Source organism: Anopheles cruzii, chromosome 3 (assembly GCF_943734635.1).
Source record: "Anopheles cruzii chromosome 3, idAnoCruzAS_RS32_06, whole genome shotgun sequence".
NCBI lineage: Eukaryota > Metazoa > Arthropoda > Insecta > Diptera > Culicidae > Anopheles > Anopheles cruzii.
In genome coordinates, this window is record NC_069145.1 from 86,938,476 (window position 1) to 87,010,031 (window position 71,556).

The 71,556-nt window shown below is 51.1% G+C and overlaps 3 protein-coding genes across 3 annotated transcripts; all 3 read right to left on the reverse strand.

The window, feature by feature from the left end:
* Positions 1-2,609: 2,609 nt before the first annotated feature.
* On the reverse strand, positions 2,610-37,619 carry LOC128272586 (AF4/FMR2 family member lilli). Its single transcript, XM_053010420.1, has 5 exons — positions 37,307-37,619; positions 21,354-21,438; positions 4,041-4,657; positions 3,111-3,980; positions 2,610-3,041 (listed from the first exon to the last, which is right to left on the reverse strand). The coding sequence occupies exons 1-5, from the start codon at positions 37,373-37,375 to the stop codon at positions 2,967-2,969; spliced, it is 1,716 nt and encodes a 571-aa protein (XP_052866380.1). The 5' UTR covers positions 37,376-37,619; the 3' UTR covers positions 2,610-2,966.
* A 4,361-nt stretch (positions 37,620-41,980) lies between these two features.
* LOC128272363 (protein bark beetle) lies at positions 41,981-57,820 on the reverse strand. The gene is made up of 10 exons (XM_053010158.1): positions 57,302-57,820; positions 52,637-52,812; positions 46,320-52,564; positions 46,042-46,253; positions 45,618-45,973; positions 45,430-45,555; positions 44,276-44,299; positions 43,681-44,149; positions 43,393-43,614; positions 41,981-43,112 (listed from the first exon to the last, which is right to left on the reverse strand). Exons 1-10 carry the CDS (start codon positions 57,818-57,820, stop codon positions 41,994-41,996), a joined length of 9,468 nt encoding a protein of 3,155 aa, XP_052866118.1. The 3' UTR covers positions 41,981-41,993.
* A 6,973-nt stretch (positions 57,821-64,793) lies between these two features.
* LOC128272867 (RNA-binding protein Rsf1) lies at positions 64,794-65,926 on the reverse strand. Its single transcript, XM_053010750.1, has one exon. It carries the CDS (start codon positions 65,924-65,926, stop codon positions 65,225-65,227), a length of 702 nt encoding a protein of 233 aa, XP_052866710.1. The 3' UTR covers positions 64,794-65,224.
* Between the last annotated feature and the right edge of the window lie 5,630 nt (positions 65,927-71,556).

A 71,556-nucleotide genomic window follows, 5' to 3' on the forward strand; every position in this document is an offset into this window, starting at 1 on the left:
TCGCTCTCTCGCGTTCGATTTTATCTGCCTTCCACTGCGCACCGCGTCCGTTTCATCGTTAAACTTAGTTTGTGTTCAATTTAGTGTTTACTTTGTGTATGACCCCACACGTCGTCGTCGGGACCTTCCCTTCCGGTGGTCGACATACACACACGCACACGCACACTTTATGATTTTTATTCTTTTGAAAAACTACAAAAATTCATTTCAAAATGCATTTGTTACGCGCGTGTGGCGTGACACCAGCATGATTCCCCTTCTAATTAGCCGCCTCTCTGCTGGCCTCGAGTTCCATTTATTTACACATCATCCTCCCTGTCACCTTTGTGGCCCATTTTCAGTACTTTATGTGAAAGATCGCTCGCAACAAATGTCTTCTCTAATGGCGCACGTGATCGCACGTGATCGAGAGGAGCCCATCGCTTCGAGAGAGAGAAATGCTACCCAATACACTAGGAGCCCCAATAAAGTAAAAGAGAGGATATTTTTTAGTAGCTTTAGTTAGCTTCACTAACGAATCTCGAGCCGATCTACCGATCTCTACTCCTATACTCGACCCCTCTCGCGGTGTGAGTGTGTGTGCGCGATTGTGTTTCCATTTAACTTCAGTTTGATTAACTCGTTTTCCTCGTTTGCTCCTCCTCTGCTCCGTCTGCGCCATCAATATGATCATTCAAATGTGTCTCCCGCAGCCCCGCGTTCAGGGCGCTTTCAATAATTAATTGTTTTGTTCTCTACTTAACTTACTTATCAATCTTAACATTGTTAATGTGTCCGCGCGCGTGTTGTTCCGCGGTGCCGACGACGCCCAGTCGCCGCCGTCTCCTCGGCTGCAAATCTGTGTTCTCTCTCTATCATTCACACCACCGTGCGCGTTCTATGTTATTATTTGTATTGTTTTGCGTTTGCTGAATGCGTGTGTGTGTGTGTGTTACGTCGTGTGTACTAAAGGATACATTTACTTCCTTCCTACCACCACACAGACCTTAGAGGCTCACAACAGGAAAGTGTTCGTCCAATTCGTCCCAAAAGCGCGCCTCTGTTAATGTCTTACTTATGATACAAATTTGTAAAACCTCTCTCTCTTCCGCGGGGCGCTGATTGCCCCCGCGTGTCTTGAGACCCGCGACCCCCTTTGAGGTCCATCATCACACACACACACCATTCCGTAGGAGAAATGTACAAAACTAACAACCTAAGAAAGTGGAACTGAATCGGGGGGGATCAAAGCAACCTGTGACTGTACTACTCTCTGTGTGTCTGCCCATGAATCGGACCCTCCATTGGCACTGTGTCGCTGTCCGCAAACCGAAAACCACAAACAGGAGTGTCCTGCGCTTCAATTCGATCGTGGGTCTATTACGTGTCGTCGCCAAGTAGCTAATTATTTTATTGTTGTTTAATGTGTTTGTAGGTTCGATAAAATATACGGTCTACGGTTTGTTTGAAGCACGTCCGTGTTCCGAACTTCCGAAGATGCGACACCGTCGTCGTTGTTGTTCTTATAAATAATGTTCTAACAAACTTATGCGCTCGATCACTCCTCGATCATATCGCCCGCTTCTTCCGATCGGGCAGTTAATGTTGTTGTTGTTGCTGCTATACACGATTAATTGATGGGCAATATCTAAACGATTTTTGTAAACAGGAAACACAACACACCTAAGAGAGTACTGATAACACACCGTGTGACATACATAACGCGATCAATGATTGCCAGACAAAAAACGACGACTTCACACGGTAGATATTGAACCCGTGAACTTTTTCTGTTGTTTAACGGCAGTATAATGGCTTGTTGTTCTTTCCGTGTGTTGGTTCCGGGGGATTATTGGGGGCTTCTTCTTCTTCTAGCGACCAACAACCGGATCGGCGAACACAATTTGATTTGTATTTTGTCACTTAGACTTGTCCTAAAGGGGGTGCCGACCGCGTTGTGGCGCGTTGTTGCTGAGAGAGTGTGACGGTTCTTAAGTTTGATTCATTTTCTACCAGATCCTGCGTGTCCTGTGCGCGGTCCGGATTATGTTTCGCGTCTCCCCCCGCGGGTGTGCTTGGTGCTATTGTAGGTTTGCGAAATGGCAGAGATGTTTGGGATGACTACAAAATGGCGTTGCATTAAAATGGATAAAACGTTCCATTCTTGAACGTGTTCCGGTGCGCGCGCTCTTCTCTCTCTCTTTGGTAGTGCTTCTCATGGCCCTTCGATTCCATATGCCCGTCTATGGTGCTGCATGTGTGTGCGTTGTTGTATGTGTGTCCCTGAGTAGAACTAGCCCGGAAAAGATCGCGTTTCCCCATACCTTCATATCGCCCCGTTCGCGGTTCAGTTCTGCGCCCATTTCGAAAGCCCAAGCCCCACGGGAACGTTCCCGGAACGTTCCGGTACGGAAACTCTCTCCCGGTATCCGCGTGAAGTTCGAAGTGAATTCGGACGGGACCACGGTAATGCGGAAATAAACACAATCAAACTTAATACACATTGGCTAACGATTAAAATCACAAAATTGCTTTGAAAATGTTATTACGAGTATAGTATTAAAACGAATAACGAAACACACAGAAACACACAGTGAATTGAAAAAAAAACCTAGTTATGGCGCGTAGCCCGGCCTCTGGCCATCGTGCTGTGTGCGTACATCAACTTCTGGGCGATCGCGCATTTAGTAGTGCTGCCGCGCCGGCCCAAAGACTATCGATCGATCGAGCTTGTGCTCCGCTCCGAGAGATCGCACGCCGTAAACAAACGTAATCCCTCTCTCGCTCTCTCTCTCTCTTGTACTGTGTGTATGTCTTGTTGCTTCCGGAAAAATCACAAATCTCGATCGAGAAATCATCTCGATCGGCCCGAGTCGGCTGGAAATCAATCACACCACAGCCATTTCGAACGAACCGCCGCCAACCGTCGTCGTCGTCGTGCTGGTCGCGTCGTCCCATGGCGAGGGCAACACGTGGGTCACTCATCATCACCAGCAAAAGACGGACAGTTCGCCCGAGTGCTCGTTACTGTGTCGCCAAGTGGTCACCGAGCGTGCCTTCAGCTACAAGAAGAGGAAAATTAGAGTTACGGAGGACCGGGTCGTCCCGTGCCGTGTCGCGGCGTAACTTACTTGCTGCATTTTATCGAAATCTAAACAGGGCCTGTGGGGCCGCTGCAAACGCTGCTGCTGGTGGCGCGGTTGGCGGCGCCGGGGAGAAACCGCACAGTGAAACATTTTCGCCGGAGGACTAACGGACCGGCTGACGTCCATATTGGTTACTACTACCGAGGCGCCGCCACTGGACCGCTCTACTGCTGCTGCTCCTAGGGGGCAGGGATCTACCGCAGATCCCGGACTCGTCGTGGATGACAGCGGCGGTGGCGGCGACGACGACGACGAGGATGATGACGCTCTGGTTGTTGTACTAAGACCGGATCCTAGGCTGTTGCTGCCACCACCACCACCGTATTGATTGGTGCTGTTGGTGGTGCGATGATGGCTCACAGCAGTCAGAGGACTATCACAGCCAATGGGGCGACGGCCGAGGGTGAACCGGAGACCGCCTGTACCACCACCCACCAGCCCGGGTCCGTAGAATCCACTGCCGGAACCCGCACTGCCACCGAGCGAGGACAGTGAAGACGTGGCCGAGGAGAGCAGCGACGATCTCGAGCCGGACCATACGTCGGCGCTCCCGGCTCCCGGTGGCCCCACACAAGCGCCCTCGGTGAGTATCAGTGGAGTGGTCGAGCGTTGTAAAATATGGCCACGGTGTGGTTTTAAAGCTTCTAAGGGGGGCGACGTACGGAAGTTGACTGGCGCCGACAGAAGCGCCTCCTCCGGGTGGTGCTGCAGGTGCTCCTGATGCAGGTGCTCTCGCTTTGCCGACTGGTGGCGCATCGAATGATGATGATGATGATGATGATGAGACTGAAGAGAGTGCTGCGGATGATGTGTCGGCGCTGTTGCTTGCTGTTGCTGCTCTAAAAGGTAGCGAACCTGGAATGCAAACAACGATTAGAATTGCGATCGCCGACGCAACAGATCGCAGACACTCACCTCATCGTCCGAGTTCTGTGCCAGAGATCGTTTGCGTTTTTCCAACAGACTGCTGTTGAACCGCTTGTCGGATGAGTTAGAACTGAGTGTCTGAGTGTGAGAACAAGGATTGGAGGCCAAGCACAGCTCGTTTGCGTACTCGTCCAGCGATTCGGCTCCGTCTTCGGCGAACACGTCCTCCAAACTCACAGCGCCGGCAAGGGACACAAACTGACCGCGCACGCCGCCCGTGTCCATCGGACCACCGGCGGCACTACCGATGATTGTCGTTGCCGCCGTCGCCGCCGTCATCGTCGTCGTCGTTGGACCCAGCACTGGCGACACGTAGTCCTCCTTGTCGTCCTCTTCGTCCTCCTCCTCAGCGATCTCCTCGGTGGCATCGTCATCTTCTAGCTGATCGCCGGCACTTGCTCCACCCAAGCCACTGGCACCACCACCGTTGGCGATGCTACAACTTCCGACGTCACCTGCGGCACCGTTGATCACTTCCAGCTCTTCCTCGGAGCTGTTCTGATCGTACAGCAGCAGATGAACCGACGAGGGCCCTAGGAAGGCGGGCGATTCCGAGGAGCATGCCGTATCGGTCGGTGACGCCGTATCCTGGCGGGAGCTTAAACCTATAGACACAGAAAGCAAACCGGGGAACACGTATTAGAAAAAGGAGATCACACACACAACACGCAAAAGAGGAAATATTTTGGAACCGATCGTATTTACATGACAATACTTCGTCCCACATGCTGATGCTGGCAATAAACTGGTTTTGTACGATCGTTCCCCCCCGCACACACAAACACCGCAATGATCACGACCCGCGTGATGGCCCCCTCGGGAGAGCGGCAAGAAAACCCACTTTTGGGGTCTAATACTTTTCTTTGTTCACGCACACGCACGCACACGCACGCATCAGGGAGATCAGGGTGCAGCAGCAGCGCCTACTCTAATCGTCGTCGTCGCGTCGTGTGTCTGTCAGTCAGCCAGCGACTCACCACACACTGCCCGAGAGAGAAAGATGCGTTAACGGCTCGCCGCGTAGACCATTTGTCGCCTTCAGAACCTTCTGCTGCACTGCTTTTATAGATCGAACACACGGCTCACACACCAGTGCCCGCGATCGCGGCGAATGGACCACTACACGCAGCAGCCGCGGTGCATTATATACCCGGTTTAGTGTGTGCGCGTGTTGGTAAGAGATAAGTCGCCGCAAAACGCAAACTCGGCCGACAAACAGCTGACAAAAGTTTGCGAACCGGCGCGCATTCATTGAACACGGCCCCCCGTGTGTGTGTGTGTTGGAACCGACTTGACAAAGAGCGAGCTCCCCCTTCAGCGGGCCATCCACCCATCATCCCGCGGCATCGCTGTCGCTCGATTTTTAATCAGTTAGCGCATCTCCTGTAGAGCGCCGCGGACACGAACACATGCCCCCCTTTGGCCGATCGGTTGTTGGAGATTTCATAGGCTACGACGGTCAGCCAACTTCCTGCTCACCGCCCGCCGTTCTACTTATCGGTCGCCTCATCCGCCAGGCCGATCCTGTCTCGGCTGGCGTAAACAACATGTTTGAAATCCTGATAACGATACGAAGGGTGCGCGCAGATGATAAGAAGTCGCGCGATCATACACACACACGCACTGTCACGCTCCGACAGCGGTGAGAGGACCGCAAAAACGTGCCAACAGGATATAATTGAAAAAGTAAATCACGATGCCAATTTGCGCTCCGCATTAACGAATCAGCCCGAGAACGGGAGAGAGTACATCGACTTCGACTCAGCATGCCTTGCATTTGCTCGAAGAGACGAATGTTAAGCTATTGCAGCTCAAAGTCTCTATAATCGACAAGAAAAAAAAATGCATTTGCTCGAAAAAGGGAATGACAGTTTGAAGGAGCCTGCTCTGATCCTTTTGGTCGGGACATTCGGCTGAAAAAGTAATGAAGTACTTGGGTGTTCAATATGTTCGTAGCCTCGATCACGGAGAGGGCGCTGCTACGAGTCTAATTTTTTGTTATGTTGGTACACTCTTCATATGAACGTATGTAAAGTTTCATTTCGATTGACGTGTCACGGTACTTTTTACAATGGAAAAAATCAAGTATCGTGAAGTGATTGAATTTTTATTTTTGGAAGGTTCAAAAGCAAAGGAAATCTATGAACCAATGTTCAAAGTGTATAAGGACTCTTCACTTTCAATTAGTACATTCAAAGGGATGTTTCTGAGTTTAAACGCGGTCGTAGTAGCCAGCCTTCAAGACGATCCATGTCAAAAACGTCAAAAAACAGACACAACTCCTAAAACCGTAGAAAAAATACAGGATATCCGTATTGGAAAACCGTCGAATCACTTAAAGAGATTTAGTATAAGCCTATTGAGCAGTATAACCAATATTTTGACTGAAGTATTGGGTTTCAGAAAGCTGTTTGCAAAATGGGTGTCGCATTCGCTAAAAATGGAACAAAAACGCATTCGAATGCAACTTTCTCGGCAACATTGCGAGCTTTTTCGAAAGGATAAAGTGGATTTTGCGAATCATCGCTCTGGATGAGACTTGGGTCTATCACCATAATCCTGAATCAAAACAAGAGGCTAAGAAGTGGTGTGAACCTGGTTCTTCGGCTCCTAAACGGGTTCGTGTCCAGAAATTGCCAAGAAGACCATACTGAATAATAAAGTGTATTTCGAACCATAAAAATGTGTTTTTCTTATCGAGGCTACGAACTTATTGAACAGCCTAGTACATCGACTTCGAAGAATCGGGTATGCAGGGCTCAGCATGCTTTGCATTTGCTCCAAGAAGGTACTGACAGTTCGAAGGATCCTGGCTGGTCCTTGGTCGGGATATTCGGCGAAAAAAGTATCGACATGCGAAATGCAACATAGTAACCCTCGACGACGAGAGTGGCAACGTTCCAGCTTGCCTTTCCAATTAGTAGCCAGAAGAGGCAGCGGAGTCCTGCTGCACGCAAAAATCAGTCCCAGCGCATTTTACAAATAAACCCCGTTTTTGCTCCAGCTAGCCGATCGCGTGCAGAGGAAGACACGCTTCACGTGCGGCACTATGGCGGACCCTGAAGGAAGAGAACCGGAAAGCAACAAAACAACGGACGAATCCGACCAACTCTGGCGGCGGCCACAGTAATGGCGAACGACGATTGGCCCCACGAAGAGGGGCGTTGCGCACATTGTTGCAACAATCAGCCAACCGATATGCTGCCAACCGTTTGACGAAGGATCAGGGGCCCCAGAAGGCGAATCGCACATTGTCACTCTTTCGATGGGCGCACCATCTAGACGGCGGCGGTCGGCATCACTCGCGTGACATTAAACGGCTTTTCCGGGGCACGCGGCGCCGGCGGAACCAGCCAGCCAGCCTGTGATTGACGCTGGAAATTGGAACGATTCACAACCAACAGCAGCAATATCACCCCAAACCGGGACGATTCTGACGATTCCCGGGGTTCCCAACAGAGAAGATAGTAATAAATGCACTATAATGCAGAGCGTGCGTTCACCCGTGCGATGGTGGGTTGATGTGTGGCAACAATGTTGCAAATAAACCGATTTCATGTGTCATGTGTGTATGTGTGTCTTCCGTCTGTGTGTCACACGCTTCGTTGGTTCGTGCGATGCGTGACGTTTGCACACACACAGAGCGAGAGACATTTGGCAGTAACATTTGTAAGTAATGGACGTGGTTTTTGGCTTTGCGTTCTGGCAAGTGACATCTAACTGGCAGTTGGCTGTGGACGGGGAGGCCCGACCAGACAGTGGCATGCGTTATTTGCATTCTCATACGCAGTAATAACGCAGTTAACAGCTGTGACCAACGGCAATCAGGGCTCGAGAGCACCAACCCACTCAGGAGCAGCTCCAGCGCCATTTACTGTCGTTACTGGCGCACGTAATTTATCCACAAATCCGGCATCTGTTGGCCAATTAGAACCCCGACATAGCCAGCCAGCCAGCGAAGCGAACCGAACCGGGATCAAGAAGGCTGGGGGGAGCAAACCGCGTACTAATTGAAGTCGCACTGTGATTGTCGTTTATCTAAAACGGTCGAGATGAGGACCACGCTATTGGGGTGGGCTCGTCTTACTGCGCTGGTGGGTGAGCGTAAAAAAAATGAGGCCAGCCTATCTGCGGTCACGCGAGAGTGTGTCACTTTCCCCCTTCCGGATGATGCATTTGTGGCCGCGGCAGCCGCGGACACATATGCACCGTGGCTACAGCTTCACAACACACTTCTAAGCGCTCTAACCTTGAACGAGTGCAATGCTCCCGTAACCACTCTCCGCGAGGGAAAGCTAACTTTGTTGCAGCAGCTCCTCTCCTGCCTCTGCCTCCGATGGCCAATGCAACGAGGGCCGCGCGGCACCACACACAACGTGCGCTGCACTTTCTGCATGTGTTGGCTCTGGCTGGCTGTAAAATTGATTAGTTTACTTAGCCAAACGACGAGGAACACGATATACCACCGCCCGGGTGACCTGGCGTCCCGCGTGCACTGGTCAACGATGCATCGATTAAAAATAGTCTCCCCGCTGGTGATGGCCGAAGGGAGGACCGGGCAAGGGTTTGTTAGACAAATACAGACACAAGCGCCAACGTCGCGAGGGAGGCGACATTCCGCCGACTAACCCGGGTCTGTGCAAATCTCACGTGTACGGCCATACTTGGGGCGTGCAAAAAAGGTTCTTCGTTGACGCCTCGAAATCGAACTTCAAGTGAACCCGCCCTCCGACGACCCGCGCGCCATCGCTATCATCATTTCGCCGGCCTCCCGGTATTGCATCATCGTCAGCCAGTATGCAGCGGCGATTGATTTGATTACATTTAACGCTAGTTCATAGGATCCCCCCGCGGGTTGGCCCCGCGGCACAGTCTGTTTCATAATTCAGCCACAAGTTTCGCAGCTGGCGCACCAATCATTTCGGGATTGCGCCGGCGGTAGCGAAGAACCACTTCCTCCACGAGCCCGCAAGTTCTTCGCGATTCGATGAGATCATCACCGCCGGCCGGCGTCGTAATAAAGCAGCCGGCAACGCCCGCAGCCGCCGCTGCTTCGGTTTTCCGCTCATAAAGTGCACCTTAATGGCCACAAATGATCGACGCGGCGATGAAAGTCAATTGTGGGGTAATTTTCCAAACTGTTGGGTTAAGGAATCGTCGACGGAACAACTAAAAATAGTGCTGCCGGGATGGTCGCGTGGTGGCTTGCAGTTTTAGACTCCGGTTTTACGATCTGGGCAGATTGTGGACAATGTAATGGCGGGGTGGAACGCCATAAAGCTGGACGGTAAAAGCGTCTTTAAAAGCGCAACGTTACGGCAGAGAGCATGTTTACGGGCTAATGTGTAGAGGGGTTCTATTCTGGGGCCATCGATCAGTTCGTGAAGAAATCCGAACACACGGACAGGGGCCCCACCTGTTGTTGTTTCTCGGTGCTATTGTTCCAAAACTGGAACTTCTACAACCCTGCGCTCCTGTGGCGTAACAATCCGCGTGTAGAGCAACAAAGGGTACAACAATAAGAAGGCCGCACCGATACTGCTACTACTGTGCGGTTTTATCTGAATATTCAGATTCTATTTGTGAATAATGCTGCCTACAGAGCGCTCCGATGGTTTGGCTTGCAAATACGCCCCGAGAGCCACGAGAGAGCCGCGGTACACACATAACGACCGCACGCATCATGCATTTTCAAAAGGATCACCAGGCGGGTTCGCCGGGCTCTTCGATGCCTAATTTCGTCACCACGCATCGTCACCACCAACCAACCGACCGACCGACCGACCGAGAGAGAACCGAGACCAAAGAAACGTCTTTTGGTGTTGTTGTTGAATAATTTGCACACCAAAACCGGGTGTGCCGGTCCTAGACTCTTCAGCGGGGAGGAAGAAACGCGTAGAAGCATAAAAAAGCGTCAATGCCACCGACAACAAAATAGCAATCTTATTCAAATGTCAAAGTATTTATGTCGTGCTTCGTTGCGTTCAATACGTGACTAGATCTCGTTCCCTTTCTGCCTTCCTTCCTTCTCGGGCTTGATTTGGGAAGACAGCCCGAAAAAAAAACCCTGCCGCCCTGCGCCCTGCTCGAAGGATACGGACTGTGGCCCACACAAAATAACAAGGCAAGCGGCGCCGTGTGCTTCTTGTGATGTGATGTGCGCTTTTCGCCACCATACTTATTTGGTGCTTTCTGCCCAGCTGAGCATCGGTGAAGGCAGTGGGCCGGAAAAAAGTGATACAGGCAGGCAGGCAGTAAAAGTGTCTCCGGTCCGATTCCAGGGCGGCGGCGCCGGCGTGAATATCACGCTCGACGGAGTGCATTAAGGAGAGAGTTTCATTCCAAATTTATCCACCAATACAGAAAAAGGTCTACCACCCAGAGCCTTCTTCGATCAACGCGCCTCTCTAGACCTTCACGGAATGACAGCCGATGTCAAACTGTCTATGGGAATGTCAAACTGAAAATAGAATTTTGATGGCGAAAAACGTGCCCAGTTTTACTTTCTCCGTCGGACCTCCCGGACAATTCGTTTTAGCACCGGACACTTTTTCCTGCACAAATGAAATGAACACTAATCGCAATCGCTACAAAACTATCGGGCACCCGGCGCCAAGCGCAACAGACACGTCGAGGAGGGACGTCGTCGGCTGCATGCAAATATTGCGCCCGACCCGTCCACAGGGCCAGCAGCAGCCGCCGCCCGGTTCTGGGCCCTCGTGTTTATCGATGTATGTAAATTTTTGCGCGAGATACGACCATATACTACTCACTTGCGCACACGCCCTGTGTCCCTTCCTACCAGGAGCGATCTACGAGCGGTCCCGCCACTCCGGCGGTAGAGGTTTACGGACTCGTTCAAGGTTAGGTTTTCGCGAAACTATCCCTACCCTAGTGCGGCGCGCTCCTCCACCAACTAGTGGCGCTTGAACCGGGGCGGTGAGCGTTAAGTATACTTGACGTAAGTAAATAGCGCCACCCTTGGCTGCTACCCCTGTCCTGGTTCCCGGCCGTGCAATAAAGCGACGTCAATGTGTATGCGATCTGAGACTATTTTGATTCCAGGCAATTACTTCCACCATCTGCTGCTGTTGCTGCTGGGGGTGTGTTCCGGAGATCGCGAGACTTCTAGAAGCGTGAGTACGTCGATCGGAAGCTGTGCGAAAAAAAACATGGCGTCGCTCCTCGTACGGAACCCAACTAAACATCGACCAACAATCGGCATTACAACTCCGCGTGTCGCTCGAACCGCAAGAAGAAGATGAAGAATTGTTGACGTTTGCCAGTCCACAGTCCGCGGTGTCCGCAGACCACGCGGCCAGAGCGCGATGGAAATTTCCTTCCCATTTTGGAACCATTCTTATCGCTCGGCACGCTGTGCCTGTCACCGCCGCTCGCCATACCCCGGTCGTCACCTCCGAAGATCGGATCGGGCGCTTTGCTGAAAATTTTGCTCAAATTTCATCAGCTGTTCATCGGGTCGTGGGGCGCGCCGCGGCAAGTCTTATCGCCGCCGCCGGAGACGCTAAAAACAACAGACAATCCTCGGGCGGGACTGCCGGCCGGGTCTTGATTGACACGCATTGGCACAACAGGCAAACCCGCCCTATAGAGTGAACAAAACAAAGCTCCGATGCGGGGCCATTCAATGCGGGTAACGCGTACACACCGGGGACCCTCTCTAATCGGTGGCCACAATCTTATCGCTGGCGCAGCTCGCTCGAGTAATCTCGGGAGCACGAGAAGCACGAGAAGAAGACGTTAATCTATATTTAACCGATATACCGAAGGGGGCCCCTGTTTACGATGTCCACCGCGAGCGGAAGCGCGTCACCTAAGGCTTCCGTGAACCTGGCCTAGCGCGCAGACGTGCCCCTTCAAACCACCGAGAATTGATGGGCGAAACCAGACAATAAGGCACCAGAGAGCGAAGGTTTGCGAAGGACCCCACCGCTGTGGGCGAAAACAAAATGGCCTATCAAGAAATGGAGGCAGACCTAGCGAAGACAAAACAGAGGCCCCCGCACAGCGGCCGATCGCAGATAAGTCGTAACCTGTTTTTCAACTTCTTATCGCGGCCACAACCAAGCCGCCGCCGTGTGCCGTAATATACTGTGCTTTAAAAGTGATTTTCGATCCCCGGGACCGCTCCGAAAGGAGCGATCATGTGGAGGGTTTCGGACCCCGATGATCACGATCAGTAGCCCTGCATTTGGTGATCAAAAGTTCCGCTATCCGTTGACCGCTGGCTTCCATCGAGAGGGTGAGACGCCTTATCAACAACAACAGCTGATTTTGCCGGCCGCAAAGATTGGAGGCGCCTTAGCCCTGGGGCACTTAGCACCTTGGAGGTCCCGCCGTATCTACTTCCTCTGCGCTCATTATCGTACAAACGTTAAGCGGTAGGGTGACAGACTGTGTTGTGTTTGCTCAGAACCGGCTTGGCCAGACAGAGCTCGGAGCGCGGTGGGTTGAAAATTTATAGCCAAATTGGCACTCAAAACAAACGTAAATCAGGGACACAACATATACACAGTTCCATCTACAGTCACCGCCAATTTCCACACCGAGGTAATGACGAGAAACAAAATTGAATATCACATTGCTGCAGAAACTGCAACCTTGTACCTGGAGTGTAACGGGTTCTGCGCTCTGCGATCGAACTTTTCTGGCCACGGGCACCGAGAGGGGGGGCCACAGAATTAATGTGACCATTCACTTTCGACGATAATTCTTCCCCCGATTCTCCCCCGGCGGGAAGTTAAATGGTGCTTGTCCACCGGTATCCAATAATGACACACAATGGATGCGCGGACCCCGGACACATACGGACGGGGCCAGGGGGTTCGGTTTTTTAATGCGCCAAAGCTCCCCGACACATCCTTAAAGGATTTTTATTACGTTTCTGGGTGCCGCGCCGCTTCGGAATATCGATGATTTACCGACCGACCGGGCCGGGGCTTATCCGATTATGCTCATAAGTGATTAATCCACGATTTCGACATTCATTATGATAAGTGTTGCGTGTGTCCGCGCACACCAGCCAGCGATTGAAAGTATTTGGGGTGGCTGAAAATTTAAATAATGCCCCCCCACGCCATATCGATACTGACCGTGCCACCGTCGGGGTGCTGCTTATCGAGAAAAATGTTGCGTCCCCGGTCCGGTCCGGTGGTGCTCGATTTGCATCGGGTTAATTTGAATGAACACAATTTGCGAATGGCAAATATACCACCACGGGAGCGCCTGTTACTGTAGGGGAGGATTTAATGAGATTGTCCTTTCATAATCGAATGCACTCGGCGGCGGCGAAGGAATTCGTGTTCCGGTTTGTTTCTTTACCCCCTTCCTGCAGCAAACCGAAAAAGTTGAAACAAAAAGGTGATTTTATTAAACAGTAATCTCAAACCGGATCAGTTTATTTCAAAGTTCCACCACACAACGGACGACGGGTCATCAGCGCCAATCGATCACAAGGGCCCACAACAACCTGCTCTCCTATTGCAACGCGGACGCGGACAAAATATCTTGGCGCGCATAACATTGTGGCATGCGGCAGGACCACAACTTTGTCCGGCTGCTGGGGAAGGCTCTTGTTGCATCACACAACAACGAGAAAACGGTTCACCGTGGCCCGGGTTGTCGTGCGCCATCGAAACTGAAAATAAATTTACACCACCCTCAGTACCTTAGTACGGACACAAGGATGTGCGACAGGATGTCGATGATCGGAGCCCCACTGGATGTGGCGACATGGACACATAAATATTTCATCAGTCTGTACACTTTTATTACAATTAGACAGAGGCACAGACACGAGACGGGCAGCAAATGGTCTCAGACTGGAGCTGCTGGCACTCAGCCGATGACGACCCCGGGGGGGATGATGGAGACAGATTTTTGCATAATCCTTCTGAATCCTTCGGTCTGAGTCACCGAGTGACCGGCCAGTCAGTGACACCACCGGTGGGACGCGAAAGGGACGATGTCCCTTTCCATCGTGTGTAAGGAAAATTAAAATGCTGACACCCATCACCGTTACGGTTGAATACTTCGACAGGACCCGGTAATACTTCCTTACATAACCTTGTTTTTCCGTAAACCTGGCATGGCAAATGTGTTGAAAAATGTCAACAGAATCGACACGCAACTCGCGGTCTATTAATTTGATTCGATTCGCCCGCTCGTCAACGCTTGGGTTCCGCAGTTCCGGCAGCAGACCAAAGAAGACATCACGCCACAAGCTTAAAATGTCCCCCACGAGAGAGACCACGGAATTTTATGAGCCGCGAATTTCGCCGTACGGCCTCTCCAAGGAATCGTTAAATGCCAGCCAGCCTTCTTGTGAGTCTTTGTGGAAGGCAAATCTTCAACATCACAAAGCTAAGAGGGAAGGCGCGAAGGAAGGAAAGATGTTCAATCATAAAACTTTTAACTGCCTCCACACAAACCATACATTACTTATGTGTGTCGGCGGGTGTGCTAATGTAGATTCGTGCTCGTGGAGTCGGGCGAAATATGGCGCCCTACAAAGTTTCTTCCGCCAGCGGGCTCGCGATACTAACAATCCGGCTTAACGGTTCCACGTGGACTTGGAACTTTGAGCTTCATTCATTTTTACATGGCACAAAAGTTTTTTCTCCAGCTCTTCTTCCAGAAGGAGAGTAAAGGTACATTTAGAGAGTCCCAGCGAGACAGGGCACAGGACGAATCGAAGCCAGGGTTTTCCACCACGGGAGGGATACCAAGGGGCACCGGAGGCAAAACACACACATATTGGCCTGACGTTAGTCTGCCAGCGGAAATTTAATTAACTTTCGGTTAAGTCCTTGACCAGCCGGTGGGTGGTGGCCGGGTCGGGACAGCCATCTGCCGGCCAGTCGTCGCGGCCCGCAATCTGCGGCGATTCCCGGGTCAGAAGCAATCGATTGTGGAGCCACCGACCACTTGGGGTTTCTCTTTGGTCTAGATTGTTTCGAGCGAACTACATGTTGTACGTTCTATGGCTTTCTTTTTTCGGACAGCACACGGCGCGGAGTATGTGGAACGAAAAGTATCACTTCAACGAATGGAAGCGCTTGAGCGCAAAGTGGCGCAGTTTGCACCGTTTCCTAGGTGTCTCTCTCTCTTTCACTGTCTCTCTGTGTCTCTGGGTGTAAAATCGATGGTGGTTGCCTGTCATTTATTAATAGCTTTCAAGACCAACCGAAAGTCGTGTCCAGCATAGATAACGGAACGGAACCTTAGGTGCACACTACCTTAAATGGCCGTAATGAGAATGTATCGTGCTTTAATCGATATTAATTGAGACAGTTAAGCTTTCCATTCAGGACCTACAAAAGTCTTTCGCCGTCTTAAGGCGAAAAAGCGCTGTCAGGATGTTCCCATGGAGACGCCCAGTCATTCACGCCTTTGCCCCATCGTTAATCGAAGTTGGCTGCCGTATCCTGGCATTTATTAATAACGCCCCGAAGACACTCTGTATCGTGACCAAAGCTACATCCTCGTCGGGGAGTCTTCCCCGGAGTTCTCAGCAGCAGCACCCGTTCGTTCGTTCAACTTATCGGTTGCGCCATGGAAACCTTCGCCGCGCGAAAGTCATCAATTTTTCGACGTAATCACAGGCCGCGTTACCTGCGCGCCAGAGCAAAAGATTGTACAAGGTGACGAGAGCAAGACCGATTTATACGTGTGTGTGTGTGTGTGTTACTCGGAAGAACAGAAAGAGACACAGATAGATAGAGCGAGAAAGAGTGGAGAAGCGCGTCCCGGGATTGTGTACGAGGTTTCCTGAAGATCGAATCTATTTTTAGATACGCAAACCTCGGGCCCTTCTCCTTCGCAGGCCACCCAACCCCCGCACCGTCACGCGACACGAATTATGTAGCCAATTCCAGGAACCCGATCCAATCGGCCCCGGGGGCCAGCAGCATCCGGGGAACTTTGGAGCATCGAACGAAGGTTTGTCAAGCAGAGAGGGAGAGAGAGAAAAGCAAATCAGATGAATTGGTTTCTCACTCACTCGCTAAACGTGCTGCAGAAAAAAAATCGAAACGAAAACGATCGAAGCAATCTGTTCCTCTGTTTCTTTTGTCTCTTTTCCTCTCTCTGGTCTCTCGGTCTAACCCCTTTCGCTGCTGTGAAACCCCCCGAAAGGAATGTGTTTACGATAATACACGCGAAAATAGCAATAAAAACGAGTTCCCGGCCATTTGGCATACGAGGGAGGGTTGTTACGACGACGACCACCCGGGGGGCAGGGGGGCGAGTGAGACGACTTTGGCACGGCTCTTCGGGGGCACACACTCACACGCACGCGCATAATGCACATTCCCAGCCACACACCACGGCGCGTTGGGGATGATGATGCTCTGTGCTCTGTTGCCAATGTTTCGTTCGTGTACTGTGTGTGGCATCCGCCCGGTCCACCCGCCCGCCGGGCCATCCACCCTACCTACCGGTGCTCTGGTGGAGAAATGTGAATGAACGAATGGACGCATGCGCCGTTTCGATGATGCTTTCGCTACGAGCACGGAGGAATTTTACGATATCGCAAACCACCCCCTGCTCCCCGTGACACCCCGTTCCGTCCACCCCGTTGGCCACCACCCTTTCGCCACCCAGGGGCTAGTAGCACTCACGCGGCTAGTCACTCATATATAGTAGAGTGCTCCCTCCGGTCACTCACATCGTTGGGTGGCACTCGCCGCCTATAATTTGCGTATCTCGATGGCAACACCCCCCAGGAGAACGTGATCCTTCAGCACACTATCAATGAACGACGCCAAGGGAGCTCATCGTAACGTCGTGACATTTTTCACAGAGCACTCACGGAGCACTCACGGCGACAAAAAGAGGCTCACTTTTCCCGTGTGCGTCAGAGAAAATGATGCTCTTAGCTTCAAGCGAGATGCAAGATGTGCATTCTTAACGCTGTGCGCCCTCTCGCTCTCACTTTTCTTGCCACAACACGGCGCATTGCTAGTAGTTTTTACTATCGTGGCCATCGTACACTACGCGCGCGCTACCGAAAGGCACACTGCCAAGGAGCACAGAGTGCCGCCGCCGCCACCGTGTTCGCGATTCGATTCCATTCCCCTTGGGCTTGGCATTCCCTTATTTTTTTAACTGTCCGTAATCCAACACAAACGAAAGCCAATGAATCTTGAATGAGCCCTTGGTCTATGGGGTCTTCCTGTTCCAGTCACAATCCGTTCCTGCGGCCCCATCGAAAACCAATCCCCATCAATCAATCGGCGGGGCTCTCCTCGACCGACCGAACGTGGAGATAGCATGACAATCGCCTTCTCTCGCCAAGTAGTTTCTAATAATATCTTTGTCAAATCACCATTCAATCACCTAAATCACTTCTCACTCGTCCGCCGCTCGGGGTTCGCGCCGAAGGCTTCTTTCGGTGTTTATTTTAGTGCACGAGGCACCGACACGCACCCGGTTGGGGCCACCGAAGAAAAGCGCCACAAAAAATCCGCCCATCCGTGTGTGCGCCAAACAAGCGACACAATTTGTCCGATGCCCGAACGAGGAAGAAGCTGAAGCGGATACTTCGCATTCGTTATAACTAAAAAGGTGATTACAAACCGGTCGTCCGATTGGCCCGATTCTGGGTCGTAATCTATTACTTTCCGGCCTCACATCACAATAGTGTGAGTGTGCGAATGCAAAGCACATTTGAGCCTCTCCGGGGACAAGGATCATAAAATCCCGTAAAATGTCATAAAAATGATGCGATTTGCAGAAAACCCGTTTACGAAACCCATTAAATCTCGCAACTATATGGCCGCAAGGATTATGGAAACATAATAGCAAATCACCCACCCAGGAGGCCCAGGCCAGGGTGGTGCCGCTCCAGGGGAGCGTCCTGTGTCGGGAGGATCGGGTGAGGAACTTCATTACAACCCTTTCCGACGTCGTCGTCGTCAGCGCCGCACGCGCGCTGTCGGCCTCGGTCGGTCGATTCGTTCTTTCGTGTCCTTGGGATGTCCTTCCGTGCCCAAAAAGCTAAAGCGCTGTAAAACAAAGACTGTAATCTTCTTTTACGTTTCCAAGTGACATTTAACCCCGGGGAACGGAACACCGACCCGCAGCAAAAGCAGGCCGCCGGGCCGGGCCGGACGGACACACGATTGATACACGTCTTGATTCGGGGTCCGGCCGCCGCCTCCCTCCGCCGTCACACGCGGCGGGGCAATAAAAAGCGATCCATCGAAATAGAAGAATTGCTTTCGGGGCGCTATTATCGCTCGTATATTTCATCCGTCAGAGCAAACTGAACGTCCGAATGGACAAACATTTTTCACCCGAAACCCTTTTTCCCGCAACGGCCGTTAGGGGCACCAGCTTGTGGCCGAAGGTTTCTTATTAGGCCACGCACCTACTCCTGGCGAGGAGTGTGAAGAAAACTAAATCACAATTAAAGGCAATTCGCACAAGGAACCTGCCCGGAACACACGGCACGGCAAACTCGCTGGCCGATGCGGTGCCAACTCACGATGATGATGATGAAACCCACGGCACAAAAGTCAAAATGATAATTCCTTCCAAGGTGCACACAAATCTTAATTACGAGCATCGTACACCAGGCGGCACAGAATAGGACACCACGCGGCTCTGCCCCTTTCCTGACGTACGAGTTACGAGCATCTTCCGCCCAACTCCGTGACGCCAGAGCGGTGAAAAGAACGATTTTCTTGCTTCACCTTCAGCTGACCGGCGGAAAGGACAGTTCCAAAGACAGCGTGTGCCTGCTGCTGCCTGTGTCCTCTCTGTGACTTTTTAGTCACCCTCGGTAACCTCTCTGCAGGGGCAATGCAGCAACAACGAACGATGGCAAGTGGACCAACTTTTAGACAGTCTCTTCAAATGCATCGTGTGCTGGGGAGCGTCTCGGGTGGCCGAGCCCGGGGTGTAATAATCTCAACAGTCCATAGTCTCTATTGGGCGAAGAGAGTGTGTTTCGGACATTTCCTCTAATTGCAGCAAATCAGCGAGCTTCGGGCGGCCCCCTCCTGGCCGCTGGTCGGGACAGTTCCGCAGCGGTCGTTGCCGGACAACGCGGTGGTCCACGCAGCCCGCAGTGGGGGGATACAATTTTCCGCTGAATGTCAAATACATCCGGATAACGACCTCAGTCCGGCTCTCTCTACTCTTCACGCTCTCCGGTCTTCCGGAACATCGGGGCATCAGGAGCAGTGTAATTTTCACGCTTCCGTTGAGCTGATTTCGGCGAGCAAATTGTTTCGCCAGCCATTAGCTACAATTACGCCCCGAAATGAGTTTGTTTATTGGAGAGAAGCACTTCGGCATCCGCGCTCTGCTTCGTCTAGCTGGCCGATACCGAACCCGAGGGAGGGGCGCTGGGGACTTGGCGGATGCGCGCACTGTCAGAGTTATGCAGAATGCTGGCAGATTTTTTACATTTTATGCGAGAGAGTTTCCCTAGCCTCGAAGGAAGGACTAAGGAGACACTGTTTATGCCGATTCCCAGCACGAATGACCCCCGGGGTCCGAATAGATACCGGACCAGAAGGGACGAGATCCTAATCCAACTCGAATCCGACATCTATGAACCTTGGTACGAACGTTACCAGCGAGATGACAGTTGTCAACGAGCTTCCACCACCGGCTACTAGATCGTTGCAGCGAAGGACGACGCTCAGTCAGGTCGGTGTGAAAAAGCAACATTAACATTAAACCCTGGTTAAATCTGGCAAAAATGGCCAAATCTCTCGTCCGCAAACAGGACGAAAAAAAAGCGTAAACCAGTAAATAAAATCGGTTGCAGAGCAAATTAACAAATTGACCATAACAGTTGACTGCGCGCGCGCACCTCGGGCTCCGGGGGGAGATTCATTCGCCTTGGGATTATTATTTAAACGTCATTCAACCCCCGCGGCCCGACCCGACCCGACCCGACCGCAACCACTAACAACACACCCCCATTAAGCAGCGCGCATTTTCGCGCCCGCCTTTTTGCCGTCATTAAAAAATAACTGCAAATGATTGCGAATAATATCTATTTCTTCCAATTCAGCCCAATTCAGAGCGCCGCGGTGACGGCGCCGCCACCAGCGGCACCGCACCTCTCCGTGGTCATCGTCGTAATTGACACCAAACGCCGGCTTCGCCCCCCTTCGCTTGACCAGGTTATGGGGCCCGTTGTTTTTATACCGTACGCGATCGTGAACCTCTCAGCAGCAGTAGCAGCAGCTGATGGGGCGCCGGCCCATCAGGCGGCGGGGGGCCGTCGGCCACCGTCGCCGCAAGTTTTTTGACATAAGCTGCAACGCGAGAAGGCCGGCCTTTTTGCCGTTTCCGATGCCGTCAGCGCGTTTATCTTCTTCCCCTTTTCCTGACACGGCCCAACGTTGTCGTTTTTTACGCTTTGTAGTTTAAATTGTTTTCTGCTTTCATCGTTGTTGCTCTCGAAAGAGCTGCACAAGCTCTTGTCACACAGGCCAGGCCGTGGCCGCGGCCTGTATTTTTTGCTTTTGCTGCGCTCACGCCACCGTTTTCTATTTCCGTGAATCGGCGTGAAAGATGAGTGGCGGTTACGTTACGCGATCGGTCGGTGATGATGATGCACGCGCCTTTTGTTGTTATTATTTCGGTCGGAGGTTCACACACACAGCAGAAATGGAGTTGTTGTGCTAATTATTAAACATTGGCAGTCGATCAGACCCCAAACGGGGGGGGTTCTTCGTTATCTAATTGGTTTGTTTGTCAAACGGCGAGGAGCATGTGATCGTTAATTTAATTTGAAGCTGGATCAATAGGCGCGCGGATGAGGAGTGGTGTGATTTTGGCCAACCAAACTCACTTTTTGTGCCAAGCCATAACTCCCGGCCGGCGTCTTACACGGAGTTCCCCCGGCGGGAGCAGCGGCACGTGCCGCACCAAAAAAAAAGGCCCACTCTAAAGAGGCCACTACACGCCAAAAAGTAACAAACCAGACGCGGAAACCTAACGAAACGACACATAATAAAGTGCCTGCGCCCCTGTCTGCCCATGGTTGCTGGCCGCGCGGCTCTCTGGACTACGGCAAAACGTTGCAGTATCGTAAAACCTGAGAAGCAACTTTCTCGAATGGTTGTTTCTTGGGGTTCTGCCCTCGCCCCCCGAGTGGGCCCGCGCACTTGGGGAGGGCTGTGAAAAAGTTCTCCGAGTGAGTCAGACATCGGTGGCCGCACACCGTTTTAAGAGAAACGAACCCTGGGCTGTGTTTGAACAAACAGAAAAAGTATCGCGCGAGAAATTATGATAAAAAGGTGCAACGCTACTTACTTAGCTCCATCTCGTGTTCCTCCGGTATCAGGTCGTCCTGCTCCAGGTCACCGTCGGACTCGGTGCCCGAGTCGTGCCCGTCAATCTGCAAAGAAACCGGAATGAAGCGAGCGAGAGAAAGAGAGAGGGTTCAGAAAATGAGGAAGACGTTGCGCTTACTACTGCATAACGAACGAAATTTCTTCGCGCACGCCTCACTGCCTTGGATAATGGCCAACTCGGGGGCCACCACCGAGAGAGCCTGTGTCGCGTATTTGTCATCGCGTCGTTGCTTCACTACATTTCCTTTCGTTCAATTGGGACCTTGCCGAATGCAAGTAGCAGCACTCCGTCCCGTTCCCTTATTCTAATGTCCAACAGCAGCAGCCAAATGTGTAAATGCCAAATTAAATTGTGTTGGTGGAACTCGAATTCGTTAAGGCCGGTGGTTACGGGGCGGGGGGGGGACCCTAATCAAATAAATTCATAATTCATTCGCCAAAAAGGTCTTCCTCGCGAACCGCTTAGCACCTTCTTCACTTCACGAGGCACTCTCAAGACCAGCAAGGGTGTGGTAATCAATTTCCGGACCACACCGGACCGAGAGGACGAGAGCTGTTGGCCGGGGTGAAAGCGCAACATACCTGGACCGGGGGTGGCCGATTTGACACCCTCCGGTGCTGCTGCACCCAAGTGTTTGACTATCATCATCATCATACAGCATTATATTACCCGCCCCGCCGCCGCACGTATTTATATTTCATTTTAGGATTCGGGTTTTGTTTGTTGTAAGCTCCGAGACCGGTTGTGGCGCTCGCGCGTAGTGCGGCCGCCACCCGTTTTTGTGACTTCCTCAGAAGGCGGCCACGAACCGGACGCGGGATACAGAACCAGTTTGGAATCTTTTCTTTTACGCCACGCTCTTCTCGCTCACTCTCTCTCGCTTTCGATGTGGCCAGGTTCTCCCCGATTCTCCAGTGTGTCTCCGGCGGTGGCGACCGCATATCTTCTCCGGCGGCTCGTGGCTAACGCGTAAAACTTCGTTTGCGCAAGAACCGACCCCGACAACGTCGACGAGAACACGTTCGCTTTTGTTTCCGCTCTACCCATGGCCCCGTTGGTCCTTCTCCTGCGCCGTTTTCCTGCCATCTCTCGATGACTTCTATTTCACCTTCCTTTCGCTCGTGACTTGACCAACCCGCCCCGGCTTCGACGCTCCGGCCATCCCCCGCGATCGGCCGGCTTGAAGCTGAAGTGGTTCGGTGTGCCCATGCTGGTACACTTCGTTCCTGCAAGACTTCCACCATTCTAGAGGTGTTGTTGTCTGGGGGTTGTCTGTTTTATCGTGTAGCCGATGCAATTGAAACCCGATCGATTCATACTTCGCCGCCCGCGATAGAGGCGTCATCTGTTCAGTTCCGGCCGGACCACAAGATCAGTGCGTAAACGTAAACGATACCGGGTCAACGCGATTATTTCCTTAAAATTTGTGCGAAATGCGCGTACGCGTTGACCTCTTCTCTCGATTCTCTTCCGAAAGCGAGCCTGAGAAAGAGAGTCGCCGTGTAACAACTTTGACGTGTAACGTCGGAATACTAACAGATAGTTGCGGACAGTACCCTTCAAACAGCAGATCAGGTTTTGAACTCCAGCGTCCTGCAGGTTCCCACGTTACCATTTTTGGGATAGTTGTCGCGCCGCCAATCACCGCCAACAACGCGTTTATTGAAATGCAAGAATTCCAGGTGGTCTTGCCATGTGCGAATGCGGGGTTTCGCACTTGCATGTCGCTGAATTTTCGATCGTAGCAAGCAGTCCTGTGAATTGTCATTTTCGGGCCACTTCTCTACTCGTAACTGTTTTCAAGTTGTACATTTCTATCCGAGAGTGCTTTGATCTTGATTGGAATGTTCATATGCTCGATTCAGATTCATCGCCACTCGAAGGAGGCTCCGATCCCAAAAAACCGTTGCCCTGGGAGACCTGCCAGTAACCGAGAAACGACAGATGTCAACTGAAGCGGAAAAAACTTACACGAAAGCAATTAAACGTCACTCGGAACACTATCGAGAACCCAGTAAACCTATCGAAGGACTTTGCTGTGTCCATTCGTTGTATTCAAAACCTTCAACGGACGCCCAAAACGTTGCGTGTTCCGTCGGGGAGAGAGACAGAGAAAGTGTCCCAATAGACACCACCATTCCGTAAATGTTTACAGCCAGAGGGCGCCCCTGGAGGGTCAAGGCTAATGAGCTTGTTGGCCCACCGCTGCTGCTGCTACTCCTGCGTGTGTCCGTGGTGTTGGTACTTTCGACTCTCCAGGGGGCATTTACGGACAACTTCGACCTCCGTCCGCAGCGTTCCACTTGTGCCCGCGGGTGGAGCAAACACTACATCGTTGGCACAGGAGGTTCTTGTTTCGTTGTGGAACCCCGATTTTACTTGCCAAAGCACCGTGACCGACCGACGTGGCGCGGAGAGAACGTAGAACCCCACACGGCACGCTCAATGATCCATGTAAATGGGTTAACAATAGACCCCCACAGTGGGTGGGGAGCGCTTCGGGCCGGATCTCACGCATCGCACACACGTTCGCTACACTTCTGGAACGGAAAACAAGCGACTTGAAACAAGACTTCGGTGCGGTCGATCCTGGGGTCGATGGATCGTATATTATAGTGATTTGATCGGAATGCTCTGCGGCCCGTTCACGACCACCGATCCAAACGATCGCCACTCACGCATCCGAAGCTACCGAAGCCGAGCGCGAAATGATAATTATGTTGGGGCCGTACGTAAAACGCACAAGCATTATGCGGGAAGTGTGAAATAAGAGATAGGCGGAGAAGCGGCGCACCCGAGAGCGAATCTGCGTACGCCGGATTCCCAAACCGGCGTCCATCATTATTATTCTTGGCGGCGGCGGCGTCGACTGTTTGCCCCGGCGGGGGTTATTTGAGTCGTATAAATAATCTATGCACACACACACGAGGATGATGGTGCGACGAAAATCGATAATCGATAGTGATCAATCATTTCAAGTGCGAGCTACCGAGTGGCATCGACCACTGAACATTGATGTTCAAATACACATCATTAGGAATAATCACACCTTCGGCTTCGGGGAGTGATTTCGGGCACTTTTTATGTTTAGGTTACGTTTTCGCACTAAGGCCGGTTCCTTGGATCCTTTTTAAACTTTCCTTTAAGAAAATTTTCTGCGGCTGTCAAAAAGTTAGAGAAACTACTTTTGCGATACATACATTCTGTCAAAAAAGGATTTTGGATGGATAACGGGATTTTATGATTTTTAAGAAAATGCTCTATGCAATTTTCTATTTGCTCATTTATGGTGAAGATATTAAGACCAAAAGCAGCGCTTATCCGGTGGTTCAAAATTTTTTCAGAGGGCCGAGAAGATGTGATCTAACTGAGAGCCAAGTTTGGTCGAATATGAACAGTTTTGCTTACAGTTTTCTTCGAATGCAGGGTTGTGGTGAAAGTTGCCGTGGTTGCCAAAAGATAGAACAGTCAATAACGAAGATTTTCTGCAAGCTATGAACAATTTGCGCGCCACAAACGCGAAACCCAAAAGTCGCGAACATTTTTGAATATACCACGTGTATAAGAAGTTTACCATCGTTGCCTTTGAATCTTTGACTAAAAACTACAAACTGATGATGCCAAAGACACCTTTTTCCCAGATCTGGCCCCCTGTGACCTTATCCTGTTTCCAAAAATCAAATTAACGCTTCCTGGTCATTTAATTTGGGAGAAAACAGAAATCGCTGATGAGCTAAACGGCGTTCAAGCAAACCAGCTGTAAAAAAATCACTGAGCATTAAAAATGGCCGAAATTTTCAACATAAGTGAGTCGAAAATCGAATACAGCATTTTCTTTAAAAACACAAAATCCCGGTACGTATTTAACAGAATGTACATTGGTCGTTTCAAGTTAATTGTGACACGATCGCAAAACTGGCATCCATCAAACTCTTAGCTGCTTCCCTATTTGACCCCCCCCCCAGGTGCTTGTTGCACCACAAACGGATGCTCCAAAGTGAGTGAAGAGCGGAGCACCCTGATGAATGAAGCGCAGAAACCCGTACTGTTGCACCATGTGTTGCGTGTCGAGAAAGGGTTCCTCTTCTGCTTCTTCCGGCAATTGAATTGCATGCACAATTGCATTACTACACAATGCATCGCAGACCTCCATCCTCCTCCGTCTCCTGTGGCGGGTTTCTGTGTCTAATGATAAAGCATCGCACGCATCACACTTTTCGCATTCCGCACACAATAATGCCGGCCCGGCCAGTCGCGGCGAGAAAGGCTCACGGAGGCCGTTCAAGAAAGGGCACCAACAACAACCCAACAACTAATCAGTGCACCGCGGGTTGGGGTCCGCACATCAATGATGAAAGTAGGACCGACCGGCGGATACGACCAACGGACGGATGGGACCTCGTCGAGAGCTATGGTAACCCGATTGTCGAGAGCTGTCACACCGGGTATGTGCGGCCGCGGCCCCACACAGCAACCCCCTGCCCGGAACGGGTGTGTGTTTTATTCTGGAACGGAATGGAGAGCAACGCACCGTTTGTTGCTCGCGTAGCGGGGGGCAGAGCGCCGCGACCGGTCTAAAAGTGTGAAGTAAAAAATAAACATTGCAACGGCTTAAAATACACGCTGACCTCCCTTTCGCCACCCCATTTCGCCCTCGCCAAGGGTGTGACGTAAAAGAACGAGGTTTCGCTTTGCATTACTCTTCACCAACACAAACAGCAGTCGATGATGCTGAACCCTGTGCGGGTTTCCTCTCACAGTCTCTCTCTCTCTCCCTCTCCCTCTCTATCGTTCTATTGCTTGCTGTTTAACTTTTTCATTCATCTCTCGTCCCGTCACCGTGCGTGCATACCGAGGGGCCCCGGGGGGCCCTATCCTCTTCCCTGCGCCGCCGCAACCGTCGTTGTTTGCACATTTTTATTGTTACGATTTTTTAAACTGTAATTAATTCCCTACACAAACCCCGACCACAGTCGCGCATCGTTCCGTGGCGTTCTTCTTGGTTGGCATCGCTTCAAACCATGTGTTTGGCCATTCGCTCCGCGTGTTTCATATATTTGTGGTTTCTTTCCTTGCGAAACATTCCTTTCGGGGGGACGAGTGTTGTCGGCGGAGACTTTCTTCCACCTCCCAGGCACTCCTCACCGATGGTGCCAAAAATGGTCAACGACAAACTGGGTGTGTAACGGGTTGGTGGTGACGAGCATGCTTTTTTCATGCTGACGGCTCTCTCTCTCTGCTCCAGCCACATTTCTTCTGTGTCATTCTTTCCCCACACACACACTCATCAAGCGTTGCACTGCTGCGGTGCAGAATAATATTAATTTCGTTGCCTGATGAGTTGCGGATAACAGTTTTGCGGGCACAGCTCTGGTTTCGGCCGCAAAGGCTCTTTTTGCTTCGGTGGAAACGTAACCTCTTTGCGGTGGCACGGTTGACAGCTTGTAACTCTGCGGCGGCTGTCAAATAAGCAAACTACCGATCAAGTACTCTTAGAGAAGATTGTTCCCCTTGTTGTAAGCGTTGGGTTATTTCGTGTGAGGATATAGATTAAGGATTACAACAACGCTACTTATGTGACAGCTGTCATAATCTAATGTGTGATAATTATCTCTTAGCATTGGTGTTAACCGATTTCGATAACCGATTGAATTATTGAATTCTTTCCTGCTCTCAAGACTGTTTCCTAGCTTTGGGTGCTCATCATTTCGAACAATTTGTCTCAACCACTCACCTTAGCCGCACGAGAGTGAAGCATCAAATGTGTCTCTGTTCTTGCAGAAAATTAGACACATCGCATGGCGTCCCTGTACCCTGCTATGTATTCATCGTGCGGCAACACACGACACACGAGACCGAGGGACGCAACGAAACGAACGTGATCTGCAGGAACATGCGCATATCCAATGCCAGCCATCGGCGTGGAGCTTCGCGATTTTTTACTATTCAGCAGGGAGCCGCCGGGATTAGAATTTCTAAATATTTTGCATACAGGCATTGGGTTGGGGGGAGCGATTCATTTTGCTGAAAAACTGTTTTCCGTTGGACACTTTGTGTGTTACATTATTCAACAAAAGCCAGCGCCGTTAATGGGGTTCACGTGAGGAGCCCGAAACTATGTCAGAGGATCAGAGAGAAGAGCCTGGCCCTGCCGCTACCCTTTTTTGGCAGTTACAGGTTGGCTAAATGTTTCACCATTCAATTTAAGGCTCGGCGCGGCCCGCGGATGACGAAACATTGATGGTCCGACCGACGATCGGCCACGGGGAGATGAACTAGTTTGGTGGTTCTACACCGAGAGAGGGGCTAGCGCTCCTTTCGCTTGCTCCGGCGCATTTGCTAAGTGCATTCTCGAGTGGCCTCCATTGGCCGACCCTATCTCTTTCCCACCTTACTCGAACCATAGTCGCCCAGCTGTCTTGCCAAGCGTACGGGCCCCGACCGGCCACCGGTTCTCGAGACAAACCAGTTTCAGCAGCAGCAGCAAGCCCATCTTGGGGCAATGCGAAACATTCGCGACTTGCGTCGTCGTGCCTCAGTGTCCCACAAAGTCCGGGCCTTAGAATCTTCCGGGCCCCAGGCCCCGGGACCTCTCGCTCGCTCGCACGCTCGCGGCCCGTATATCTACCGCAAGAAATGCCAATTGATAAACGCACCAAGAAGCCGAAGATCGAACCGGTCAAGAAAGGGGGGCCAAGAATCGTCGGTCGGTCGAATGGTCGGTGGGAGAGAGTGAAACATAAATCATGAAGTCAATCTCCTCAGGCCCAGTGTTGTGGCCCCAGTGAGGAGGGCGGCGTTGAGCAACCGGGGTGTGGTAGGTAGGTTGGTTGATTTTCTGGTTTAACTCGTTCCGCCGAGCCGCCGAGAGAGAGGATACTCGTCGTCGTGGCCGGTTTCACCGTTTTAGAGGTTATGTTGGGCGCGCATGTACTCGATCACGATTATGTATCGCCCCGCGGGCCAATTGCCTCAACCAGCGGTTGTACGGAGCCAACCAGAACGGTGTGGCCGGCGTCGTTCCTGGAACCGCAACCCATAATCTGCCCTTGGCCCGGGTGGGTGGCTGCCGCTAGACGCGCTAAACGCTCGTTCTCTCGGGGGGGATCCCGGTTCGCGGGGGGCACGCACTGCACTCATTGCACAGCCCCCCGGGCCGAACTAGACCCCTAGTGCTGTGAGCGGGTAACCGGTTTGACCATCCTCCTCCCGGTTCTTCCTTTTTACGGTAACGATTACGCGGAGGGCTACGCAAGGAAGAAGTTACCCGTTTTTTTGCGGCATGCGGAGCGAAGAAACAGATACTTCGCGTAACATACCTTGGCCGCGCTTCGCCGTGATCGAGGACCGGCCGCTTGCAGTTAATCTCGACGCAATGTATGTTGGCGTCTCGGCAGTGAAAACGGTGGAAGGGAATATGATCAATCGGGGCAATACGGGTCACGCTTGACGAGGATGATCTCTCGGAGTGGAACCACTTCCCACCGAGCCGGGTGTGGTTTCGGTGATCTCTTTCGGTGTGTGCGATTTTCGTGGAAATTTACTCTTTCGCCGCGCACATTCCTTCATCAAATTGTTCCCTCTGTCCCTTGTTCCAGCATAAATTTATTACATTCTCGGCACACAACCACGCCACGGGAGCGTGTGTTGCATTTTATGTTTTTTTTCTTGGCCACCACACGTCGGGTGGCAGGGTTCTGGGAGTACTTTCGGCCGCCTGCGTGCGTCTGTGTGCGCTTTCAATTGTTCTTTGAAAAGCTGTCGCCACCACCGCCCGGGTTTCGGGGGGGGGGGGGAAATGTTGCTTTTCAAAAATCGATTCTTCTTCACCACGGCCACAACATAAATCGTCTTTCCTGTGAGGCACTTACCCCCGAGGCCGACACTTGGCCCGAGGAAGGGTGGCGGCCGCACATTCATGGGTTTAAATCTTTGGCGTTCGAAAATGATTTAATAGCAGTCACTTCGCCAGTGCCCCCGGTGCGGCGGTCCACGATGAGGTATGTTGTGGTTTCGGGTTTTTGGCGTGCGAAGCGAGGTATCCCTCATTATTATCCCTCAAACACAGTGTGGAAAGTCGATCGAGCTTCGAGGGTGCTTCGAGAAGACCACAGGCCACAACATCAAAGCGTTTCTTAGGCTGAATATCGAACTTAATTAACAGTAATGAGTTCCGGCCACCGAGGCCAGGTCCTGGTCTCGCCTCCGCTAAACGCGAAGGCGTCCACCACAGTGTGTGTGTGTGTTTGAACCCTTTCCGGGTTGACACTTTTTCGTGGTTCATTGCGTTTTCTTCTCACCCATCCGGTCGTCCTCTCATCAGCGCTCCTCTCCTGGGGCCGATTTATTTCCGATCGAAAAGCCTTCGAATATTCCCACCTGGGCGGTATCGTAAATCGATCGCACCGAGACCCAGACTGGGCGTGTTCCGCATAGTCAGTGATGAAATTTAAGCGATTATGTCTGCCCCATTTATGTGTGCGTTCGGAGGGTTGTAACGAAAAACATTCCCTCCCCGGGAGAGTGTCCTCCAAAACTCACAACCGTGACATTCACCACGCTCTGGCGGTCAACCCAGTGGACGCCACAGCGCACGGAGTACGGAGTTTGGCCAACAATTGCCGGGTCGCCCCGGAGGTCGGCTCCAAAAAGGATAATCCCATTTTCCCTAATATTCTCCAAAACGAGGATTATCTTAAATTTCGCATGACACCCGAGAGGCCGAGAAGAGCACCGTCCAACACACGGTCTCTCGTCCGGGAATATGCTGACCGATTATTAATTTCGAATCAGAAGAATGATCCGCGTTTAATGTGTCCTTCCACTGCTAACGATATTCGCAGTGGGGACACTCACACGCGGGGCGCTGTCAAGAGACGGCAGTAATTGACCGTATGACGCAGAAGATGGAACACGACGACCATCCAAAACTGTCAAGAGCATCGAGTGATAGGAGCGCTTCGAGTTTCAAGCAACACTTCAAAAGTCTCGAGTAATGATGGCGAAGAGATCTGACGCGATACCACACTGAACTGACGACGGTGCTGGGCTGTGCTGCTTCTAAAATTGGACGTGGTCTTCTGGACCAAAACCTCTCCGTGGCCACACAGAATCCTGGGCCCGGCTCAGCCCGGTTGCTTTGAATAAGAAATAATGAAGATGAAGCTGGTGGACTATCATTCCGAGCAAGAGAGGCAGAAAGGAAGAGAGACATACAGAGAGAAAGAGCGAGAGAAGGAATCCAAGCTTCCTGGCCAAGACCTGAGTAGTGGTGTGGTGGTGGCGATTCATAAAAAGTAAAAACTACGCTCGCACGGAACTGGAGCATTACGGTTGTGTGAAGTGGCTGTGAATGAAATGGGAGCCGCTGCTGCTGCTGCTGTTCGACATCGGCCGCCGCGGTCCGGATCCGGGGATCCGCCATCACGTCGTCGACGAACGCGCGCCGGTTTCGGGAGAGGTGTTGGGTTGTAAAACGACCACCACCGCAAACGTCCTTCTTCTCTTTGCTTCTCACTCTCTCGCTCTAGCGCTGGCCCTCTACGAGGGACTGCCGTTGGAAAAACATTTTCTACGCCACCATGGCGTAGTATGCGCAAAGCGCAGCGGCGACGAACGGTTCTTGCTCAGCAGCACGAAGACGAACCGACGACCACGACGATGGCCACGGGGTGGTACTACTCGCTACGCGAAGGATATGACTTTGAAGTCTCCTGGAGAGGTCGGTTCTTCAGCCGCCCAACAGGGCTCGTTCGTCTTCCGAAGGTCTTCGTACGCGCTCTTTACTATACGCTACGCTCTACGCTAGAAGGCGCTACTCTACGCCAAAGGCCGCCACACCACGATAGCAGATATGCGGGCTCTTGCTTGTGTGGCCCGTTGCTTTTCCTTTCGCTACCGTACGGGACACGGTCTTCCGGATGTTTTCTCTCAGACGCAGGCAGAGCCCGCGACTGCGGAACACAGGCGCGCTCTTTGCTCGACATCTTCAGCGAACGGAACGCGACCGACGTCTTAATGTTGGGAGCGTAAGACTCGGTGGTGCTCTGGCGAAGAAACACCGACTTCCTCCCGTGCCCGTTTCTGTCCCTCCCAATGGCCGCTTCGGAGCGGGCAACGTTGTTGCAGGAACGTGCCGAGCGTGCCCAAGAGCAGATTGCAGCCGGATAGACGACGACGACGGAGAACTGGTACCGCTTTTTCGGGCCCCTAATGAGAGAAACCGAGAGTCGTAAAAGTGTAATAGGACCGCCCCCCTGGCGCAGAGCGACAATCGCCTCCCCCCGCGATCAACCCAGGGTCCCCGGGATCTGTCTTGCCAGCTAAACTAGATGCGGTACTACAAGGTCACCGCCAACGCCGCCGGGAAGTGTCGGCCAGCGCCCCCCTCGTGTTACACTGCGACGACGACACTAGCTGGCTAGGGAGCGAGCGAGTAATAATCCGCTCTAATCCTTCATGAATGTTCCATCAAAAGAAACTCCATCAGCGATCCCTTTCCTTCGGCTGCTAATCTAAAAAGCGCCACTAGCGCCGTCTAGTGCCTGAAAGTGATGCCTTTTCTGCTTGTTGATAAATATTTGATTCACATTCCGGGTGGAAGTCATTTCTGGGTGCAGCTGGGAGGCTCTAAAACTGTTCACACTCCACATCTTTGCTATCTCGTCGAGGAGTCGCGTACTCTTCCGGAGGCCAAAACGAAGAAAAATGAACTGGAAAAGAATACGATGAATACCCTGGAGTAGAAGAAGGTGTTCCCTATCTGAAGAACTCGATTAATTGTAACATCTTCTATGAAATCTTCGAAATTTTCGGCCATGACCACAGGAATCCGTCTTAGTAAACGTCTCTTGAAGCTTCCGAACGCATTCGGAACGTAGCCTGTGTGAGATGGCATGATATTTTTCAAGGGCAATCCGTAACCACGGCGTGCGCACATCCGCCAACGCCTCCCACAACGGCCTGTTCAGTATTCGTGGCCAAGACCGAGCATCCTCGCGGTCGATCGCCTTCTCATCGCAGCAGGCAGAGAGAGTGGTCAAAACGGGAAAAACTTCCGACCCTGCAAAAGACCTATCAATGCTCGAAAACCTTATTTCTGCACCACGGAAAAGAGCTACTCTGGATGTACTTACGCTGCTAGGAAATAAGCCTGGCATCTCGCAGAGGCCACAGCAGCCGCAGTAACGCAGCAGGACGAAGGCCACAAAAATGTCGAACGAAAACACCGGTATTGGCACACGGACACACACTACACACACTCTCGTCGACACTTCCAAAGTCACCTTCGGCAAACAACAAAGACTCTAGCAGCAGGCCGTGCCTTTCTCGCTCCTTCGATCGCAGCCGTAGTGTCACAGCTGCTCTCTCGCTCAATTTTGCCTGTCCTCTCTCTTTCTCTCACACACACTGCTCTCGTTAACTGCTTTTCCTGCTACTATCGGCGGCGGTTGGTGTCCTTTTAGTCGCCTAGTTCACCCTAGAATAAAGGATCCTTTTCGTTCCACACACACCTTTGTCTGACAATGGTGGCCACCGAAGCGCAAATGATAGACTTCTTCTCCCATCAACGCCACGAAGGAGGTGAGCGCCCAGCTGACACGGGCGGGGGGTGGATAGAAAAAGATTGTTTCTTTATTGTTCCGGGTCCGGGGAACACTCTCTGAAGCACTTGCAAGCAAACTGGCAACCACGACACGGCGCAAGGATATGCAAGGATATCGGCAAAGATCTAACGAAGGAAATGTTCACTTTGCACTACTCTGCCTCTGCCGCTTCTCTCCCGAGCGCGCGCGCCCGTGTGTTCTCTCCGACGCGCTCTCTCTCTCGCTCTTTTTCACTATCTCTCTCGCTCTCGCGCGTCCTTTATCTAGGAATTTTATTTCTCACCGGATTTCACACTTTCCCTTTCGATCCGAGCTCAATGGCCGGTCTCTGGCCGGTCCTGCTGCTGCTCTGCCACTAATGATGAAGAATCGATTGAAACGACACCTTCCGTCGATGGTAGTGCGATTTGGGCAAACCAAAAGGGGCTCAGGATCTTGCAACGCAAAAGCGAGACTTGGTTCAACCTAATCTTAGCAACCGCGGGGATGGTAGCTCGTTTTCGCAGTCGCCGAAACGAAAGCAGCTTGCCTTGCAAAATGGCAGAGGCAACGCGATGCGAATGAGCAAGAACCACACACAACACTGCCTTCTGCTCGAGTTCTCGAGCGCCTCAAGAGCTCACCAGCGCGACGAACCGATGCCCCATCGATGATGGTGTGACGTTATTCAACCGGATTTCAGTGCCTTCCTCGTTTTAGGACGGAGTTTTGCCCTGCCGCTTTGCGAGAGAGAGGTCCCCGTCGTCGATGTAAACGTGGTTACGGTTTGCTGGGATGCTCGCTGCTTTACCGATTTTCTTGAGCGGTTCGGTAAAATTAAGTTTTAAGCTTCGTGGATTAGCAACAGCAGCAGTAGTAACCATCAAGCCAGCCAAGGCTCTGCGTGGGCTTCGGTGAGAGATCGGCCAGTTCTTTCCTTCTCCAACCACAGCGGAGCGGAGCGATAATGCACTTGGAATGCGCACTTGATTCTGTCACGACGAACGGTCGAAACCGTACTGGCAGGACGAGCCAGAAAGTTCGACCGTTCTTCTGGCCGTTCGCTGGGGAGCCCAACACCGACTCCATCAGTGCCAAAAAAGCACAGACGCGAACGAAGTAACTCTCGTCGTCCTGTTGTTACTCGATTCCGACCCGTTTTACGCTCGCTGCGGAACGCCCGTCCTTGCTCATTCAACTTTTCTCGGTCACTCACATCCGTCCCATCCCACACGCACGGATCTCGGCGCACTCACGAGTGCAATTGGGCCTGCGAAAGCTCGGCCCGTGCACTAACCAACACAACAAAGGATCCCGTTAGAGAAGGATTCGCACGCACGGTTCCTTCACGAATTGGCCAGTTTTGCTGTTCATTTCCACCTACGACGAAACGCTGTTAGGGCGAATGCGAACTGATTTTGTAACCGGCTACTAACTGGTATGAGAAAAGAAGTTTTCCCTTATTTATGCTTGTGTATGATGACTCGTGAAAAGTTTCGCCGTAGTCGATTTATGTAAAATGTTTTCTGATATAATACTGAAATCTTTCAAAGTTGTCACTAACTGTTGTCCGTCTATTACCGAAAACCTTCTAAGCCTACTACCGATTGCATTAGCTCGCGATACTTCGCAATCTATTACACAAAATAAACCAGAGAGAGACGTCGTAGCATGCCACGAACATACAGCAAGAGAGAGAGAGAGATTCAAGCCGAAAGATAGCGAATTGAAGGAAGAGAATTTCTGTGTCCGAGCAAATGACCGGTTGCAACATGTTCTTGCAAGCCCCGCACAGCGAGAAGAAGAATGACCATGCCAAAAGTAGCAGAGTGAAGAAAGAGTTTGGTGGTGATCAAGTTGGAACATGTTCTTCTAATCGTACAGCGAAAAGGAGAGGCACGACTCCGAGAACACGCCGTGCGAAGAGAGAGAGCAATACCGCCAGTCGCGTAGTCTGGCAATACTACAACCCTGTTCAAGAGTTTTGCGCCATTCTCAAGGCCAAACCGTAACTTATACTATCATCCTTTTCTCATCATTATCATTAAATTGCTAATATTATTCATATAATTATTATTGGAAAAGTAATCCGTTATGCGAACTTTATCCTAGTAACCTATGAGGTGAAGAATAAATTCATTCTTCTTGTCCCTTTGATTATACACAGATGTGTTTTCTGCGTGTTCTCCAATAATTATTATTCCACAGAATACTAAGGCTTCACCGCCCAGAGTCTCTAGAATGTAACAATTCACTTAAAAGTCGCTTTAATTAAAAAAAACACCATACAAGCAGGACTCGCTTATGCTCATTCCCGGGATGTTTGTGAAAATTTGAATCATTTTTTAAAGTTCATTGCTCATTACACTGAGCTCCGGTAGTCTATCTTCATATTTGCCTTTAACGATGACTTGGACAAAGCCAACGTAACGCGCGATAGTAGTTGTGCGTCGGGCGACGATCCTTTTTACTAGGTGTGTGCGTTGAGAAGCGAAATATTTTAACACATAAAAAATGTTTCTCAAATTTTTATGCAAATTTCTATTTTATTCGAAGTATGTGCCATCGTTAGCTATACATTTCTCCTATCTCTCTGCTTAATCATGGATTCCCAGACGAAAGAATGCTTCGACTTTTTAAGTAAACTAATTAGTCATCCAATTTCGACTGCCTCGTGGAAAAACGAAGGGCTGCTCAGCCAATACGTGTCCCATCGATGAAAATGAATGATATTCGGAAAGAACCAAGTCTAGTGAATAACGCGGGGAGGGATAGCAGCTCCCATCCAAGTGATTTGATAGTATCCTCAAACAGTTTGGCTTTTTGGGGCGCCTGGTGCTTGTTGCCACGGGCCACTAGGCGTCTCCATTGAAGCCCACTAGAATTGCATTTTGGTCGTTTTTCGATCAATGCATGGTTCAAATTGATCATTTGTTGTCAGTAGCGATCGGAATTAACGTTTCCATCAGGTTTTAGGAGCTTGTGAAACACCACACCTTTCTGTCCCATCAGAAAGTCCGTTTTTGGAGTCCTTCGACGCTTTTTTTTGTTAAGTCAAAATCACCATTTTGAAGTTTTTTAAACCACTCAAAGCACAGCGATCTTCCAAAACCAAGTCCCGACAAGCATTTGGTGCGATTCCAAAGCAAATTTCTTCAACAGGGGCAGAAAAATAATAATCCCCGCAAAACGTCATTTTCAGGCACAAAAGTTGACATAGTTTAACCCTTTCAATGATGGGTTGCAAACCGAAATATTTTTTTTTCGACCTGAAATCATTTACCGGATATCAACACAAGGTAATGATGCATGAACAGCAAAACTGGGAAGTCCCAATCGGCAGGTACAACCATCATTCTAAAATTTCAGTTCTCAACGCACACACCTAGTATGCTTTGCTCGTGTCATGCGCGTATCGTGTCGTTTAATGAATGTGCAAAACTCCACGACTTTCACTCTGCCACACACACACGCACGAAGAAATACGGCGAGTCGAAGGACACACTACGTGCGGACAAAGTAGTAACAAGTCACTCAGCGTTGTCGAAGGAAATATACTAAAAGCAGGTTCGAAGGAAGGAACAATAAAAGATAAACGACCCATCGTGCAACGCAGACCGAAACGAAATCGAAACGAACTAATGTAGGGATGATACGGCCAGCTTTATTTAATGGATCAAGAACGCACTGACTGATTGAATAGAATTTTCATTCCAATTTCATAAACAGACATCCATTTCCCGTGTGTTCATGGGAAAGTACGTCAATGGAGATTCCTTCTTGTCTACGTCAAATTCTCGCTCGCATAACTCACACACATAGGTCAGGAGACCATGACCACATACGCCGCCAATAAGACAACCGCGTAAAGGAGCGAGCCCTCCGCAAGAAGCAGAATTCATTGCCGGTGATGCTGGCCAGCCCCGGTTTCCCCGGTTGTGGCCAGCATCAACTGCTGTGTCGTTGTGTCGCACTGTATGTGCGATTTTGTGGGGAAGAAAAAGAAAAATGGCGTCCAAAGTTGAAGACTGTTCCCTTGCCCCTGTAGCAGCATCATAGCCCGGCTAAGATTTCTTTGTCATTAACTCTCAAAATGATGTGCCTCAATTCTATCAATGCCCAAGATTCTAGAGCCTGAATTCGCATGCCAATCGATTGGATTGCTGGGTTTTTACTGTCCCCGGGGTATTTTCTTCTATCAGTGCTCTGTTGCCACGCAGCTCGGTAAATGTCCTTATTTAGCGCGTGCTGGAAAGTTAGTGGAAACAAGTTGCCCATGACAACCGGCGTGGCGCGGTTGCTAGGATCAGGGGCACAGGAGCTTACCTTCTCACCGCCGTGGTTCTCATCGTTGATTGATTGTGTGCGAAGCTTGTGCGTTAGATACTTGAGCATAGTTTGGTTCGCACCACGTCTCCTTTGCGACGCCACCTTGCACCGCCGCGTCCTCCTGACTCCGATCCGATGCTGCTCCGATGATCCCGTGGATCGGTTCCGCCTTTCGCCTCCTCCACCGTTTCCGCTTTCTCCGCTGCTCACCGCCGTCACTGCCGCGCTGTCCCCGTCGGCCCCTTCCGTTTCCTCCGCGCCGTCGTCCTCGTCCTCGTTGCCCCGCACCACCGCGACCGTGATGCACCACCTTGACAGGCCGGCCCCGGCGGACAGTCGCCCTCGGATGCGATGGTTTCGATACTTCTGGCCACGATTCTCACGTCCGTTCTCCACCACGTCGTCGTCGTCGTCGTCGATTGTGTCACTCACTGTATGCTGCGCCGCGGGCTGTGAACCGTAACCGGAAACCCCGGAATCCGGAAAACAATCGATAGTACACTCCACGTGCCGGCTACAAACACTCGATCGCAGTTTCTTCTTGTGCCACTTATCTCGTACCACCAACGGAGGGCTTGGTTCTCTGCATTTCCGGCCGCCTCTTCTCGCTGCCCCGGATAAAAATGGATATTCAAAACATGTAGACCCCAAACGCCGATCGATTCGCAGAACTCCCCAAACGGTCCACCAAGCAGGCCGCGATAATCAACGAAACGCGAAACCCTTAACAACCTTTTAACAACTTTTTTTTGCCCAAAAAATTTGAGGAGTGTTTTGCTTTACGGACCGAAACAACACGATTGTAACCAAAATTGACAGCTCACTGGACTCAAAAATAGCTTCGCGCCACATCAGACAAGAACCGAGAGCTCGAACTTCGTCTGTCTCGCTCGCTCGCTCCACTTTGTGGAGTCTCTCTCACTTTGGACGGAGAATGAGTGAGAAGCGTGCCTTCTCGCTCTCCCGCAGCGCACTCTATCGCAGCAGGCCAGCGGTGCGAAACGAATGGAGCGAGTTGCAATAAAATGTTATCGATTTTTCAATTTTCATCCTCACCGACCGAAACTGCATTGCACTTTGTTGCAACGAGCGACTCTTGGCTGCACCCCAGCGGAAATGAAGCTGGTTCTACGAATGTTAGCATGCCCTTTCATGTAACAATCCGCCAAGAGAATTCCTCTAAAACAAGTCATTAATCTTAAAAGCAGGATTAATCGTCCAAAACCAAGCTCAATTTCTCTCCACAATCGTATCGTTCTTTGTGGCGGTTCTGGGTGGCTGCATTACTGCAATCGGGAAGCCCCAACGGGGAAACCAAAACAATTCGACCTAAAATTGGCGCACAAGAAAACTAACACACACTGAATTTCCACTCTCCAACACAGTCCTCTAGCAGCCCAACTCCAGCAGTCCAGCGAAAGGCGGCCACCGCACCGTCAAAACAGACCGACCCCAACTGCTATTTGTTGGTGGCGTTGGCTACCGTGACCATATATTTTATCGCTCACAGCTCGCAGACTCCGCGATTCCGCTTTTCTTTCTCGCCTCCAGGTCCTACGCCACTTTTCTCACAAAACGCATCCTGTTTTCTCACTACACTCGCTCACATCTCACCCGACAATGGGGCCTTCCTTATTCTATAGGCACAATGGGGGGGGCCCAAAAACATTTTGCACGCACGCGTACGCAATAATGCACAGAATGTGAAATAAATGTTGGGGCAGATTCTGTCGGAATGCAGAATTGCCGTGGTTCCTGGAGTGCAACCAAGATAAGTGACTTAGATGGCGAAAAGTGCTCCATAAAATTTGCTCGCTAAAACAACAACAACAACTCGTTCAGACAGCTCCGAATGCGGTGCCCCAAAACGGATTAAACGATGCAAACAATAAAGCGCACCTACTAAACACAAACCAATAGGACAAATGGTGGCCCAAATGGTTTCTCCTTATCCGCTTATCAGGCGACAGCGTGAGCAATTAATGTTCTTCTCGGAGCCTGCTCCGATTGCTTTCGTTGCCGCCTGGCCTGTTTTGTTGGGCCCAAGTGCAGTGTTTTGTCTCCTACCGTGTCACAATCCAAGCACAGTGACGGATCCGACACAATCGTAGCACAGACAGCAACACACACAACGCACGCAACGCACACACTTCCTCTCTCTTCAACACGCAAACAAAATCTATTCAATTGCTTCGAAATTGGTAGCGAAAGGGTAGCGAATTAGTGAGAAACCGTGAACGAGCGAGAGAGAGAAGAGTGAGAGTGAGTTGAGAGTGAGTGAGAGTGAGTTGAGACGGTTCACGCGCGCGCGTGTTTGTTTTTTTTTGTTTTTTTTTTAACAAGCAAACAAATTCATTCATTTGCTTTATGGCGAAAGCCCGCCATAAAGTGAGCCATAAAGAACCATAAGCGAGAGAAACCATAAAGTGTTTGTTTGTCACTCTCACTCACTCTTCTCTCTCTCGCTCGTTCACGGTTTCTCACTACGCACAATTGTTCATCCGTTCATTCAGCCGCGATTCGCGAGCATACAGACAAAACATATTTCTATTCTTTTCTATTACTTGCTGAAATATCTGTTTTCCATTCACAGGTATTCTCCATAATGAAAGAACATTTTCAGATTTGGTAGAAAGGTTTAGGGATATCTTAATAACCATTAGCTGTCAGAAAGAAGTTAATCTTGTCGATTTCAATCAAAACACAAATAAATCAGAAACGTTGAAAAAAGTTCGTACATTCTTCCTAAAGCCAAATATGTCCACCTATCGCATAAAAATAGCCCACAGTGGACTATGGGGAAATGGGGGTCATAAACCACCTTTTATAAGCTACTTTAACGCGATCGTTAACACAGTTCTGCAACGGTAATGTACCTATATTTAAATGATAATGGTTACAATTAAAATTTAAGTACTGGCGATTTAGCACGGTCCGGTTTTGGCCGAGCCCGTCCTTCGTCCTTCGTCCGTCCTTCAATGACTTTCTGATGGTTCTTAATAGATCGTTCTCGCGATCGATCGTTCGCGAGAAAGAAGAATCGACAGAAGCCACGATCAACGAGAAACCAGTTACGGCGAGTGACGTCGGACGAGACTTGGTAGAAGAACAAGATATAAATCGAAATACGAACGCCCGCTGATTACGCGAAAATAGCGCTATTGAATGGCAGATTCGTGCCCGGGTGGGAAGAATTCCAGTGTCACTGTTCAGTATGTAGTTTTATTTGCTTCATTCACTACATTCTTGCCTGAGTCCCATGCGTAACCAGTTGCGTAAATAGATCCGTCAACAATTCGTAAATGAACGTGAAAAAATACACAATTACAGAGCTGCTGCTCCGTCTCAAGAAATGGAGCCCCCCATGAGCGCGCTCTAAAATTGTTTCTCGCTAAACTCGATCGATAGCAAAATTAAATGTTCAATGTTTGTTCTCTCCCCAACGGACATGACAGATCTTATCTCCGGTCTCCAAAACCGACGCCCAATATCGCAACCCGCAATAGAGTCACCTTTTTTTGCGGCATCCTGATACAGGTCGGCTAATCGGAAGAAACACGAGAACAATAAGAAAATATGGTACACAAAACACAACTCACACGCGCCGCACGATCGTTTTGCTTCAAGGAGCCCGACACGCAATCGGTGGCGAGCCCCATCGTCTCCGGCACGCTTGCTTGCAAAGCAAATAAAAAGAAAAGAAGCACCAAAATTGTTATCTTGCCGCCTTGGCGATGTTGTTGATGTTTATGGTCTATGGCCCCACACGCGTTTCGGCGATCCAGCTCTTTGCCGACCCGAACCAGTATTTGGCTGTTCCGCGACCGTGTCGTCGTTGCCGCTTCCATTTGCATCGGCAATCTGATTGGCACATGTTTGGCATCTTTTCGGCCATCCGGCGATTTTAACATTAAAAAATACCACAAACATATCAGCACCGTTGCACGTGAAAAGGTGGTTTTCGGAGGGAATGTTGCGCAGAAATTAAACACACACTACTTTTTTCCAAGAGAGTTTGGCTGTAACCATGTTTATTGTTATGATTTCTAGTTTTGTCTTGAACTTTAAGCATTAACAGGTTTTCGACTGATTTGCTTCTTCCTCAATTTCCTGCATTTCTCGATTGTCGCCTCGATTAACGTTTCAACTTTTGCTGTATATAACTATGATTGTGTTATCTAACGTACATATCACGTAAATTCTGCAGAAATATTCATATTCGTCATCGTGAGTCATCGCAGCTTCGCAATAATGAAGACAGTAAAACTCTGGTCGCGCAACATAATTTTTAAAATCTGGATTTCTCCCGCGGTTAAAAGTAAAGTAAGCACACCTAAGGCACCAGAAGGCGGTCACTGCGGTCAGGCTATGGATCTGCTTCTCGCGCAGCATCACGATCCTTAACGAATTTTCTTATCTATTTGAGAGTAAATCTGCGAAAACGCGCCTTACATCTTAAAATCATTCAAACTTTTGATACTGTAACTGAATTTCTTTCTCGCCTTCGTTGAGTGAAAAGCGCAAAAAGCTTTCCGTCCGTGCAAAAGCACCATGCCCCTGACGGAACCTTACAAATGTTTCGAAGCTTTCGCAACGCGCAGCATGCTTCGTCGAAGAAATACTTATTTCTAACTGTACAATTCGTTTACGAACAGAAACCGGCCACATTCTCGCCGCCCAGACCTCACATTGCCGTTTCGAGCGGTTGCGAGTAGCTCCGGCTGTCCGAGCTCAGCATCGCCGGCACCGCGGACGGATCGTCAAAGTTGGTCTCCAGCAGTGCCTCCGACTTTGAGCGCGCATAGTTTGACCTCGCGGACGGTAGCGTCGTTGGCGAGGGGGTATCCGGCGGCGAAATGGGAACCGGATGCTCTCCGGATGACTCGTACAGCGTTTTGGGCCGCTGGCTATCGCTGCGCGGTGGCGGCAGTATCGACTCGCGTTCTCGGCCCCCGGGTTGGGCGTACTTTTTGACCGCCTTCATGTACGAATCCGGACGCCGCATCTGTTCCGGCTCCGGTGGAGCTGGTCGCCGTACCTGTATTGACGGTTGCTGGTAAACGTGAGCGACGGGAGGCGCCGGTCTTGGTGGTATACGCTGACCAGCGGCCATCGCCCCACCGCCACCATACGCCAGCCCGCTGACCGTGGACATCGAGTCGGACTGGGAGCTGCGTGTCGGCTGAAAACTGCTGTGGCTAATCGGTGACGGGGGTTCGTATTCGGGCAAATGTTGCTTCAGTTCGTGCAGAAACGACAGTTTATCGGGCATCGGGCGTATCGGCAGCGTGCTCGAGTTTCCGTAGTAGTCGGAACCGGACTCCTCGAGATCGTCGCCACCTCCCGGGGCGTGTATGATGGGTGTGTCCTCGTTGATGACAGTGTTGATAGAGTTGTTGCGCGTTACGCCGGAATAGGTTGTGGAAGTGTCGCGAAAACCCTCGTTCCGGAAGGCCAGCTCGATGGCCGAACCCACTCCACCACCGTGGTGGCTACTATAGTCGGGCAATCCGTAAACCTTCGTTTTCAGGGGACTGTTGGCGGCACTACTGTGACCGGCCGCCGGCAGATACTCGGAGGTAGCCCCCGTGCCCCCGTTACTGTCACTGTAACCGAGTTGAGCCTTAAGCTGCTCGGCGTACTCGTTGCCGTACTGTTGCTTCTGCTTGTGATCGTACATGTCGTAGCCGGTTTCCGTGCTCAGTACACTCTTGTCCACGGATTCGATCGAACCGTTCGATGCCATTCGTTTGTAGTCGTTCGTGGTGGCCGTTCGCAGGGTATCCGTCGAACGGGACATTGCCTGTGGGAAAAAAGGGGCAAGAGTAAGTTCAGGAGCTTTAAGTCCGAAAATACAGGTTGAAGGACAAACAAAGCGTGCAGAGACGAGCAAAGACCTACGGTCGAACAAACTTCAAACGTAATCACTTACGAAGAACTCTCTCTCTTTACACATCTGTAGGCTGCGCCGTGGAGTGCAAGAAATTGATTGGAAAGTGAAAAAAGTGTGTGATCGATCCGAAAAGTGGCGATCGGTGCTATTAAGCTCGGTAACATGTTCCTCCATTCGGCCGAACACTTACATAGTTTCGTCTACGAAGCGATCCCTGGGGATCGATACTGTTCAGACTTCGCATGCTTTGGCGGATGCTGTTGCGTCGCTGAAGGCGCTGCTCCTGCCGGTAACGTGACTTACAGCACCAGCAAACGCACACGGTGCAAATAAGGACAATGACCAGGGCAAGGGCCACGATGATGCCGATCACCTCCAGGCTAGCCGTCCAGTGGAGGGGATCAATCTCGACCTACGAAAGAAACATTCCAATATGAAAGACATTCCATTACGAGGACGCGCGCGGCCCGGCACTCACTTTCGGATCGATTTCGCACAGGAACGCATGCCGATTGTGGCACTCCTCGACCTCCACGTTCTGGTAGATGAACGAGGTGCACCGATCGATGTAGTTGGCATCCTGCACCCAAACCCGCTCGACGTTACGCAGGTACCGCGACTGCTGATCGAGGAACCGCCACAACAGCGTCGCATCGCCGTGGATGAACGGGAGGGAGGCGTTATCCGAACGACAAAAGTCTCGCGCCTCACGGAAGCTCATCGGAGCTCCGACGTACATGTAGCACGTGTCGATCAGCAGTGTCCACCCGGGCGGGCACTTGCCATCCAGCACGGTCAGATTGTTCATGTGCAGCGGCAGGTACGACACCTCGAGCAGCTGCGGATCATCCAGGCGATCGCGTATCCGAGAACTAACGGCCAGTGTTTCGTTGTAACTCCAGTAGTTGTGTCGGGCATCGATTTTCGTCTTCCACACGTCCAGCGTGCTGCAAAGAGAAAGGGGAACATTAATCCGATGGGCCGAAACCGAAGAACCGCACCATGCCACACAAGCAAGCAAACCCAACACCAACCGCCGGTAGCAAAATGTCACAAGCAACATCTGCACCTACCTATTCCAGTACTGGAAATCAATTCTGCCACGGGCCAGAGTGATCAGCGACCACACAGCGATCCCCGTTTACGCAGGAGTAAGAGAGAAGGAGTAAGAACAAAATACAATAAAGACATGCAAAATTTTGAATAGAATCAACAGGTTATCGTAAAGTACTCGTCCGTCCCTTCGCCCCAACTTAAAGCCTTTCCCACTTAGAATCGGGAACAATTGAATGACCTTTGTGTGACGTGATAGAACTCGCTTTTTGAGGCACTCTACTGTTGCGTAAAAACAGCTATCATGGTCCTAGCCGACGGCACCAGCTCACCTGGCGGACTTATTAGAAACTATAGCTTGAACGACGCACGCACATCTAGTATCCTTAGAGAAGATGGAAAAGCGAGAAACGGGCAGTTTGCGACAGACAGTGGAGAAAGAAAGACTTATAATTTTTGAGCTCCTCCTCCTTCTACTATCACATTACGGTGTAATAAAAGAGGTTCTACAAAAAAGGTTTTGAGTTTGTCGCTTACCCGAGAGTGAATAAATTTAACACTCTACCTTATACAGTGTTGAGTTCATCGTTGTGTTTGTGATGAAAACCTTGGTTTTCCGGCCACAGGTGCAAATTCCTTGCCAGATCATTAGTTTCCGTGCAAATTTATTGGCGAATGCAAATTTGAACTCGCAGGGGACATCTCCCCGTGCCGTGGCAAGATAAAATTTTGGTCCAGGAAGCTGTCCGCAATCTAGTTTCACGTATGTTTCGTCGTCCATAAGCAAGCATCCGCAAGCGACTAGGTCTTGCTTAAGTGTCCTGTTTGGATGCTTCAATGCAAGGAAAGAACATCCCGTTGCAACATTGCAATATCCCGAAACGAAAGTCCAGAATTTGCCTTCATTGATCTCAAAACCTTCCGGTTCAGCTGCCGGTCGTATGTTTCAATTATTTTTCTTCTTTCGAGTTCCTTTGAGCCTAACTTCTATAAACTCCGCGTACCAAGATGAAACTTTCATCACTGAAAGTCGAATGTTCACTAAAGACCTAACTGTCAAAACATTTGAAATCCAGCCACGAGGGGCGCTGCTGGAAGACATACAACTTTTCCCGATTCTAAGTGGGATAGGCTTTACTACTCGATCGTCTAAGGGAAAAGGTACCCAACTTACATTGACCGGTTGACGGTTATTATTTCGTAATCGTTGTCCGGGTTGGCGAAAATGTTGTCGATGTAGTGCTGGCCGGCCGTCCCGGCGACAATCGTGGCCCGTCCCGCCCAATCACTGGCAACGTTACTGCGAATGTGAAACAAAGCATAATTTCCGAGTCTCAGTTCGAGTTCCCGTCTGAAACCTACTCATAGAACCCGTTGTGTGTGGTCGTCTGATAGATCGGTAAACGGACGCGATCGAACCCGGACACCTGCACGATCCTCAAGCCCTTGTTCCGGTGCACGTAGTTGTACGTAAAGTTCGACACGACCTGCCGCAACACGATCACATCCCGGAAGGTGGCATCATTTTGCGTGATGTAGTTGTTGTGTATGATCACCTCCTGGTACGGTGAAGATTGTCGCCCATCGACGTGGATCGCTGGTCGGTTACGATTGCGTACGAACAGATTGTGATGTATCCAACCGCGCAGTGACGTGGCCGACCCACGAGAATCGGCCCGAACCATTACGCCACCTTGGTTCGCCTCGACCAGGTTGTTCTACGAAAACACGAAACGGAATGCCATTAGTATCGTTACCGGTTATTTGCCACCGGCAAGTGACGAACCCTAAAGTGCAACGATTGCATGTTCTGCACATCGACCCGGATGGCGGACTCGCACGAAGAGAAGTTGCCGTACAGCTGGCGACAGTTGCGCATAATCCGGTTCCGCTCGAGCGTCAGTATCGGGGACACCTCGCCGACCGATGTGTACTGAAGGGCACCCCCGACACAGCCCACAATTTCTGTATTCGAAATGTTGTGCTGCGCATCGCGATCTGCAATCGGGCAAAAAGGAGCGATCAGTACCCGTCGAAGCCGAAGCACCCCCCGCTAGCACTTACTGAAACCGATGGCCGATATCGGTAGCGTGACGACCTCCGCAATGAATCCGTGCCGTGCCGGAGCTCCGCTGGCAATCAGCCGCACGCTGAGGGCCGGTTCGATCGCGCGGAACAATCGCTTCTGGTTGTCCGAATCCGCATCGACCGTGCCGATCGTGCGCGCCGAAACATTGTAGATGTCCCCGTCCATCAGCTGGATCATGTCCCGGCGGCCGTACTCCTTCGAGTGGTTGAACAGATTCGACTGCAGCAACCGAAAGCCGAGCGGTTTCACGCGGTACGCACTCTTAAAGATCTTCACGCAATTGACCGGATTGTTGTCGTACTTGTAGTACACCAGGACGCGCTCCTCGAGCGTGATCTCCTTGTTCGTGTCGCAGATGTCGATCATGGAGAACAGATTGTACGGTAGGTCGAGGTCCCGCAGCGGACTGTAGCTCGATTCGTCACTCTCGCGACCCTCGCCCGTCAGCGAGATCGCGTTGATGCCCTGGCCGAGGGCGCGCAGGATCCGCAGGTGGTTCAGGTGGATCGCGTTGGTCGGCGAGATCAGGTTCACCCCATGGTGGGCACTGTCGTGGATCGACACCGAGCTGATGCTCGGATTCTTGGCGATCGTCTGCACGGCTGGCGACTTTTCACCGTGCAGCATTCCGGCGCGATCGATCCGAACGCTGTCCATCACGCTTTCCACCGGCTGACTGGTCGCGTGTGTGACCGTATCGTGGAGCCGATCCTCGTACAGGCTGGCCTCGAAGTCGGGGTTCGCAAAGCGGACACCGCCCCAGTAACGGTGCCGGGTTTCCGGCTCTCCGTTGCAGCTGATGAACACAAAGTCCGAGTCCCACTGGCACTCGTGGCGCCGCCCGTACAGTTGGCCATTGAGCCGCTCCGGACACTCTTCCAGGCGCGCCTCGTCCCCGTGGCACTCCATCGGTTCGACCCAGGACCAGATGCGGGTGAGCGAGTTCGTGTGAAACTCGATCCTCCGGTCGTGCCCGAAGAACACATCGAGCGGATCGTAGCCCAGCTCCCGGCAAACGACCTGCGCGTTCCGCTCCGTGAACCGCCGATCGCAGATCGGGATCCACTGGAGCGTCGTGTGGTTGTAGTACTCCAGAAAGCCCTCCTTGGCCCGCTCGTTCTCCGATTCACCCTGCGAGCAATTCCTGTTCGTACAGAGCCGAATCGAGTCATAATTGACCATGTTCTCCAACGATCGCTCCACCCGCCGCAGCCCTTCCGAGGCGTTCTCGATCGGTTTCATGATCACCTCGGCATCGCTCGATCCGCGCGCCAACAACGTCCCCAGCACCAGAATGCCCACGTTCGGGGCAAACTCCATCACGACCCCCGGGTAGATACTGAACGTAACGCCCGGCATCACGGTAATGTCCGACCGGACCACGTACGGCGTCGGTCGCCGGTAGATCGATAGGTTCTCCAGTATTCGGCCCCCGAGCGCATCCAGATCGACCGGCGGAAGTGGCCCACTGCTTACCGAGATACTCCCGTCCGTCACGTCCTCCACCAGATACGGCCGGTACAGTGCTTCCGCGTGATTGTTCCAATCGTCGAAATCGAATATCCGCCGCCGGATGTGCAGCTCGTCCCGGCTGCCCCACCAGTTCTCGCGGGCGTCCAAATAGTTCCGCAACCGGGCCGACTTGACGCCCGCAATCAGATCGTAGTCCTGCTGGTTGTTCGAGATCACGTTCCGATAGATCTGCACCTTCTGCACGCCACCGAACCCGATCACACACGTCGGATCGTTGGCGTTGCTCCGCTCGCCGCGGATAAAGTTGCGCATCGTCGATCGCGTGTCCTTCGCCTGCTCGTTGCTTTCGATCTGGTTAAACGCCAGCAGGGCCGGTATCTCGCCCAGGATCTCACTCTGACTGTCCGACCGGAACTCGACCATGTACGCACCGTAGTTGCGCGTGATCCGATTATTATCGATCCGCATCTTCTTCTCCATCCCGCGGAACCCGATCAGACCCTGGGCGCACACGTTCTCGGTGAAGATGTTGGACGAAATGTTGACGGCCGCATAGTGGCCATCGATCAGAACGGCAAACTTGCGATTCCGAGCCCACGTATCGTTCCCCAGGAACACGGAGTGCGTAAAGTTTTCATTGTACTGCCAAACGTAAGGCAAGCTGAGTTCGAGCCCCCCGAGTGAGTTACTCTCGATCGTCGTGTCCTGCAGCACGTAATGGAACAAGTTATTCGAGGAGCGTAGATCCTTTGAAAACTGACGCACTCCACGGCCATTGTCACGGATCAAACTGTTGTTGATGTGGATCGTGATCTCTGAGATGTTGCTCACGTGCACGTCCCAGAACGGCGAGTGGATCAGCATCGCTTCTTCCCGGTTGTGGCTAAGCTCACAGTTGACCAGCTTGATCGATTCGTTGGCCTTCCGCAGATACAGTTCACCCTTCTCGCCCAGATACCGATTGTAGTACGTCCCGGTGATGCCGCGGAAGTTCCGTTGGATCTTCGTCGACGTTATCTGCAGCGTCGGCACCGGACCACGCACGATCCGATTGTACACGTTCTGCACGGGGGCCTGGATCGAACGGAGCACCAGTACGGCCCCGCCGAGAGCGTTCGCTCCACTGCGGTACTGCAGGATGGCCCCGTAGCTGCTGGTGGTGAGCGGGAACACGGACAGATCGCGCTTCACCTGCCAAATGTCCGACTCGGTACTGCGCATCAGCGAGTCGTACAGCCAGATGTTCTCCGTCGACCGATTCTCGATCGGATTCAGCAACTGCACGCCGATCACGTAGCCCGGCTGGCACCGGATCACGATCTGCTTGTCGACCGGCTCATCGCCCCGAACCGGCGTCGTGATGATGTGCTTAATCTGCCACTGATCGATGTCGATGTTGCTGACCGTCGCTTCCGGCACCAGGATCGGCCGATAGTCCGAATCGTCCACGTTAAAGTCCGGCACCATGCTGAACCAGCTCGTGATTTCACGCTGCTCCAGCGACGACACGACCTGATCGTGATGGACACCCGATGCTCGATTGTCCTTGATGACGCTGCCGTGCACCTTGAGTCCCAGCTGCTTGATGCTGATGCCATTGCCACGGTTACCGGAGAACTCCGAGTTCTTCACATTATTCACCGACGACCCGGCGTAAATGTCCGAGTAAATAATTCCCAGCCCATCCTGCAGGTTCTCGACCACACGCACACTGTCCAGATTGTGGCGCGCCAGGTCCATCTGCAGGGCCGGCTTGAAGGCGTTGGTCATGTAGTCAAACAGACCGGCCTTCTCGATCGTCACGTACTGCAGATCGGCCCGCTCGGCCAGCACCCCGAACCGTAGCCCTGCCCAGGCTCCCTCGTAGCACCGCACACCGACGTCGTTTTCGTGGCCACACGAGTTCTCAAAGTCCCCGCGGGAGGCGCGCTCCGCACGGCACCGCGTCACGTCGATATCGTGCTCCGTGCAGCGGACATGCGACAGCAGTACATCCTCGCTCGTCCCCGCACCCGGCACTTCCGATCGCTGCAATCGCCAATCGGTCGGATTCAGCGCCAACCCGAGTTGGTGGCAAACTAACGCCGCGTTCGTGATGGTCCACCCGTAATCACACACCGTCCCCCACACGCCCTCCACGTACACCTGCAACCGTCCCTCGTGATCATTCGCCCCGCCTACGAGCCGCACCGGCACCCGCGGGATCTGTGGCGGTTCCTGTGGAGCCTTCTCGACGATCGATTCCGTCTCGATGTCCATCGCAAACTCGGGATCTTCCGCGATCGCTTCCGTCGTATCGTTGTCCATCATGACCGGTTCCCGCTTGAGCGTAAACAGAATATCGTCCGGCGAGCGGCCCCGCGCCTCCAGCTTCCCGGTCACCATCATGCCGACGCTCGGTGCAAAGTTTAGCGTCACGCCCGAGTTCAGTATCAGTTTGCCCCCCGGGCGCACGTTAATGTCCCGCTCGACGGTGTACGTCCCCGCGGGCAGTATCTCCTGGCCGTCCACCTCGCCACCGATCCGTTCGCTGCCCTCCTTGTGAAAGAACGGCACAAACTTCTGGTACTGGGCGATCGTCTGTGTGCCCGGGTTCGAGTGGTGCAACAGGTACGGGAAGTACTCGATCTTCGCCAGATCGTACCGATCTTTGCGGTGGAACAGCCGATCGTAGATCCGCTCTTCGTCCTGGTTGCCAAGCCAGTTGTACGTCACGTTCAGTGCCTTGCTCTGGTCGGACAGTTGCGAGCCGACCTCGTACTGGGACTCGTGGTTCGAGATGATGTTCCGGAACACGTCCACGTTGTTGGACGAGATCACGACCGGGGCGGCAACACGCGATCGCGGATTTAGTCGCCCTTCACCACCGAGACCCTCACCACCTTCGGCTTCGAGCGGTCCGAACGCTTCCTTAACCCGGTTGCCCTTGACAAAATTCCGCGTAAACAGCATCCACTGCGTCCCGCGGTCGGTGTTCGGGGACAATCCGAGCGAAGCCACGTAGATTCCTTCGTTGCCGAGGAAGTGGTTGTGCTGCACGACGAGTCGCACCGGAAGGGCCCGGAATTCTTCCCAGGGTCGGTTGCGCGTAAGAAGGGCTCCGTAGCGACCGCGCGAAAAGTGATTGTACTCGATCCGTCCGTCCAGATTCAAGATCGGGCTGATGATGATCGCTAGCCGGTTCGAGTGCTCGAAGCTGTTGTGTCCGATCTGCAACCGTAGCCGGCGGTTGTCCGGCGTCTCGAACCAGCACGACTGGACGTCGATCGCATCGCTCGTGCTGTCGTTGAACCAGTTCCCGGTCACGTTGACCCACGCATCGCCACAGTAGTTCCCGTGCAGGACGCCCACTTCGAGGTTTTTCACAAACGTCGAATACTCCACCGTCGTGGTCTGGTTGAACTCGAGAAACTCTCGCCGGTCCACCGTCGTCTGGTTAAGCCACACCGCGAACCCGTAGCCACGGTTCGAAGCGATCGAGCTGCGCGATATGTTCCGATTGCCACCGAAATACGTGATATTAATTCCATCGCCCTGGTTAAAGGTGATCCGCGAGTCCGTCACATTTACGTCGCCCACTCCGCTCGTCACATGCAGCCCGGCCGCGTGCCGATTATTCGCGATCGTGGACGAGTGCACGTGCACCTGGGACCGCAAGTTGTCCACCGCAATGCCTCGTCCCCCGTTGTCGACGATCGTCCCCTGGGTGACGTTTAGATCGAACGCCTTCGTGATGCCCGACGACACGCGGAAGTGCGCCAGAACCGCGGACCTCGCGTCGGCACGCAGCTTTATGAACAGTTTCTCCCGCGTGCTGGTCACACTCTGCGGCCGCGTCGAATTGCGCACGCTCCACGACGCCAGTAACCGATCGTTCTCCGACATCCCGTCGTACACCGAGATGTGGGCCGTTTCGTTGCGTGTCAGTTCGAAGTACACAAAATGCATCGTCAGCACGTACCCGAAGCCGGTCTCGAACGATCGGGCACACTCCTTCGGCGAAAGCGCAAACGGGGACTGCTCGAAGGACAGCTGCAGCGGATAGATCTGCCACGCGGTCGTCGTTAGGGTGCAAAAATCGAACACCTTACTCCGATCGGTTCGCTCCGATGACCGCAGATCGTGGCCCACGTACCGGATACCATCGGCACCGTTCTCACTCACGGTCACACCCTCCAGGTGGGCCGATCCGTAGCTCGAGTTCATGAAGATCCCGAATCCTCCGCTACGTCTGACGGTCACATTTCGGAAGCTGAACGCTGCATCGTGCCGCGTCACGTTGATGCCCGTGTACGACGAGTGGTCGATGGTGACGTGCTCCAGGACGGGCGGCACCCCGAGGACACTCACGGCCGCATCGGCCGCTCCTCCTCGACCCGTCCCCGCCCGAACAATGTCAACGTGGCGCAGCTGAGACAACGAAATGGAATCATACAGCACGTGGTTGTACGAGAGCGTTTCTTTGCTTTCGGCGTTCTCGAACCGAAGGCCCCGCCAGTGGGGCGTCACGTGGTCGAAGAGCGGCAAACACTGCACCCCGATGTCGCTGTGATAATCACAGACCCCCGAGCCGACCTGCTTCGTGGCCCAGGCGCAATCAAACAGCGAACCCTCGGTCCCGCGACAGTGTGGCTCTTCGTACAGCAACCGTGGCTCGTAGTTCGGGATGCGATCCATCCAGTTCCAAAAGCGGCCTCCCTTGAAGCCCATCTGTCGGCATGTGGTCTCATAGTCAGCGATCGTCCAGCTGGAAGGCGAAAGAAGGAGAATGTTTAACTTCCGTGTGTCCCGTCGGGGCTGCATTGCCAAAGTTACTTACTTCTTGGAGTTTGAGCAAACCGATCGCCACTTGCCCCGGTTGAGCAGCTGGAGGCGACCGGCGAGCGGACTGGGACCGTCCACCAAGCGAACGCCGGCTTCGCGCGGATCGGACGGAACATCTTCGTAGCCGGTATTGGGAAGCGTCGTGAGGTGTATTTTGTTCTCCGCAGTGCCCTGGCAGGATGAAGGAAAGCAAAACATGAACGACAAGTAGAGTAGTTTATGGGTTTTTAAATTTAAATTGCGTTCACAAACTGCTGATAAGAGAGAAATGTGATTTATTTCCTACTCTCCTCTTTCACGCAAGGTTCCCCACCGTTTCAATGCGCGGACTCTGCGCGCGGTGAGTCAGTTGCCGACCGTTATGCGCCGCGCCGCGCCGAACCGTTGCATAATAAAAGCACCACGCGAAAAGCGCGCCCGTCTACGCCATTCGAAACGCAGGTGAAACCCGTCGTCGAGAAATCGTCCAAAACAAAAGCAATGAATCGTATATTTAAATAACAATTGAATTGGCCATAAAATAGGGAGGGTCCCGTTATGATACGACGCGTGACCTTTGCTTGGCTCAATTTTACGTAAACAGTGTTTATGTTTATAACACTTTATTTATTGTCTGCTTCGTTTCTAGTTTCATTTACTTAATGGAACATTATTTTTTTAATGAAACTCCCTTCCGTTTTGCTCGAGACGTGCTGCGCAACTGGATACCTGGGCCTTTGGCCCGTGTTCCTTCCGCTGGAGCGAGCTGGCAACATTCCAACTGGTTCAGTTACACCAACACTACACTACATTTGCGCTATTTTACCGGCTTTCGCGGGGCCAGTTAATGTAGGTCAGGTGCGGAGCACGCATATAAACGATTTCAAATCGCATGCACGGAGCGAACGGTGAGATTTCTGGAAGATTTCTTCATATTGAGTGAGTAATTGTTTTTTTTTTGTGGAGGCTGATGGGAGCCCTAAGTTGCTCTCTGCGATCGCCAACATCCCAAAAAAGGGGAACTCCGAAATTACCCTTCTTCTTTTTGGTGTACCTCAAGCTCATCGGAAGATCCATGTTTAGAAGCTCATAATCAAAACGTTTCTACTGGCGAATGAAATATGGAGGATCATAAGAAAAACGGCAAACGCCCAACAAGGGTTCGACCTAGGTTGCGTGCCGTGCGAGAGAGAAAATGGTCGTTTAGACCGCTAACAAATAGGAAACCATAAATTGTGACCCGCTTCAGCTCGCGAATGGCTAGGTTTCGGTCGGAGAATCATCTCGGGTGTACCGGTACGATTGAATCAATCAACCGAAAAATGATTTCCTTTCTCCAATTTCCATTAATGAAGCCATTATCGACCTTCGTTCGAATTGGCCTTTGCAATCGCGGGGAATGAATCTAACACCAGCGCCAGGTATTGTTGGTGGAAAATAAAAAATCTTTTGCCTTTTTTGTGACTCGACGGGTCACGCATCGGCAGCTTGCGTCGCGTCGGTGCACCGGAGTGCAACAGGTGCCGCATCCGGTGTGGCAGCGGCCCATTCGTAGTAATGCACCGTGAAAAACCGGTTCGTTTGATAGAGTACCCACTAGGCTAACTGCACTACCGGTGTACCGCAAAGGTAGATTGCAGGTGTCGCTCGAAAGTGTGTCACACATGGCGCCATTCAAATGTAGAACGAGCATAAATTTACTAAATGTGGCTCTCTGTTGTTTGAGTTCATTAAAACATTGTCAACATCTTTCTACTCGCATTGAAATGTCACAAAGATGACAGCGGTAGAGTGCGGATGGATCGTTGCCATGACGACCGCGGTGACGTTTCCCGGCCCACTCGAAGCATCGCGATCTCAGAACGTTGACGATGACTCAGCGCAGCGCAGATTGTGACATCAGCGTTTAGATTTACACCCCTTTGGTCTGACCGTGCGCCAAAGTCCGCTTCATCCTCCGCTGATTCATTCGCTGCATCGTGCGAGATGACTAATGCCATCCCCGGAGGGCGGTGCCAACGCCTAATGGGTTCATTCACTACTTTTACATCGATCGCAAAGGGTTGCCCATCGCACGCAACGGGGACGCGTCTATTGTGCATTTCGCTGATGTTTCGTGATTACGGGGTGGGACCGAAGGATTCGCGCCCCAGTGAGCCCCGTCATTGTCTGGCGATCACGATGAGTCCCCAAACACAGGGCAAAAACACCAGCTGACGGTGAACAACCCCCGGAAAAAGGCGACAAACAATGATTGTTGGGCACGCACTCTCCCAGTGGTCCCAGTGGATGATGTCGCAAACAGTCGCCCAGCTTCGAGATAATGTGGCCACTGGGCAGCATATTTTTTTCCCTCTCCATGCTGCCTCCCTCTTTGTGGAGCTCAATTAATTGCGGTTGACCATAGTGAACTACATTCCCTTGCTTTCTGGGAATCCACTCTGGAATCCAATTAGCTGATCGTGGCACAAGCCGAACCGAGAGCACTCTGTGTACAATCTGACCTCTGGACCAAGCCCTTCAGTACTGTGCCACGCTAAAGGTCGGGGTTAATTGATTAACAACGTCCGCCACAACGTCTTCGGGGTCGCGACGTATTGGTGAATGAATCTTCCGCACGTTACGGCCCACACGACGACGCCGATCGTCTCAACTGAGGCGAATGTAATTTACTCAAGCGTTAAAAGCGGCCGTGGCAGACATTTTTTCTTTCCGCGTGACCGACCGAACTAATAAAAAGGGCCTGCCCACCGAAAACCTGGTCAGTGTTTTATGTGACACACTTCACACGGACCCTTTGAAACGGGAACCAAATCTTTTCGGAATAAAAATGTTTGTGGTCTCCGACAGCTATCGCTCCCGTAAAAAGTGGTAACATGTACATTTTACGTAACGTAACATTCCTTTGGTTGGCTCTCTTACGAATCGCCTTCGTTAATTTCCAATTAGTTACCAAACCCGGCCCGGCGCGTGAAATCGAAAGTAAGCAAAAATGGTTTTCTCAGCCCCGCTAGCCGCCGCCGCCACAATCTGATGCAAAAGCTTCATCTTCTGGCTGATGTTCGCATAAAAATACTTTGAACACGGAAGATACGGCGGAGACTAGGCCGCCTCCCGGTGCTGGATCGCTGGGAAAATCGCTTCGGTTCCCGGGGTTTTCCCCTACAATGGGGATCATTTTCATGCTGAACGCAAATATGTGGTGTGGCGCAAATGAAACGTCTAAATGGGTGCTAAACTTGCGTAAAGATCACGATCCTCACTATAATTTAGTGTTTAAAATGGTAGATAATGGAACTTACACTTTTATTCGACCTTTTTCACATTAGGTGACCAAGAGGCGCTCTGTTAGACACAGACACTTCATCCCCCAAAAAGGAAGCTAATTGTTTAATTAGTTGAATCGTGAAGGGGCCACCTTTGGGCGTTAAATTAAAAATTACGAAACGACACTCCGCACACACACGCAGACGATCGCAGTATTGTTTTATCGTTTCAATTGACCCCTGAGGTTAACCATGGGACGAGTTAATCTAATAATCGCGACACTTTCTCGTATAGAACTCAGAGAGAGAGAGAGAGAGCGATGGTTCGCAACGAAAGCAAGGAATTCGAGATTCGTGAGGACAACAACCATAAGGCGCAACGATCGCGCACGATCGGTGAAGGCCCAGCAGGAGAAAACCCCTTCGTTGCGTTCATTCTCCTCTCGGAAAATTAATTTTTGGACTTGCGATGGACTCGTACAAAGTGCGAATAATTTAATGCTTTGGTGAGCCCGGCGCACCAACAAATCTAACCATCTTAGACGGGATCGGCCACGCCACCGAAAATCGGCGAGCTGGAACGTGGTCGAAACGCGGTGTAACGCGTCCGCGCGTTCAATGGCTTCTCGCGTGGCATTCGGGGGAAGTGAAAACAGAACCTAAAGGCACTTCGTTGGAGCAAAAACTAGAGAAAGAGGCTGTCATTGTGGTTGATACCGAGACGAGCGAAGCGTGACGAAGCGAAGATTAATGGCGCCCGCCTGGCGACCGATTTATGGGTAAGCGTTTATTTCTTCTTTTACTACCGCACACGGAAGTGGAACTTTCTCTGCGATCGGCCAAACATTCTGAAGAAAAGGGTCGACGCCGCATCGAATGGACCCAATCGGGATGGTTTCTCTTCCAAAAGTCGATCGATTCGATCTTACTAAGAAATATAAATATTTTGTATTACTGATAACGTTAAGCTGATAGTTCAAAAATACTGTTTACCCCAAACCGGAACAAAGACTTCTTCTTCGGCCCACGGGTTTCTCAGTTCTCGCAACCGCCGTCGGGGGCACACGCTCCCTCAACCCGGTTGAATGTTTGCGTACAACCTGTTTCATCGACTTGCGACATCCACAACCCTACACAACTGGAAAAGGCCATGGGAAGGGCTTCTCACGGCGGCATACCGCGGCCGGTTTCTCGTAGTGTCTGAGGCGACGCTTGATAAGCGTCGCGAGAACGATAACGCGTCTACCGCTGCAAACAAAACAGGTGGAATTATAATCAGACATTGCCCAACCCAAATAAACACGGCAGAGGCCGCGACGACCACCGAAATGCGTGAGGGATGGGTGTAGCCCCCGATATGAAGCTTTCCACGCGATTAGATAAGGGGAATCAGGAATCGACTGCCCCGGACTTACCATGGCCACCATCGAACCGCGCACCGTGATGCCAACCATCGGGGCAAAGTGGATCGATACACCGGCCTCGATGATTAACCGTGCCCGCCGTTCCACCTCCAGGTCCGTGCGGAGCGAGTAAGGACTCTCGGAGGCCCGCAGAACCTTCTCGCCCAGTACCACATCACCGACGATCTCCGTATACTTCTCGCCGGCCGTATCACGATCGCCGGCCGTATCACCCGGATATTGATAGTGTGAATCACTGGCACCACCGATCGCCCCATCGTCATCACCGACGCCACCCGAAACGATGTGATTCGTAATGATCTCCTTACTGCTCGGCGCCGGCACGTGCTCGATATCACGATCAGGGTGATGCTGCGCACCGAAATCATCCACTTCTTCCACCTGACACTGACCACCACCGAACAGTGAGCCACAAAGTAACAGTATCGCCGCCACCAAGCCGGCACCGGATTTCAGCCGATTTTTCCATTGTTTCACCGCTCGCTTCGCTGCACTGTTGCGAGCCACCATATTGAACACTGTTGTGAAGGCGCACTTAAATCTAAGCACTTTCTTCTATTCGTTATAAATGCACTTTTTCTTCGATTTGAACACATGCAGCATGACCGATCAACTCATCACGATCCCTGGACTCGGAGCTCCGAAACTGTGAAATCCACCAGGCAAAAACGGCTACTTGGATGTGACGAATCAAATGCCCGTCAAGCGCCACCGTACACTGAAATAGAAACGACACACACACCGCGCGGCAAGAAGTAACAACAACAATTAGAAATACTACGACAGAGAGAGAGAAAGGGTTGATAACGACGCGCAAAACAACACCCAAAGATAACTGGCGCACTGGAGAGAACTACGATAAAGAACAACGGGCTGACGGAGACGGGTTTCACACACAGCGCACACGGAACGGAACAAACACCTTCGCAGCCTACTGTGGAGCTGCTGCTACTAACACATTAGCTCATCCGGCGATCGCGTCACTTCGCGGCCGCGGGCGGCCATCATAGCGCTGGAGTGTTGGAGTTACGGGAAACCGGTTTTCCGGGGATTGAAGGAAATGTTTGAGGCCTCTTTTTGGTGTCTGGCCAACCCAACAGCGCCATGTCCAACCCATCGTCTCCACGGGGCCTGTGTCTGGGGTGTGATGCAATGCCGCAATTTACTCTCACCCTCAGTAATGGCGGCGGCGGCGGCAGGAAGGTATGCTTTGCTTTGCTGACCACTGGGTCCGAAAGCGTGGAATTGTACCGTGAAATGGATTAATGGACGCAGGGCTTCAACGGTTGGCGATCGCTTTCAGCTAGGCTTATTGGGTTTTGTGTTAAAACGTCAGTTCTGAATCGGACTATAAATCGGCTTTTACTGTTTTCAAAATAAAAATCCAAATCGACAATTCGGTCCCCGTTAATGTGCTCGAGCCATCGACCCCGCCGTAATGACACAAGTTGGCGCAACCGTAGCTTCATTATCGTTCCGCCCGGAATCATCGCCTGCCGTTAGATCCAGTTAGACGCGCGTCAGAAGGTTTGTCTCCTGGTGGAACGATCATTTCAGAGACTTTTTTTAATCTCCATTTTTCATGAGTGAGTGTTGCGGCACCGGGAAGGTTCGCTAATGAAGAAGCTGAGGGACAGTGATGATTGACGACAGATTGACGCCTCGCTGCTTAGAACGCCCTCGTTGGCGCAGTAACGAGTTCGCCAGAGTGCAACCAACAGAGACAGACTGTTCAGTGAGCAAATGTATCTCCGAACAGTATCTGGGTTGAGTGTTGGTTTCGTTTCTTGCAAGTGAGCAATGGAACTGGAACATGTAACAAGAGGAAACGGGAAGCTGCTCGAAGTTGACCCGATTCCGGTTTGAAACCGGAGCCCGAAGCTTTGCCACCGTGAGGAAACCCGTAAAAATCGGGAAAATTGATAATGCTAGCCAGCAACCCCCATTTCGGATGAAATGGGCACAGAAGTATTACTCCCAGTGTCGGCTATTCGTTCACCCAATGGCCGCATGAAACGGTCTTCGGTGAGTTGGTCACATCCACCACCGAGCTGGCTTTTGTGGTGGAAGTGAAAATTTTAAGTGTGAAACAGATGGCCACACATTGCCACAGCGATGGTCGAAGAAAATTGGACGACACCCCTTGCCCGATTGTTCGACTTCAGCTTGAAATTATGTAAACTTACTTTGGGGCCTCAATCCTCGGACAATTTAAAGCTCTTTGTCGGAAACGTTTCCGTGAATGTTTCGATGTTTCGGTGATGATAGGCCGCGGCAAGTGAAAGGTTTACAGAGGCATTTCATACCACCAAGTTTACGCCCTGGCCCCGTTGGTGACCTCACGATTGTAATTTTCACATCGAATCCGAGTCAAATTTTCACCTCAATTCAGCTTCCGCTCCGTGATCGGAGGCAGTGGAGATAAAATGCGCTTATTTCACTCCATTGAAAGCGCTTTCACTGTGCCTTTTGGTGAGCCTTCTGGTGAGTGATCCTCCACTGCACCGAAATGCCCTCTTGAACTGCGGACAAGTTCCTCATAGAGTTCGTGTTTGGATACTCGGTGCAGTGAGCAAATGGTAATTATGTTGCAAAAAGAAAGCGACAGTAGCGATCTGATAACAGGAAACAAAGGAAAAGTCAGACGAGAAAGCCTGCCGCTTGAACATAACTCACGAATATGTTAAAACAATGGGCGTTCGCTCGGTTGAAAATAGCACAAATTAGTAAAATAAACTTCTCATTGTTGAGAAATTATTGAAAATGGTTTACAGCAAAGTAAATGAAACGTGACTAATTTGTCTTAATTTTGTCAATCGGATACGTAACTAACGTACGGTTGTGAACCAAACAATGTGTTTAATTACTATTCCAAACAACCGCTTCACTTTCTTTGCGCCAAGGAAATTAGATAGAAGACGAAAATTGATGCTGAACAGTGAAGGTGACGGAAAAAGCCAACACTTTTTAACAATTTTAAGTTTTGCGTGACAGCTCGCGACGAAAGTTTCAAACTAAACTCCCCAACTTGGTGCCTCACGTCACGTTTTAGGTGTTTTCTATGACCGCTCATTCAAATCGGTCACCCCGATGGCACCGTATCATATTTCTTCTCACGCACAACTCTACCGCGTCCGGCAACCGACTTTATGTCTTCGTCACTTTGTTGTCTTTCGACCACACCTTACTGGACCTTACCGCTGGAAGGTGTAACGACCGTCGACCGTTGCTTCAGCACGCGCTAACTGCAATCACGCACTTTAATCGTTATCAGGCAATGGTTTCTACTGGGCCGAGAACGGCCTATGAGTAATTGCATCGTGAAGTCGCGTCTTCGATGGCGAGGATGATTCAACATCGTCCAACCAACGTGCACCGCGTAAATGGAATTTGAAGCTGACTACGATGACCTCGCCGGGGGCGGCGGTGGCAAATGAGGCACGACGCTCGCTGTCGAACGTCTCGGGTTACTTCTACCCTAGCGATCACCATGTACAAAACAATGCCGTATGCTGCAGGCGTTCGTTGTTGGCACAGAGGGGCTTCTGGTGGGTAATTGTGTGCATTCACCACACCCCTGTTCTTGGCCCTCACGATCTTAACGGACACTTTTTCATGTTAGTTTAGGTGCACCGTTCGTATGCACCCTGTTGAAAGAGAAGCAGTGTTCAGTGAGTTTCAAACACTATCTGCAGACACTTCCGTGCGTTTTTAAATGCCCAACTCACACTCGGACCTCGATCGTTACGTACGATCGCACACGCACGCTAGTTCCAGGATCCCTTTTCAACGGTTCAAAAAGCAAAAACTTTTTGAATATTTAAAAATCCACTTGCAACCGGAGAAAACCGCCGGTCAGCGGTCAGAATATCGGAAGAAAACGGAAAACCGAGCGTTCGAAGCGAGAAGAAAGAGCGAATGGGAAAGAAACAAACGATCGCCAGCGACGAACTCTTTTCTGTTTCTTAAGCGCTCGACGGCCACACTTCCTGTGACTGCGGCGGGCACCAGAAAGTGACACCGTTGGTCGAAGGCCATGAGCTGTAAACTTGTTTTCGTGCGTCTTGTAGCGGTGTGTGTCGGGAACTTCTTCTTCGGGAGATCTCGCGACGTTGGAGATCCAGATTGGAGGAATATCTTAGCGGCGAACGGGATGATGATGTAGGCCGAGAGATATCGGGCCAGGGATTTCAAGAAGGTGGTTTGGCGGGTTGACGCCGGCTCACCCTCGGTGTGCATGCAATTATCGGTGTGCAAAGGAGCCAAACTTGTTTCAAATTGCCTTCGTCATTATGAAGTCAGACATCGAGAGAGGGTCAGGATACGGGCCAAGCGTGTCTATGTGTTGAGCTGTTTGTGTGTCGGTACGCTGCGAGGCTCGGTTAATGATCAGAATGATGATCGAGTCGAATGTGTGTTCCGGCGGCTCGTACCCTAACGACCGAAGGATGGATGCAAATGAACAACAACAAAGTTGACATTCACTTTTAGCAGCAACAATGGTTTAATTACCGCAACACAAAGGTGGGAAAACTATCCGAAACAAACTGAAGGACAGTCTGTTTTCGGCCCCTCCACAAGCGCACCAGAAAGCAACATAAACAATACACACGGACCCTAATTCGGGAGGGCCCATTTACCGTGTTTGGCCAGCACCAATTTAGCAATGCGCTTTCACAAGCCAGCAGAGTGCGAAAGACCGGCTGGAAAGTAAACAACAATACCGCTGGAAAACAATAACCATTTCCGGCTGAAACGCAAACCAAAGTCACTTCCCGGTGACCAGGCGGCTAACGGAACGGTCGAGTCCGAAATCTAAGGGCTCCCGTTTTAATGGCTTCGAGATTGGGTTGTGGGTTGTTTGTGGATACTTAGGTCGCTTGTTTATTTTGCAGATGGATCCCACAGATACTGTCCCCGCTCCACAGTCAGCTGTCAGCCGGAGTCTGGCCGGAGTAAAGGCCGGTGTTCAAATCGATTTTTGCCATTGATTGCGCAGCGACCTAGATTTCTCACACGACAAAAAGACATCTCCGCGGCGAGTGAGTCACATGCTGTCGGCGTCGAGCTGGCGCCACCAAGGTCACGGCATCCCTTCTCCGGCCAGCCAGCCAGCCGGCGACGACAGCACCACAAAGAAGGGTGGCACGAGTAGCTCTCGGGCTGCAAGTTGCATAAATCACTGCAAGCACCGTCTGACCTCGAAGGCGGGAGACTACAACATTGTTCGTGGTTGTACAACAAAGCCCAAAAAGGGCTTAGTTTCAGTTGTCGGCATATGGCCATCCGTAGGCACAAAACACATTACGGCATTACGGCATCGTCCACGGCTCACTCGTGCAACTTGGGCCAGGTTCTGGCCAACATTTATGTTTCTTCTTCCAGTTGGGGGGGCAATCACGATCACTACGCGAGCGGCAACATTCCAGCGCAAACACAACCCCGGTGTGGGGCTACGAAAACCTGTTCTGGTACACTCGACGGTGCGCCAAGAAAGAGAGGAATCAACTGCAAAACAACGGCCAACACAGACAACAGTACGCACACAACCACACGCGCAAAAGGAAGGCGTCAAAGGCGAAGCAACGGACAACCGCGTAACACCAACCCGTCCGCTCCTGGGACCCCGCAGGTGGGGGGACTCGCCGCCGCCACTCTCCAGCCGATGGAAAGATGGAGTCGTATTTCTGGATGCACTTTCTAGGCGGCCCAAAAATTTGTGGTTTGCGTGTTGCGGGTGTGTTCCTCTTCTTGACAACTGTTGGAAAATTCACTACCGCACGTTATCCTTGTGCACGGTGGACACTCACGTTTGCGGAAGGAAACAACGACAACCCTAGCTGGTTGGGCGCGGCTCGATAAAGGGGGACAACAAAACGGTGGAGGGAACACACAACGAACCGCACAACGAAACGCAAAACAGGTACGCACCGCGAGACTGAAAAAACTGAACTAACCTCAAACCACGCCGTCGGATGCACAGGAACCCCAACCAAAGAGCCACGCTTTTCACCTCTCTCTCTCTCACTGTTGGTTACACGCATACACACAATCGTCTGTTACAGCGGGGGGGGCCAACACCCTCAGTAAAGGGGTCCAACATTGGCCGGCAGGAGCAAGAGAGCATCGGCGAGAGAACTGCTCTGAGCGAACCAATGGATCACGTCACCGTTGTTGCACAGTGCGTGGCCGATGGACGGTGCACGAATCGCTGGAAGAGTATGAATAATTCAAACCAATATTCACCAGCGGAAGTGACATCCGAAACCCGTAATGTCGCTCCACAGTCTGATGGTCTTCAGTATCTCATTAATGAAATTGTCTATACCTGAAGTGCAACGAACGGACGCAGAACGAAAGGGAGAACGAAAACACGGGGTCCCTTCGTCCCGATCCCCTGGTCAGTTACGCACCGGTGCCACGCGTCTTCTATGGAACGCGATGTCCTGATGTCCGTCGAACAGGTGGAAGAACAAGCAAAAGAGGATGGTTCAAATGAGGTCATTCGAGCGTGACGTCGAACTGAATTTCTGTAATGTGTTTCAAAGTATGTTCTGAGACGTTTGAAAGCTTCGCCTGAGCGACGCCAGCGCCACCTATGGTTGCTACTTCTTGCGTCCAATGTCGATCGTTTGCATGGAAGTTGCAAGGAAAGGCAAGCGAGATAGCTTTCGAAGCGCAACACCAACGTGAAAGAAAGGGACAGTGGAATTTTGTACACAAATTGGCGGTTTAATTGCACGCAAGGATTTTTTCCGGTGTTTTTCTTTCAAGCGAATGGAAAAGGCTATTTTGTGAATAAATTAAATTTTATTTCAGTTCGGATACTCAAACACAAGCCGGATCGAAAATAGCCTTCGTTCTGATTCTACGATTTTATTGTTCAAGATTTCTTGAATATGTTGGCCCACTGGTCGCATCGCTTCGTGCAAAAGATGTTCCCCTTTGCTCTTGGTTGAGGGACGCTGTTGGTCGAAGAACTGGTCTTAATGCAAATCAAATGCACCGTTTTCGTTTTGGAGACCGTCGGCCTTTTTTACATTGGTTTTTCGCTCAATGTAGCTCTTTTCACCAGCTCATCCTGCTCTGAATAATGTTTTTTTATATATTAAAACACATATAAAATAATGCAGAGAGATACCGGCCAAAAGTTGGCTTTTACTCGTTTCGTTGTAGGCAGAATGAGCTGTTGAGCGATGCGCCACACCGTTTTCATCGTCGTCACCACAGAGTGGTGCTGTTTTATTGGATACATTGCTCAATTTCGGTCATATGCGCTGCGTGTGGTACGCACTAGAGAACCTAGAGGCGGTATATGTTTTACAGTTACCTTTGCTTTGGATTCGATGAAGCCCCACCAAAACACAAGCTACAGTTTGTTCGAGTAGTTACCTTTGGCTTTTCCATTTTGCGCCCTACTTTGAATTATGCTTTCGGCATCCCGCGCCATGTGGACGTGGTGCCACCGTCCCCCAAACTGGCCACTACCTGTCGCATTTTCTTAAAATAAACTTAATACCGAGGGATACGGCGAGCGATGCGCCCAATCCCGAGGGGTTTAAACTAAAAATAAAACTATTCCATGCCAAACGGGAATAGTGGTGATGATGAACGGGGAAAATGAACGAAAATGCGTCTTGCGTTGAGGGAAAACTTAGAAAGGCCTCCATCCCTCCCGCTTTTCCTCGTATGACTACAAAATGTACAGTGTGTGGTTTTTGTTTTCGTGCCTTCTTAAATGCTACCAAAAATGTTCTTGCGTCCCATCGGTGACGCACTTTTGCTACTTCCGGGATGACGATTGAGCAGACACCGAATCACCGAGAGAATGTGTCAAACCGGGGAGGGAGAGACCAAGGATGTCCCCATTTCGTGTTTTGTGCGGGTTTGCTCTGTACTACTTCCCTTCTCTCTCTAGTACCGACCGCGTGCCCCAACCGGTGATCGCGAGCGGAAGCGGCCACCGCCACCACCGCCACCGCTGCCGCCTCCGCCACCACCACTGCGGCCACCACCGCCATAGCCACCGCCGAAGCTTCCGCTGCTGCTACCGTAGCCCCCATCGCGTCCACCGTCGCGACTGTAGCCACCGGTCGAGCGTCCGCCACCACCACCGCCGCCGCCGCCACCGCCACTGCTACCGTATCCGCCGTCGAATCGCCCGGAGCTGCGACTGCCACCGCGGAAGCTGCCACTTCCGCTGCCACCGCCACCGCCGCTGCCGCTCCGATAGCTGGACCCATCGCGGAACCCGCCGCGGGATCCATTGCGGAAGCTGCTGCTACCGCCCGTGCCGCTACTTCCACCACTTCCCCCACCGTTGCGGCTGGGCGGTCCGCGGCCAAAACCGCGCGTGGCGCCCCGCGGATTGCGGCGGCCTTTGGAAATTTCGACGCGCAGCTTCGAGCCGAGTATGTCCTGGCCGTTCAGATTGTCGCAGGCCGTTTCCGCTTCTTCCTTGATTTCGAACTCAATGAACGCAAAACCTGGCGGATTGAAAGCTACCCAGACAGAGTTCAATTTACCGTACTTGGTGAATTCGCCCTCGAGATCCTCCTTCTTCACTTTATCGGTGAGGTTGCCGACGTAGACGCGCGTGCCCTTCTGATCGCCCATATTAACCGTGTGCTTGCCGCCGCCGCCGAGAGATCGCCGATGTTTCTCTGCTCGGAACAAATATACTATACGGGTTGTGCTTTTTATCTCAACGCCGGTCGCCCTCGCTCGCTCTCTCACTCTCTGGTTCACCCACAGACACCCACACCCACCCGCCCACAGGACACCACCCGATGATCGGTTTTTTGTTGTGCTTACGAACCGCCGGTAGATCGCGCACGTAGATCGCAGCAATCGAACGATGAGGAGTCGAAGAAGTTGTTTCGTAGCTCTTTCTCTCTCTCTGTTTTCTTTCGCTTTCTCTACTTCTTTCTCTCTCTCTCTCGCTTCTCTTCGAGACGCAGGACAGATGAGTGGATCCGCGCCTGCTGTGTTTCGTCGATCGTAGGCAAGGGGATGAGAGAGCAGTACACACACGGTTGAACAGCAGTACTTGTAGTAGGCGCAGTAGTAGTAGTTCTTCGACGTGTTTGACTGTGAAATTGATCAGAATAGTGGTTCGTAGCGAGAAATAGATTACTTGTAAAACAATGCCAGTAGAGGTTGTTGCTGTTTTGGTTGAGAAGGTGTCTGATGTTTTTCGTTTTTAGTTTAGTTCTTGCGTCAGGCAAAATGCAAACAACGATGCGAACAAAGTGGCTGGTACTGCTATTTTGCGCAATCACGTCGGTCAGAGCCGTGATTGTTGTTGGACAATGTCTTTGGAACGCCATCATTTTGCCTTTTCAAATGCAAAGGGAAGGAAATGGGAAGTTTTAGTCCTCGGGAACTGCAACGGTTGTGCGCCCGGACAAAGTGGGAAGTGGCAACACGAGATGCAGGATGCGTCAATACACAGCATCGCAACGATGCTGCATGAAATTGCAATAACACTAGGATGCAAAGAACAGGATAAATAAAAGCGTTAAGTTCGGCACTAGTTGGGCAATTTATACACCGAGCGACAGGCCGCCCTATCACTCTGACCGTAGTTTGTTTCGTCGATAGATGAGAGTATTACGGCATGCAATGAAATCTATGCGAGACACGACAGAGCTAGAGAAGGCCTAGGCAAACCTCTAAATTAAAACAAAGGAATGTCAAGGAATAATCCCTACTGGACAAAGGATGTAAAATGTAGCTAAACTGACTCGAATGTTCATTAAAAATCACAAAATTTTAAAGAAATTGAATTGAAAACATCTCATCGGCTAATCGAACCACATTTGGCTTGCTGCAATGACGACTAGACGGCGAATAACGAAACGAAAACGCGTAGAAGAGAGAGATCTATAGAGATTTAGAAGGTGCTTTGGCTGCGGATCCGATGATGCTGCCGCCTACTGTTGTTGTTGAGCGTCAAAACAATATTTGCTGATCAGTTAGGTGGTTTGCTCGAGATCGTGAAATGAAGGATAACAGAGAGAGAGCGAGAGAGAGAGAGAAAGTTGCACAGCCTCCTCCTTTAGAGCGTGTAGAGCAGTTTGGAGCTTGGTTTGGCGGCCGGAGAGACGTTTGCACATTGATTTGTCGAGGACGATCGTTGTGTGGATATGTGTTTGAACTTTTGCATTCTACAAGGAGCATATACACACGGAGTGCCAACTGAACACCATGCAATAAAAACGACCATCGAAAGATAGAACGTAACTGAACACGATGGAGAAGTAGAAAACAAAGTGTAAAATAGGATACGGCAAGACGGCATACAACACCACGGAGCAGGAAGAGCGTACGGAATTAGCGGCCGGATATTGGGTAGAACAAGAGTAGTAGAGTCGACGATTCGCCAGTTCCGTAACTGGCGGGCGCAGCACAGAACACACGGTTCGAAGATGCACGCAACGGAAGCAAACGTTGAGAAGCAAAGCTGAACAGAAATGGCGCCCAAAATGAAGCTGGTGTGCGCAAACCCTTACGAAAGGATTCCGTTAAGATGTGTGCTCCACCAAGCAAGCCTTGATCGCAAAGTCATGGGGCACACCGTGTTGCAAAAAGATGTCGAAGAAGATGTGCTACAGAAAAGATTGAGCAATTCAAAAATAACTTTTCCCGCTTTTTTTTCGTTTTTTCAACCATTCACCGATGTACCATTATTGATCACCGGTGGTCGGTTTCGTGGTGTGTGAAACGCCACCAAAAGGAAAACCACAACCTCAAAGCATCATCGACCGATTTTGTTCTTCGGAAAATCCCAAATGCAGCGATACGGCGGCTGCGCACGCACACCTCCCAAGTCGAAAGGAAAAAAGAACTTTCAGAACGAAAATAGATGCTTCTGCTGCTGGCGAGCGGCGGCGGAAAGACAGAAAATAGCCGGCAACTACCATCATGCGTTCGATCGCAGTAGCCCACTGTGTTCGATGCGAACACCGAATTATGCTCTGGGCGTACTAGATTTGACCACAATGAAGCGGGATTTTGCGTTTCAAGGTCGCAGAGGAGCTTGGCGCGCGTGTTATGGAGGTTCGTCGGTTTTGTCGGCAACGTTTTACTGCATTATCACTGGGAAGAAAGCGTAGCGGGGTGGTTTTGTTGTGGTGGTGGTGGTGTTGGTGGTACAGGGCAGGGAAGAAAATCATACGGAGGGTTTCCCTTTCTGGCATTTGGAACGAAGAGAATAACTATTTGTTGGTTCTGGTTTGGCTCAGAAATGGTTACCGTCGTCGGAGGCGTGGGTTTGTATCGCAGGCGAACGGGGCTAGCTGTCGTCGATCGATCGGGGGAGGACGATTTGTGGGCGCGCTGGAGAGGGCTCTTGAAATCGCACAACTTTACGCCGCGGCACGGCACGGCACGACACGGCACGGTCGGGAGGGTGAGAGCTGGGCAGGGCTCACGCACGTAACCTCACACGGCTATGCGGTCGACGGTGCTGGGTGTGGCGGTGACGGTGTGGTAGCGTTGCGGGCTGACGGCGGTAAACGGGGGCACAGTGTCCGGGGCACGAAAGTGAAAAATCGATACTGCGCACCACGGACAAATATGGCGCTGGCTGTTCGGCGTGGGTTAACGAAGGTTTTTGACGTTTTCGTGCCGCTACGGGAAGTTGCACGGGGCTTTCGACGGCGCTTCACACAGATGTGCTTCTCACGAATTCAACAGACACGAGGATCTAGTTTTCACTTGATTTTGCTCAATGAAATTCGATTTGTTCGACGGAAATCTATCTCACACACGTCCGACTTGGAAAATTTTTAGCTCTTTCTCTGAAAATTTGTTCTTTGAAACCCCTAGAAGAACTAGAAGAATAAAAAACCTGACTTTGAACCAATAAACCTGACTTTGCGTTCTCTCATTTTTCTCGCTCGTGACCCAAACGTCACTCATAGACGCCCAAAGACTGACAGTCTGTGAGTTTGAGTGTTTTTAATTTTGGAATACGCGCATGCTGTCAAAAATGGCTGGCGATTCGCCCGTTGAAACTCTTGACCAGTTTTTGTCGCAATTTAAACATTTTGTTAAATTTGCAGAGCCCAGACTAGTATCTACTAAACCGTGGTAGAGGACCTACGAATTTTCTACCCAACTTTGCGGTGCGTAAAGTTGAAGCGATGATTACCGAAATCAAATACCTGGGGAAAAACATTTGAACCCTTAAAATAATCCCTAAACACAACAACTGAAGCAATTTCTTAGAATATCACACGTTCGAACTCAGGCGAATAGCATGCAGTAAATTGATTCATGTTTTTGTCGCACTGAAATACAGAACAGATTAATTGGTTCTGTTCCGTGGCGAAAAAAAAGATGCCTTCGGTTTCAATGCCAATGAAATCATTTGAATCCTTACAGTGTATTGTGTCAGTAATATTTGCCGTTGAGGCCATTCTGATGTACGCGGGAAGTGCACAAATGATTGCGATGTTCTAGAATATATTTTTCCTATGTCCTTCCTTTGCCGTTGCCTATTGCGTGCGGTGCAAACGACTCATGAAGAGCTAATGGGGGGCGTGTGATTCTAGCATTTGCCAGAATTGACCAGTTGGTAGTTTGGCTTTTTTCTAGCCCATTTGTTGGGTCATTATTGTGTAAAAAAATCACCTTCCCAACGGCATTCCCACGCCGGAGAATAAACAAAGGATTGGAATATGTTTTTTTTGCTTTGCAGCAGCAACTAATTTATGTGCCTAACAAAAACATAGTTAGGTCGCCGATCAGAAACATGTGTTAAATGGTCCTGCCGGACGTGGTCACTGTTTGGAAAGCTGTAATTGAACATCTTGTATCAGTGACATATCCGGTTTCACGGTCAAGCGCACCTAATGGATGCAGGAGAAATATTGATGCGCCGTTGTCCAGTTTTGGAAATTAAACTAATAAAAAGTACTGTTACGGTGCAGGGAAGCGAAGGCAAAGAAAGGGGTGCCCTTTTCTTTAAGATTTTTTACGAACGCGACCGAATGACAACTGAACATTAGAAAGAGATCCCATTCTTGGGATTTCGTCAGCGTAAACCCTTTTTTGAGACATTCTTGCCGTGAAGGTACATTGCCACGGGAGAAGTGTCCCTCTTTCTGTTCTCAATACGTCCCCCTTGCCGGAAGGGTCGTCCTAAGGAACAGCTTTTTAATTCAACTCTCTCCGCGGGTAATGCAACCCTCCGTGTGCCAGTTAGCCAGTTAGCGTTCGCCAGAAGGCAAAACGGGGGAAAACGCATTAAAATAAACAAAACGGGCAAAGGATCTTAAATTGTGAATCCTTTCCCTCCAGGGTATTCGCTGTTGTGGTCAGCTGGTCAGTCGCTGACCGGTTCTCATACGAGACGAGCTTTCATAAGAAAACGGGCATAAATATTGACTGACCGTTATTTCGGGTCATCTCAGGACGGTCCGGCACGGAGCCGGCCGGCTCGTGAGAAACCTTGCTGAGAAACGTTGATCAGCGCGAAAATTCGTTACTTTTTTTATCAACAAATTCGGGTCCACCTAAAACAGGACTTTTGTCATCCCATTTTTGTCCGTGAGAACTGTTTGCCTTTTATGCCTTCGCATTGTGTTTGAAAGGAAAAGGATTTAATTAGCATATTGTTGAGCAAGCCAATGGTCAAACGTAGCTGGATGATTGCCTCACTATTTCGGACCTAGATTTTCTCATGTCTACCTTGATACTCTAAGGTGCCATCGAGCAAACTGAAAACAAATCAAGAAAATATTCAATTATGATCTCATTAGCACCTGGTTTGTGAGGTTGGCCGAGCTTATCTAAGCGTGATAAAGACATTCAAACTGGCGTTCTTTGCCAAGTTGCCTGCGTAAGTTATAATGCGGCAAACCGGACATACCTCATAAACCGGATACATTCGAGGATAAACGAGTCCGATCCATCCGAGTGGCTATCAGTTGCCGTTTATCAGTATTTACAAAACCATGGTAATAACGAACGCTTGTTTCTTTCGCCCAAAGAGACCAAAGGCAAACTGAAACCCTAGGATGGAAACGAACTGGAAAAGGAATGGTTCAAAATTTATGTTGCCAATAACCTCATCGCCAGTAACCGCCCCTCGTTGAAAGGTAACGCAAAAACACATTGCATCAAAAACAAATGCACATGATTCGAATGTAATTACACATACCTGAGGCGAGTACCGCTCTGGTACTTGAAATGCAGTTGTGGATGTTGGAAAATACCGGTGAAAAGGACTACTTAAG

Coding starts and splice junctions, on each gene's coding strand:
- LOC128272867 (XM_053010750.1), bottom strand. CDS start 65,926: ATGGGCGATCAGAAGGGCACGCGCGTCTACGTCGGCAACCTCACCGAT.
- LOC128272586 (XM_053010420.1), bottom strand. CDS start 37,375: ATGCTCAAGTATCTAACGCACAAGCTTCGCACACAATCAATCAACGAT. Junction 3,981..4,040: donor CACAGAACTCGGACGATGAG/GTGAGTGTCTGC, acceptor TTTGCATTCCAG/GTTCGCTACCTTTTAGAGCA. Junction 3,042..3,110: donor ATTTCGATAAAATGCAGCAA/GTAAGTTACGCC, acceptor CTCTTCTTGTAG/CTGAAGGCACGCTCGGTGAC.
- LOC128272363 (XM_053010158.1), bottom strand. CDS start 57,820: ATGGTGGCTCGCAACAGTGCAGCGAAGCGAGCGGTGAAACAATGGAAA. Junction 52,813..57,301: donor GCGGTTCGATGGTGGCCATG/GTAAGTCCGGGG, acceptor TCATCCTGCCAG/GGCACTGCGGAGAACAAAAT. Junction 45,556..45,617: donor ACACACAACGGGTTCTATGA/GTAGGTTTCAGA, acceptor TCACATTCGCAG/TAACGTTGCCAGTGATTGGG.